The sequence below is a fragment of the Canis aureus genome, chromosome 25, assembly GCF_053574225.1.
Source record: "Canis aureus isolate CA01 chromosome 25, VMU_Caureus_v.1.0, whole genome shotgun sequence".
NCBI classification, from domain to species: domain Eukaryota; kingdom Metazoa; phylum Chordata; class Mammalia; order Carnivora; family Canidae; genus Canis; species Canis aureus.
This window is the reverse complement of record NC_135635.1, coordinates 2,361,838-2,430,930: the sequence shown is the minus strand read 5'-3', so window position 1 is coordinate 2,430,930 and position 69,093 is coordinate 2,361,838. Positions and strand designations below refer to the sequence as shown.

General features: G+C 51.3%; 4 protein-coding genes across 5 annotated transcripts; all 4 read right to left on the bottom strand.

The window, feature by feature from the left end:
• Positions 1-1,735: 1,735 nt before the first annotated feature.
• KRT1 (keratin 1) lies at positions 1,736-7,306 on the bottom strand. Its single transcript, XM_077869945.1, has 9 exons — positions 6,635-7,306; positions 5,381-5,595; positions 4,987-5,047; positions 4,474-4,569; positions 4,140-4,304; positions 3,884-4,009; positions 3,143-3,363; positions 2,651-2,685; positions 1,736-2,559 (listed from the first exon to the last, which is right to left on the bottom strand). Exons 1-9 carry the CDS (start codon positions 7,226-7,228, stop codon positions 2,213-2,215), a joined length of 1,860 nt encoding a protein of 619 aa, XP_077726071.1. The 5' UTR covers positions 7,229-7,306; the 3' UTR covers positions 1,736-2,212.
• Positions 7,307-15,549: 8,243 nt separating this feature from the next.
• KRT77 (keratin 77) lies at positions 15,550-29,275 on the bottom strand. Of its 2 annotated transcripts, XM_077869944.1 has the most exons (10): positions 28,583-29,274; positions 23,472-23,686; positions 21,908-21,968; positions 21,311-21,406; positions 20,177-20,341; positions 19,190-19,315; positions 18,884-19,104; positions 18,504-18,538; positions 16,937-17,071; positions 15,550-16,891 (listed from the first exon to the last, which is right to left on the bottom strand). In XM_077869944.1, exons 1-10 carry the CDS (start codon positions 29,159-29,161, stop codon positions 16,767-16,769), a joined length of 1,758 nt encoding a protein of 585 aa, XP_077726070.1. In that variant the 5' UTR covers positions 29,162-29,274; the 3' UTR covers positions 15,550-16,766. The 2 variants fall into 2 exon arrangements, with proteins under 2 accessions (XP_077726070.1, XP_077726069.1); XM_077869943.1 differs by having other exon boundaries at positions 15,550-17,071; positions 28,583-29,275.
• An 8,266-nt stretch (positions 29,276-37,541) lies between these two features.
• LOC144297718 (keratin, type II cytoskeletal 3-like) lies at positions 37,542-45,557 on the bottom strand. Its single transcript, XM_077871902.1, has 10 exons — positions 45,478-45,557; positions 45,030-45,300; positions 43,077-43,297; positions 41,942-42,002; positions 41,213-41,308; positions 40,818-40,982; positions 39,655-39,780; positions 38,806-39,026; positions 38,109-38,143; positions 37,542-37,783 (listed from the first exon to the last, which is right to left on the bottom strand). The coding sequence occupies exons 1-10, from the start codon at positions 45,555-45,557 to the stop codon at positions 37,542-37,544; spliced, it is 1,518 nt and encodes a 505-aa protein (XP_077728028.1).
• A 16,696-nt stretch (positions 45,558-62,253) lies between these two features.
• On the bottom strand, positions 62,254-68,295 carry LOC144297717 (keratin, type II cytoskeletal 3-like). Its single transcript, XM_077871901.1, has 9 exons — positions 68,044-68,295; positions 67,706-67,926; positions 66,392-66,452; positions 65,777-65,872; positions 65,130-65,282; positions 64,657-64,782; positions 63,740-63,960; positions 62,979-63,013; positions 62,254-62,641 (listed from the first exon to the last, which is right to left on the bottom strand). Exons 1-9 carry the CDS (start codon positions 68,293-68,295, stop codon positions 62,376-62,378), a joined length of 1,431 nt encoding a protein of 476 aa, XP_077728027.1. The 3' UTR covers positions 62,254-62,375.
• Between the last annotated feature and the right edge of the window lie 798 nt (positions 68,296-69,093).

Sequence of the window (69,093 nt, the reverse complement as noted above, 5' to 3'; positions counted from 1 at the left end):
AAGCAAACAGTCTCACCCCCATTTCACCTACAAGACAAGTGAAACTCAGAATGGCCAAGTGATTTGTCCAAGGACCCACACATCCAGTGGGCTATGGATTAAACCCAGTTTCTTAAATATTGTGGTGGCTTAAACCCAGTTTCTCTGAATTGAAGTTTGTTCTTTTTACCCACCATAAGGCTTCTCTGACTTTCACATCAGTCCAGACAGGGTTTGAGAGGAGAGACACAGTTGACCAAATTGTCAACTTTACATAATACTCTTGTTGATCTATACTTTCTTTATTCTTCTCAGTTTGGGTTGACACTGGAGCTAGGAAGACTTTTCCCAATCGGAAGTTAAGAAAATGGATCTTTAGGAAAGTTGACTTTTTCATGGTCACAGACCGCCCTGGAAGCTGATGTTCATTGGTCTTTAGATCAAGTAGCTACTGATCTAGAGGCCAACAAGCAATGTTACCATAGCCAGATCAGCAGCAACAGCCGCATCATTATCAAAAATGGCACTTACCAGGTGCTTACCATGTGCTAAATCATTCATCATCTCATTCAGTGCTTACAATATTTCCCACAAGGAAGGCATCATCGTCCCCATCTTAGAGATAATAAAACTAAGCTACAGAGGGGTCTGTAACTTGCACATTACCACAGAGCTAGTAAATGGTGGTGGTAAGATCCAAACCCAAGCATATCTAAGTCCAGTTGCCCATGCTTTTGATCACTTTATTTTCCTGTTGTACTACTTCACAAGTATGAGCTATAGTCGCATGACTGAACTTTTTAGATTAAACAGAGCTCTGGGTAGGAGCCTGAAAGAGGAGAAATGGATATCTAGCTGTTCACTGGGGGTTCTTGAGCTCCCCAGCCAAAGTCTGCATTCTGGCCGTAGCAGCTGCTGACTCTGTGTTACCCAGACCCCTCCCATCACTGATTCTTGCACACAATTACTTTTCCATGGCCTACTTTCCTCTCGTCTCAATGCCAAACTCCTCCTTCCCAAACTGCTTGCCCTCTGCCCTTTCCAAGAAAGACTTCTCAGATGAATAAAAGTTTCTCAGATGAATATTCAAGTCTCTCCATTTCTTCATGGTGTCTGCACACTTTAGGAAAAAGCGTGTTGTATTTAACTGTCAAATGCTTAATTTTTTTAATAATAAATTTATTTTTTATTGGTGTTCAATTTGCCAACATACAGAATAACACCCAGTGCTCATCCCATCAAGTGCCCCCCTCAGTGCCGGTCACCCATTCACCCCTACCCCCTGCCCTCCTCCCCTTCCATCACCCCTAGTTCGTTTCCCAGAGTTAGGAGTCTTTCATGTTCTGTCTCCCTTTCTGATATTTCCTATCCATTTCTACTCCCTTCCCCTCCATTCCCTTTCACTATTATTTATATTCCCCAAATGAATGAGACCATATAATGTTTGTCCTTCTCCGATTGACTTATTTCACTCAGCATAACACCCTCCAGTTCCATCCACGTCGAAGCAAATGGTGGGTATTTGTCATTTCTAATGACTGAGTAATATTCCATTGTGTACATAAACCACGTCTTCTTTATCTATTCATTTGTCAAATGCTTAAAGTCGAATGATGCCTAACCAGCCTCCCCATCTTGCCCTTCATGTGTACCAACTCCTCCATACGCCATGTGGCTCTTAGGTCTTCTTTCCCTCCCACAAAGCACCCATGCAGGACAGACAGGGCTATGAACAAAGGAGATTGAGACTTAGAGATAATTTCAAATGCGGTTTATTGCAGCAATACAAGGAAGCAGAAGTTTAAGATCTCTCCACAAAAGACAATCAACTTGCTCACACCTTCTGTACAAAACCAAAGCAACACAGAGCTTGCTCCAAGAAACTGGATACGAAGGAGTGTCCAGAGCATGTACTCCATGCACACAGCAAAGAAGCTGTGGTTCTAAACAGCCCTCATCGAGCTGACTTAAGGAGGTGCTTTGAAATGTAGTGTGTGTAGCCATGATTGGTGAACTGTTTCTCAGGCAAAGCACAAAGCAGGGTCGTAGCCAGAGAGACTGAGATTGCCACTGATCTAAAAACTTCTTGGGGAAGCAGAGAAGAAAGGAAAGAGCTGGGGAACTCGGGTGATAGCTCTTTTCTCCAGTGAGGCTTGGGGCAACTGACCTTGGTCTTGCCAAGCATATTTGGAAGTGATGGAGAGGGAGAGCTAACAGGATAGGGGACACCTCTTTATCTGACTGCTCTGGAATAGCTGGTGGAAACAAACTTCACGCTGGAACTGCCACTAGAGGTCTTGATGCCCCCAGAGCTGGATCCCCGGCCCCCGGAGCTCCCGCCGGACCGGCTGCCCCCTCCAGAGCCGCCTCTGTGGCCCCCACTGCTGATACTGGAGCTGTAGCCGCCGCCGCCGCCACCTCCGGAGCCGTAGCTGCCACCGCCGCCACCTCCGGAGCCGTAGCTGCCACCTCCAGAGCCATAACTGCCACCACCGTAGCCGCCGCCGCCACCTCCGGAGCCGAAACCGCCGCCTCCTCGGCCACCGCCTCCACTGATGGTGGTGTGGCTGGTGTTCACAGCTGCAAGGGGACAGTCAGTTATTGTCAACCCAACTCCCTTTCCAACCCAGCAAAACCTGCACGCGGCCCTGAGAAAGCGGCTTGTACTTACACACGCTCACGTTCGGGGCACACTCTCCAGACATCCTGTAGGAGGAAGAAAAGCAAATCCCTCCTGACTCTCCAGCAGCACAAAGCCCCTCAGCCACCTCAGATTTGGGGCTCCCCCTACCCACTTGATCCAGTCCACTGGGCCTCCCAAACCTCTGCCATCTTCTCAGAGGGGACGCAAACAGGGAGAAATCTCCATAGAAAGCAGACAAGAGTCTTGCAGGGGTGCAGTTTAACTCAACAGGGCCATTGACTTCTAGGCCAGGTGACATCTGAGCCAGCCCAGATGGAGAATAAATTACTGCTTCTCAAAGCACTTGGTAAAGACGCTGTAGCCCTCCAAACTAAGTAGGGTCCCAAAGTGAAATGGAGTCTTTCCTCCTGCTCTATGTACTTTCCCCACACCCAGGACAAGTGGCTGCCCCTCAGTTACATGCTTGTCAGCTGGAAGCACCGAGAGAAGTGGCCAAACCGCCCAGGGTTCTGTCCTCACCTGCTTTCCTCTCCTTCCAGAAGGGTTCTGTAGGTGGCAATCTCCATATCCAGGGCCAGTTTGGTGTTCATCAGCTCCTGGTAGTCACGCAGCAGGCGGGCCATGTCCTCCTTGGCCTTCTGCAGGGCATCTTCCAGCTCGGCCAGCTTGCTCTGGGCGTCTTTGAGGGCATTCTCACCACGCTGCTCAGCATCACTGATGGACTGCTGTAGCGCGGAGATCTGAGAGAGAAGAAGCTCACACATTACACACTCTCCTATCACCTAATCCCACCCTGGCCTTCTTATCTCAGAGTCTTCTGTCTACCTCAGTGAGTCCAATAGAATCACAAGCTCATGCCTCTGGATAGCACATCATTGCATTGACTTTCTTTAAAAGCCTTAAAGGGAATGCAGCAGCCTCTCCCGGCCCTGACTTGAGGGTTCTCCACCCTTTACAGACCTGACATTCTTCTAAATGCCTACCCTGAAACCTCCTGGCTGCCTTTCCTCTCCCTTACCACGTCTTTGCATCATAGCCTTGATCACTCATGATCATCACATCCATTTCTCAGCTAGGTCATTTTCACAAGTTTCCCCGAAGAGAACCCAGCATGGCAGCTGAATTGTGGAAACCAGAATAATCACCCAAGACTTGGAGGGGTTTGCCAGATTCAACATTAGGAAGGTGTCCTCCAGTTACCTGAGCCTCCCTCTCCAATGCCATGTAGCTAGCTGAGCAGTAGAAGGGGAGAACAAGTACCTGCTTCTTGACACTATCAATTTCGGATCGAAGTCTCTGGGCCACCCGATTCAGCTCTGAAATCTCCATCTTTGTACTTTTCAGATTGTCCCCATGTTTACCAGCGGTTATCTGGAGCTCTTCATACTAAAGATGGTGGATCAAGTCAATTACATATGGCAGCACACCATGGCTCACACATACAAATAGAAGAGAAAACACTGGACAGCAAGACCAGACATTTCAGGAAAACTGGCTAGACATTCAACTCATTCACCTTGGTCTGGTACAGCGCCTCGGCTTCAGCCTTGCTCTTCTGGGCGATCTCCTCATACTGGGCTTTGACCTCAGAGATGATGCTGTCCAGGTCCAGGCTGCGGTTGTTGTCCATGGACAGGATGACATTGGTTTCGCTGATCTGAGTCTGCATCTGGGACAGTTCCTGCAACACACAATAGGTCAGCAACTCTTACGGTGTTAAAACAAAACAAAACTTAGACAGCAGGAGGAGTCAGGAGATGGAAGATGTATCTTTGTTTTTCTGGGTAGGGATGGGTGCAGGCTCAAAGGCTGTCCTTTTGGGCAAATGTGGTTGCAAGCAGAAGACTTACTGCCTGGTAGAGTGTTGTGAGGAAGTCAATTTCCTGCTGCAAGTTGTCAACCTTGGCCTGAAGGTCCACCTTGTTCATAAAAGCAGCATCCACATCCTAGAGGAACAATGGACATCATAAAGTCACGTTCTTCCCAGGGCAAGTTCCTCTCACCAGCTATAAGGGGTTTCTCCAAGTAGAACAAGGTGTTTGGAGTCTCCTCCACACCTTCCTACCCCAAGTGGATCACAAGCTCTAGACTGCCCCATCCCTTAGAATCGCAATCACAGGACAGCTCGCCTGAGTTGCTGAGAACTTGTCTCCTCACCTCCTCCACGAAGGGCTGAGAGAACTGGAGAAGCAGAGGGCTTGGATAAACCCAGGTCTATGATAATGTAGGGGGAAAGCTCTGTTCGGCTGTTCATCAGGCCCCCCACCGGATTCTCCACATCATGACTTCCTTCTCCTTAGTAATTGGAGACCTTCTTCCATTCTTTATTTCAGATGTGAAGTCCCCCCTACAGATTTGCTCACCTTCTTGATGGTCACAAATTCATTTTCTGCATTTGTCCGCTTGTTTATCTCATCCTCATACCTGCAAGGAAATCAGAAGGATTTGGGTATTAAGAGAAGGTGAGACCTGAAGTTCAGTGTCCCAGACTGAGATTGGCATTACCTGTCATTGCCTCCTGTTACTAGTCTAAGACAGCCTGGCCACCCCTTCCTTCCAAGCAATAAAACTGCTAAGCTATTTCTAGTTTTTGAGAAGAGGGAGAATTCTGAAAATGCCAAATTGATTGACCTCTAGCCTAAGAAAAGATAGTACTAGCTAGCTACTGTCTTAGCTTAAGACTTATAGTCTTAGCCTGCCAGTTTCTGGAAATATTTTAGAACAAAAGTCAAGGATTGCCTGGCCAGTCCTCCTTACTTGTTCCGGTAATCTTCCACCAGGTCTTGCATGTTCTTCAATTCTGAATCCATCCGAGACTGGTCACTCTTCAGTTGGTCCACTCTCCTTCTAAGATTGCTGATGTAGTTTTCAAAGTAGGGCTCTAAACTGTGGGTCCGAGTGGAGGTGTCTACCTGCTGCAGCAGCTCCCATTTTGTTTGCAGCACCTGGTTCTGCTGCTCCAGGAACCGCACCTGAGAACACAAGCCCCCATTAACTACTGGTGCAGAGACGGAGAACGCTGGCCACTGAGTGCCATAGACTACCACCCGGTAAGACCCATGCTCATTGGGAAAAGAACTTGTTCTTTCAAGTCCTGTTTTCCTGGCCGTGGTAGAGAAATAGGAAGAAGACAAGTTAGCATCACTTTTCAATAACAAAATCTAACTAACTCACTGTTAATTCACAGAAGCTTTCATTTCCCTGAGAAGAGTAATGATAGTACTGTTGCAGCTGGAAATTTCAAAGGGAGTAACTAAACAAATACCAAACAGCAAAGCCCTATACAAAATCACTGCAATTACACTTGAAATAGATACATGATACTTAAGAGATTTGCCTTTCAAATTTTTTTTAGGTAGATTACCATTAACAGTCGTATGCATTCCCTGAGCATGCACACACTCAGGAGTATGCTGAGGAAATCCAAAATCGAATTTAAAATCTATTGTGGATAACTTTGAGTTGACATTATTGAGGATTAAGCAAAAACTAAGAAAAGGTTTGCATGTCTTTCCAGAGCAGATACTCAGAATATAAGTATAAAAAACCTGGTACCGCTGTAAAATTTTCAGAGAGCAGAGCTCCTCTCCTGAAAGCAAAAGATGTTTGGTGCTGACTCACTACATCCTTTCTGCTACAACATCACAGTGCACTCTGCTCACCCTCGGCTCCCTTTTTATGGTTAGGAAGACCTTTCCAGAGCTCTCGTTCGCACCCTAGAAAGCTAGGTTAGCCCCATTTCTATTGCCTTGGTTCACCACATGTAAGTCCCAAGAGCTGAATGCAAAAACACTTCAAGAGGATAACGCATTGACCCACGCTTACGTAGACCACAGACAGACTCTTTGTTCAAGAGAATTTAGTCAATAAAATCATTCACAAGAATACTTCTAACACAACTCCCAAAAGACAGCTCCACAAAATACCCAAGTAGAAACTCGAGGCTGAAACCTAAGCAATCTCAAATGGACCAAGAGCAGCCCTCCCGGCACACTGAGCAGATAAACTCACCTTGTCAATGAAGGAGGCGAATTGGTTGTTGAGTGACTTGATTTGCTCCCTTTCTCGAGTCTTCACTTTTTGGATCTCAGGGTCAATCTCCACATTGAGGGGTTGGAGAAGGCTCTGGTTGATGGTGACTTCCTGTATGCCACCAGGGGGGCAGACAGGCCCAAAACTACCTCCGCCAAAACCACCTCCACCAAAGCCGCCTCCACCAAAGCCGCCTCCACCAAAACCACCTCCACCAAAACCACCTCCAAGGCCAAAACCTCCAGAGCCACCACCAAAACCACCACCCCCAAAGCCACCGCCACCATAGCCACCACCAAAACCACCACGTCCCCCTCCTCCTCCGGCCACACTTATGGAGATGCTTTTACTGCCACCAAGGTTGACAAGACTTCGACTTCCAAACCCACCGCCACCAGCACCCCCTCCGCCACCGCCTCCGCATCTTCCTCCTGAAAATCTCCCGCCACCTCCTCCACTGTGGCGCACAGAGCTGCTAGTGGTCCTGCGCTGGAAGCTGACCAGCCCGGCAGAGCCAGAGCTGAAGCCCCCTCCGCTCCGGAACCCAGACCTGGAACTAAAGTGTCGACTCATGCTGCCTTGGAGAGAGTTGGAGCAAAGTCGGGAAAAGAAAGGAGCTCGCACTCCTCTACCCCAAGCACAGAGACTGTCCCTTATATACAGAGAGCTCTCTTGGGCTTGGTCCTCGAGTCAGCGGGACGCAGAGCCTGTCAAGGGTTTGGCTTGCCGGCAGCCATACAAGATTTTTACGAGCCTCAACAATACGATAAACACTACACACCTAGCTGCCAGGATAGCTCTCAAAATTGCTGTGCGTGCAAGATCGCTCGTGTGGTAATCATTTTATCAGACAGAAATCTCTCTTCAACTGCTTGTGACTTTGGGAAAATAGGACCCTGCATCTGCCACCTGGTGCTTCTTGGTAGGATTTCATAATCTCCTGTCACAGAGATATGTGTGTTCCTATTCTTGCCTTGCCTTAGTAAGCTGCTACTGTCCCCTCAGGCCCTGGCAGGGACCATTCTCCACGCTCAAATCGGAGGAGGAATTCTCCAGCCCATTTCTGAGACTGCTCCCTAGAGCCCAGAGCTCACCAAGTCCTATCTCCTGACCCAGAGTAAGAGCTTTAATAAGTGAAAAATTAAAAGAACTTATTTTTTTTTTTTTACTGCATGTAACCTTGACAAGAGTGTGCGTTAATATTATAGGAAGAAACACTGGTGGAGAACATGGTGGATTGACAGGTGCTCTGGAAGGGCCAGAGGGAAAGACATGTTCTTTTCTCAGTTTGCTAGTGGTTCCTTCTCCTCAAAGACAGGCAGGGGCGGGAGACAGAGACACCAGCAAAAGGAAACTAGTTCAATGGAAGGCATGCAAATGCCAGTGGGAAAAGCCTAGAGCTGGGAGGTAACAGGTCGAACCTAGTCCATACATTTTGTAAAGCAAAGGAGTGGAGGTGAGGCTTCACTGGGGCTTCAGGCCTGACACCAGATGATGTGGAGAAACAGATTGGGAAGGGAGGACAATGGTGCAAGCCTGGAAAGCCTGATCCGAGAGATTAAAACTTTCCCGACAATAGTAATAGTAGTTTGCAATAGGAACAGGCATAACAGCTAAGATGTGTGAAAAACTGGCTCGGTACCAGGCCCTGTTCTGCAGCTGTGTATGTGTCTATCTCATTTTCACAGCAACTCTGAGACAGATGCTATTATGCCGCCCATGTTTTTAAAAGATTTTATTTATTTATTCATGAGAGACACAGGGAGAGAGAGAGAGAGAGGCAGAGAGAGAAGCAGGCTCCACGCGGGGAGCCCGACGTGGGACTCAATCCCGGGACTCCAGGGTCATGCCCTGAGCCCAAGGCAGACGCTCAACCGCTGAGCCACCCAACATCCCTATGCTGCCCATTTTTAAAACAGGGAAACTGAGGTATCTAAGCTCAAGTTCACAAAGATAGTAAGGCGCATGGTGGGGAGTTGAACTGAGGATGCTGAGTGACAGTGTCCAGGATGCTAACCAGCATGTTGTATGACATCATGGCAATGACTTGGGGTGTGCTGGCCACTGCATGTAAAGCCAGGCACTCAGGCAGCTTCCCCTGCAGAGAGCTCCGAAGGCCCAGGCCCGTTATGACCCCATGGATCCTTGGTCCCGGGCACATGCAAGCACTTGCAAAGTGCCTCAACTCACTCAAAGAAGGGGAGGTTACGGGCACAGAGTTCAGTGGGGAGATTTTGCTTCCCCCCAGGTGCAAGAGTCGCCGAACTGCATGGCAACTGGCCAGGAATCCCCAGGGGCTCTCCCGGGGTGGGGGTTGGGGGGGCCTCCTTGATCAATCTTAATCCACAGAAGTGGTGTTGAGATCTGGAAGCACCTGAAACCCACATAGTCCTCGGTTCCAAGACTCCGTAGAAGCCCGGCCTGCTCCCCACACTTGCACATGAACATAGAATCGAAGACTCGGTGGAAAGCCAGTGCTAGTTCAGCTGGCTCTGTGCAGCTCTGAGTCCTAAATCACAGGCTTGTGGGGAGGTCTCGGCCGTGGGATACAAGACACATGGGGGAAGGGGAGCCTGCGAGCCCCTGCGGGCTGGGTGTCCCGTGCTTCTAAAGCCGCAGAGCTGCGTGTCAGCCCTCCCCAGCCCGGCGTCACCGCTGAGCCTCATCCCTCCTCTTTTCCCACGGTTTTTGCACACACTCTCCTCCAGAAAGTGCCCCTGACCTCTCTCCTGATCCCCTTCTCGCCCTTCATCTTCGTGACACTATTGTCTGGGACTCTGTCCTAACTCCTATCGCTAACCTCCTTGGGCTGCTAAACCGGCCATTGATACGGGGAATGAGTAATCCAGATCTTGTTCCTAAGTAGGAATGATGGGACCTGGGATGGTCTTGGCATGGTAATGACTGTTGCCTAACCATCTCTGACAGGCGATCAAAATTCTTGTAGTTCAGCACACTCCCTCGTGAGACATGTCACTCTGCACAGTTGATTCCTTCTAGCAGTTTGGAGGGGTGTGCACATGTGTGTGTGTGTGTGTACGTACAGGTGTGTGTTTGTTCTCTTACCTCTGCCAGCCAACCTCAGATCTCTCGGAGACCCGTGTGCCTTCCCCATCCCCAAACTGAGAAACTGACAGAAAAAGCCAAGACATGGACAGTCAGACAGCTGAGAGACAACTTCCAGAGCTGCAAGGCTTACTGCAGCTGCTACCGCGAAGAGGGGGAGTCACAGGGAAGACAAGACACGAGAAGGCACAAAAATCGCCATCAGCTGGCGTTTGTGCCCTTCGCCTGATTCGCCTGACTGAGCACGGACACGGACACTGTCCCCACGGGAGCCCCAAGAACTAAGCAGTCACACTGTTTCGACCCGTTTTACAAAGTGGAAAACTGAGGCTCGGGGAGACGAGGGGACTTGCTTAGACACTCCAGTCAGGAAAACACACATCTGGGACTCGAACCCGAGTTTCCTGGTTTCAGCTCAACGGTTCTTCCTTCTAAGCCTGCGAGGAGGCTCAAGGACAGGCAAGCGGAACTGGCTCTAGATGTGAGTGTCAGATGAGCACAGGATATTCCCATCTGCGGGACTCAGAGACCACACCATGCAACCCACTGATCACACGAGGAAGAAGGCAGACCCAAGGAAGTCGAAAAATCCATCCAAGTCAGGCAATCCGTTCCTGGGAACCTTCCAGTTTCTGAATCAAATTCTGTTCCCAGTGCTCGGCCGGCACCCAGCGGGGCCCGAAGCTGTGATGTTGCCCGCCGTTCAGGCTCATCCCTTCTTGCAATGTCCCCAGGACCGCAGTAGTAGTACGTGGTGATATTAAAAAAGCAAATGAGTGGGAAATATCAGAAAGGGAGACAGAACATGAGAGACTCCTAACTCTGGGAAACGAACTAGGGGTGGTGGAAGGGGAGGAGGGCGGGGGGTGGGGGTGACTTGGTGGCGGGCACTGAAGGGGGCACTTGACGGGATGAGCACTGGGTGTTATATGTTGGCAAATCGAACTCCAATAAAAAATAAATTTATTAAAAAAAAAAAAGCAAATGTGGGACAAGGGCATGGGCCACACACCCTCCTTCTGGCTTCCCTGAGGACGCTGCATTTGTAAAATAAAGGGAGCCTGAAAGAGGAGAGAGGATGAGCACTGGGTTTTATTCTATATGTTGGCAAATTGAACACCAATAAAAAATAAATTTATATTAAAAAAAAAGAAAAAAAAGAGGAGAGAGGCATTCACACCCACAGCCCCCCCTCCCCCCACTACGTGCTAGGAGCAGCATCTCATCTAAACATCACCCAAAGTCCACACGGTGGTGACTAGGATCAGCCCCGTTTTAAAGAAAAGACAACCAACATAGTCCCCTGGCGGGTAAAAGATGTGCCCCCGGCTGGGAACTGGCAAGCCAAGGCTGTCAAACCGTGAGAACACGCCTGCCTCCTGCCCAAAGGCCTCCTCTTGTCGTGGGCCTGGCCCCATGGCCTACTGCTTTCCTGCCGTCCACTCGCCACTCACCCTGCCTCGTGCCGTGACCATTCCACTCCAGTGCTTTGCCCATGATCTCAATTCCTGGGCGTCTGGGCCTGAACCCGGATTTGGCCCCTCAGGCCTTGACAGCAAATGCCCGCATCTCCCCTGCTCCACCAGGGAGTGCACAGGCCCACTCTTCCGGGGAGCTTTCCTTGATTAAAACCCCTTGGCTGCTCCATTGATTTCTTCTCCTTAACTCAATTGCTGCCAGTTTCAAGTGCTAATCCACGTGTGTGTGTGTGTGTTTGCTAGTCCCTCAACTGCTCTGTGAGCCCTTTGAAAGCAAAACTAAGTCCTCTGTGTCTTCGGGTGCCCTCCTAGCACCCCCACTTTCCCCACTCCCCCACGTAGTCCCCTGCACCTGAAGAGCACCCCCATCGGTGCTGGATGCCAGAGTGCACCTCCAAACCCAGGGAGCCACGCGCACACCCCAGAACTGATCACTGGGATGAAGCTGCCACAGGCAGGCTGTCGCCAAGGGCAGGGGCAGGCGTGGTGATGTTTTGAGTTGCGTGTGCGGGATGGGACTGAGAAAGAAGTTGGAGAGAGACGTGCAATGACAAGCCACCCAGCCCTGCGGGACTCCACCAGGGATGTGGGAGAAGGAAATTTCAGGGGAGTGGGGAAAGCTGAAGCCTGGGGGGCATAAGGAGAGTCACAGACAATGGGGAGGCGGGGTGAGATGTGGAAAGCCGGCAGCCAGCAGAGGAGGGGCCGAGGCTTTTTATGCAGGAGGGAGAAGTGCCCAAGTGGGCAGCCTGCCCGGGCAGGACAGCAGAGAAGGAGGCCCCGGCGGCTGCCTAGCGGTGCTGGAGCAGGAGAGAGGCCAGGAAGGAGAGAGCCAGGGAGGGGGGTGGGTTGTCTGAGCCACGGAGTCATCCAGACGCCCGCTCTAGACTGCAAGTTTCTGGCTGGGGGACTCTGGGTAGGAGCCTTACTCTCTCTGAGCCAGAGTTTCCTCAGAGGGACTGCATCACCCTACAGGGAAACTGAAGTGTAGCAGATGCTAGATAGAGGGAGTGGGAAGGGTTCTCTCCCACCATTGCATTTGGAAGGACCCAGAAGATGATACAACAATCAGGGAAAGCTTGGGAACAAGCCCTATTTCACTGGAAACTGAGAAGACCTTGGAGGGCAGCTTACGTTCTCACGATGAGGGCAAAAGCCTAGGGTGGAGGGTGGAAGGGGACATGAATCTAGAACAGGGAAGCTCCTCCCCCCCCCCCACACACACACACAGGAGGGGATGCTGAGTGCACCTGCAGCCAGGGGGGCTGGGCTAGCTGGGAATCACTGCCACTGGGGAACACCTGCTCTGCAGGTGAGGACAGATCCCCATGGCTGAGCACGCTGGGACAGGTGTGGGAGCCGGAACGCGACCTCGGAGCCCCCGAAGCCCTGCAGGCCGGGCCCTGGGACATTCAGAACCAGTCCTCCATGCTCAAGTACCTCCCGGCATCCCAAGTTCCCAGCTCAGCCCTCAACAGAGTGTTGACCAACCAGAAGACTCAGGCTCCTGGACTGATCAGGAAGCCGATAAAACCAGGGCCGCGGGTCCAACCAAAGGATGGGAGCTTCACCGGCTTGAAGAGGGACTATGGGAGCTCACGGCTCACGCTTGCAAGATGCGTCCTGGGCCAGAGGTCCAGTAACCGAGGGTGAAGCAACTTCCTTGACAGGCTTCCTGATATCGAGGACTTTCCCAGCCCAGAGACACACCTTGTCCCAGGTCAGACAGAGTTAGAATTTTATTGAGCCGATGGTTGCTCCTCCTGTCACCATGTTCCTAGATGAAAATCTATGTAGATGAGGAGCTGGTGGAAATAAATTTAGATTCCCAGAGTGCCCTGCCCTGCCCCAGCGTCCCAGAGGGAAGAGCAGCTGGCAGGCTCCCTGGGAGTTGCCTCCTGCCCTCCTCCCTGCTCCCTCCTCCCCGCCCCACTGTGGCTCTGCCCCTGGAAGGCCCACAGGTGTCCCCCCAGGCCTCTCCCAGGGCCCGTGGGAATCACGAGATATTGCAGGTGGATGCGTTTCGTACCTGTTTGGAGGCCTATGGAATAGCTCCTGGTTGTCACTGGGGTGCGCTGAAGTGGGGGGCATCTCACTGTCTCTAACAGGAGTATTGGTTACACCAGGAAGCCTCCTCCGGGACCTTGTGGCGCCAGCCCCCTTGCTCAGGCCCTGGAGTCCCAGACCCTCCTTGGCTGACTAACTCCTCTCCCCTTGCCCTACCTTTGTCACGTCCCTGCCTTGTGGAATCTCGGTTCCAATATTCTAGGATTCAGGCACGTGGTTCCCTGCATCTGTCCCCCCGCCCCCCGGTCCTCCATGATTGAGAAGGTCAAGGCTTCTGAAGAGAAAGCCTTTGGGGCTTTGGGGCTTTGGGGGGACAATCCCAATTCCCGCCCAGAAGAAGAAGGATGGGCAAGATGACCTCTAATCCACCTTGCCCTATGTCTGTATCCAGAGCCAACCTCGATCCCCGAAGAACATCATAAGCAAATGCATGAACCCAGGGATAATCAAACCCACGCCCTGGACTGGGTCTGATGGTATAAGGAAGCTTGGATTCGTTTTATGATCCTTGGCCCCTGTGCCCTTGGCCTCTCCATGACTTGATCCTTCCCCTGGCATCTGATCTTAATTTTCCTAAATATAAAATAAAGAGTAAAATGCCTTGTTTCTCACGCTTCTTCACATGAAGTCTTAGGGCAGCAAAGAGATGAATGGCTGCCATGCACGTATTCCCACATATCCTTCCCCCCTCCCTCAACCTCCTGCCAGATAGTTAGCCAACCTCTGCTGGAAATGTGCCAACTCCTCACGCCTCTCCCGTCTCAGGATTAATAAAAAGTTGCTTCTTATACTGAGCCAAACCTGCTGCCGTTCCCACCTGCCCATCTGGGCCATTGGCTCAGATGGGTCAACCCCTCTTTGCCAGGGGAAGCTCTTCAAATCTTTGCAGTCCACAGTCACATCTCCCCCCCCCCCCCAAAGACTTGCAGGACCTTCCCCTGTACGCCTGCAGCCAGGTTTTGGATTACCCACGACCGCCGTCCCGGCCACCGTCCTCTGCCTGGACTTCTATTTAGTAACGTCCTTGGAGTGGTCAGATTACAGAAGAGCCGAAGTGGATTCAGCACACTGCTCTCCTCCTGGTCCCCCGCCCGTCCCCAGAGGCCACCAACCGCTGTCGGCTCATGTGCTGTCACTGTCGAACTAAGTCATGTTTATACCCACTGCTGTTTTCTCACTTCCCATCCCTGCCCTGTGCTTTCATTTTTTTTTCCTTCAAGTGTGACATAGCGTCTGTCTACGGCCTCCCTCCCTCCTGTCCAGCAGCCCCTCTGTCCACCTCCCCTTTGCCAGCCTAGTCCCCCACCAGTCTGCTGCCCAGGTGAGCGAGAAGACACTCCTCGGAAAGAAGGTAAGGGTTCGCGTGGGAACACGCTGTCTTATCAGTATGGGCTGCAGTCATATTTGAAGGAATCCCATATCCAGCTGCCATCTGTACTCCTTCAGGGAAGGAGAAAGTAGGTCACCTCTTTTATGTGACTCCTTTACGCAGACTCAGAAATATCACATAGACTAAGATGGTAGCGTCTCTTGCTCCATTCTTGAGTTTCCGCATCTATGCTTCCCCCCAGAGGCATGGATTCAAGATGCCCCGGCCCAGGACCCCCGCTGGGTGAATGGGCTCAGTCTCTGGTCTCCCCATTTCATTTCTCCCGGGAGGCTGTCCCCTCGCACTCACACACATTCACTCTCTCTTATCTTTGAGTCTCTGGCAGACTAGTCCCCCGTCTACACCCACTTCCACTCTGTTCCCCAGTCCTGTTCCACTTCCCAGCCCTCTAGGAGGGCCAAGCTTTGGGGCCAACCTTCCCTTCCCCGACCTTGGCACCCACTGCAGATCCCACTGCTCCTGCAGTGGAAGGTCTGCTTGTGTCCACAGGGCAGGCCTTGCTTTCATCCTCAGGCTAGAAGGTCCACAGGAGCACACGCTCTGGTTTGTCCTCCCTCTAAAAGTTCCCTTCCCCTATAATCTATCATTTGGGTTGTGAGCACCTTATGATTCAAAAAAACATGTTCATTCAACACGGTATTCCCAGGGCCGAGGCCACCGCCTGGCACACAGCAGGAGCTAACTGAATGTCTGCTGAACAAATGTGTAAACTGACCTCGGAATGGTCACCACTTTCAACACTAGTAAGATTATGTCTGCAAGGTCCTTTAAGATCAGGTGTCGCTTATGCATACAAATTAATAAAAATAATGAACTTTACTTCCCAGATGTGAATAATTTCAGAGACCTGCAGAAATTTAAGAGGAAATCACTTATCTGACCACACCGCAGTCTGAGATCACAGAAAATTTTATTGTAGAAACACCAGAAATGTCAAGCCTTTCAAGGTACAACCTTCAACCAGGAAATGATGAAGTCACAGCACTGTGGAGCCCATCCGATACCCCAAGAGAATCATGGACTTGGAGGTTGTGTTAGGATTTAGCAAGCAAGCGAAGGGGACTCTCCATCTTAGAAGCAAGGCCACCTTCCCCCTCTCAAGGCCTGCTCCTTGGCAGACGGCTTCCCCTTCCTGTCCCCTCCAGCACGTCTCCAGCGCCTTGTATGAGGCCCGAAACAAAGGGTCAGACTTGCAGGAAGTGCTCAGTCACTGAGAACACGAGGCAGAGGGAGTCAGGAAAGGGCACTAAGCTTCCTTACAAATAACAGGCAGCTTCCGGACTGGTCAGGATTGAGCCCTCCCGAGACCCACGCCTGATCCTCCAACACTTCAGGGCCCGATCGATACCTGGACACGACAGTGCCGGGCTGCACGAGCTCAGACACCTGGACAATTCTCAGGAGGGCCATTATGGAGCAGAGTCCAGGAAGGTCCAGGCTGCCAAAGAGTGGAGGAGGCACAGGAGACACCAGAACTCGATGGCTTGCCCGCTGACTCCTCTATTCACAGATAATTAGTCCTCCCGGTGGACAAGGCCGCTCACACTCTGAAATACTCTGCTAACCCAGAGGACAGTGCTTCTTAAGACAGAGAATCAGAATCACGACCATGACTCAGAGGTGTCTGACGAGGACAGCAAATCCATAGGATCCATTGGCAAGAAAGTGTGAGGCTAACAGACCAACAGCAGGAACGGGTCCACGGCACAGGGGCTCCTCTCGCCAAGCTACTGGGCCCAAGGCCTCACTGTTGGTTCCCTACGGGATGGATTGTTGTCCATAGGGCAGCCCAGGTGCAAGAAAGGGAGCCTGGGGGTGAGAAATCTGGTGTCCTTAACATTTACTCCCGGCCATCTGCTTTCTAGATACTCTACAGGCTTTTCTCTCCATCGCTAAACTGGGCCCCGGGGTGTCCCCAGGGGCAGGAGCGGGCCCAGAGGAGTGGTCTGGCTGTGACCCTGCGCCCTGGGAAGACAGAGCTGCTGGTGGGGGTTATGCACCTGCTCCCCCCCCCCCAGCTTGGACTGTGTGGGCAAAGCTGCGGACACCCAGGAGGGAAAGGGGAGGGGGGCTCAGGGAGGGCGCGGGGCGGGGACAGGAGGGGGTCCCTCTACTCCAGGATTCGCCTGTGGGAGGTGTTGGTGGAGGTCTGGACGATCTGCACGCGGGAGGAGCCGCCGTACTTGCTGCTGCCCCGGCCGCTCCCTCCGTAGCCCCCTCCGCCCGCGTAACCTCCTCCGCCGCCCCCGTGGGAGCCGCCGCCGCCGCCGGCTGCGTAACCTCCGCTGCCCCCGCGGGAGCCGCCGCCTGAACCGCCTCCGGAGCCGCCCCCGTAGCCTCCGGAGCCTCGGCCCCCGCCGCCGCCGCCGCCGCCGCCGCCACTGCCGCTGACGGTCGTCTGGCTGCTGTGCACAGCTGCGAGGAGAGGGCAGGTGTCTGGCTGCTGTGCACAGCTGAGGGAGAGGGCAGGTGTCTGGCTGCCGTGCACAGCTGCGGGGAGAGGGCGGGTGTCTGGCTGCCGTGCACAGCTGCGGGGAGAGGGCGGTGTCTGGCTGCCGTGCACAGCTGCGGGGAGAGGGCGGGTGTCTGGCTGCTGTGCACAGCTGGGGGAGAGGGCAGGTGTCTGACTGCTGTGCACAGCTGCGGGGAGAGGGCAGGTGTCTGGCTGCTGTGCACAGCTGGGGGAGAGGGCAGGTGTCTGGCTGCTGTGCACAGCTGCGGGGAGAGGGCGGGTGTCTGGCTGCCGTGCACAGCTGCGGGGAGAGGGCGGTGTCTGGCTGCCGTGCACAGCTGCGGGGAGAGGGCGGGTGTCTGGCTGCCGTGCACAGCTGCGGGGAGAGGGCGGTGTCTGGCTGCCGTGCACAGCTGCGGGGAGAGGGCGGGTGTCTGGCTGCCGTGCACAGCTGGGGGAGAGGGCAGGTGTCTGGCTGCTGTGCACAGCTGCGGGGAGAGGGCAGGTGTCTGGCTGCTGTGCACAGCTGGGGGAGAGGGCAGGTGTCTGGCTGCTGTGCACAGCTGCGGGGAGAGGGCAGGTGTCTGGCTGCCGTGCACAGCTGGGGGAGAGGGCAGGTGTCTGGCTGCCGTGCACAGCTGGGGGAGAGGGCAGGTGTCTGGCTGCTGTGCACAGCTGAGGGAGAGGGCAGGTGGTGTGGCTGCTGTGCACAGCTGCGGAGAGAGGGCAGGTGTCTGGCTGCCGTGCACAGCTGCGGGGAGAGGGCGGTGTCTGGCTGCCGTGCACAGCTGTGGGGAGAGGGCGGGTGTCTGGCTGCCTTGCACAGCTGGGGGAGAGGGCAGGTGTCTGGCTGCTGTGCACAGCTGGGAGAGAGGGCTGGTGTCTGGCTGCTGTGCACCGCTGGGGGGAGAGGGCAGCCCGAGCCTGGGTAGGAGAGCAAGGCCCCACCTGCGCCCCCTGCAATTGGCCTCGGTCCCGCTGCCTCCTGCATCCTTAGACCCCCTCCTCCCACCCCCCATCCCTCCCACCACCTCACCATCCCCGCAGCATCGTATCGGACTTGCAAAAAGACACTGTGGAGGAAAGGATTCCCATTTTCCAAGCAGTCTCCATAGGACAAAGCAATGTCAGGACCCGTTTTCATGATCCATAAACCCTTACGAGTTCTAAGCTGCTACTGATTCGCAGGTCTCATAAAAATTAAGATAAATAAGAGCTAAAATCATAATAATTGATTTCAGTGCATTTCTCTGGGCTTTTGTGGTCGGTTTGCTCACTGGGGGTCATCGTGCAGGCCTGGAACCTAAAATGCTGACTGCGGTCCCTCTGGCCAAGCCTCCCGGGCCCCGCCTCCGCCAGCCCCCCACAACCCAGGGTCTGGACCCTGCGACTTACAGATGCTCACGTGGCTCTGCAGCTCCCCTGACATCCTGTAAAACCAAAGCACACGCATCAGCCAGACCCGCAAAGGCAGAGGGAAGGCACTTAACAGCCTGGAGACGCGAGGAGCAGAGATACTCGCATGAAGTGAAAACTGCCTCCAACCTTTAGGGAAAGCTGGGGGCACAGGCCAAGCCGTCAGGGAGTGTGGGGCGACACGGGGTTTTAAGCACTTTTCCGAAGCCTTTTGGCACTGGCTGCCGTGGCTTAGGTTGGGGCACAGGGACATTCTCAGCCTGGGCCACCAATCGTCGCAGAAAAGGAAAATTGTTTTCTCTCCGAGTAGCCCCGCTGCTCCGGCTGCCGCCCGCGCTGGGCCCCGGAGCGCCCCCCACCTGCTCTCCTCGCCCTCCAGCAGCTTGCGGTAGGTGGCGATCTCCACGTCCAGCGACAGCTTGGCCCCCAGCAGCGCCTGGTAGTCGCGCAGCAGCCTGGCCAGCTCCTCCTTGGCCTGGTGCAGGGCGTCCTCCAGGTCCCCAAGCTTCTGCCGCGCATCCTGAAGGGCCTGCTCTCCTCTCTCCTCCGCGTCCGAGATGGCCACGTGCATCTGCTCAATCTGTGCGGAGACGGGCTTGAGGTCCGGGAGCCCCATCCCCCGGCCGTGGGGCGGCGTGTGGGCGCAGCCGGGGCGCCCTTCTCACCTGCTTCCTCACGCTGCTGATCTCTGCCTGCAGCCTCTGGATGGTGCGGTTGAGCTCCGTGATCTCCAACTTGCTGTTCTTCAGCTCGTCTCCGTGCCTGCCCGCTGACACCTGCAGCTCCTGGTACTGTGGTCGCAGGCAGCGTGGCCGTCAGCCCGCTGCTCTCCGCCAGGCCCTCGCGGGGACGGTTCCCAGGGGCTCCCCTGCCCCCACTGGGGCTGTGATACCTGAATACACCTCGCTCCCCTACCGAACCCGCCTCATCTGAGCTGCGACACCACACACACACACACACACACACACACACACACACACACACACGGTCCTGGTCAAGCCTCCCTCCTCTCACCAGCCTCTGGGCCAGACCCGCATCCCAGACAGACGCAGCTGCTCCTGGCCGCCCTTTGCGACCTGCCTGTTCTGTCACCTAAGCCTTACGCCTGGCCGTACCCACACCGGGACCCCTTCACTTTTGCCACCACACCACATCCCTTCCACCCTTTTCCAGGATGGTTTCCCTGGCAGCCAGGACCTCGTTTCCCCAGAGGCCCTCAGCATGCCCCGTGATTACTCCCATTCTCCTGTCTCTGTCATTTCTGTATGTACACGGGCCCGGCAGTAGGAGCCACGGGCAGGGCTCTGGAGGAAGCACGGGGCGGGGGGTGGGGGCTCAAGGGAAGCTCTGCCTTCTGATGCTTTCACTGTTGACCATCTGCCTCCCCGGTCGGAGGCGGAAATCCACGCACTCAGAAGGCCTGCCTGCAGGGCAGCGGGATGGAGGCCAGCCAGGAGTGGAGCTGAGAAAGCACGTCTCAAGGCTAGACGTTCCTGATGTAGGGACTGACCTTTGACCCTTAACTACAGTGATGCTAGATAGGTGATAGATGATTGATAGATAGATCTTCCAAAGTAAGAGAAAGATGATGGAAGTTCTGGGGGCCTGTGGTCTGGGGTACCGAGTCTAGGTGGAGGAGCAGCGGTGCTCACCTTAGTCTGGTACAGTGCCTCGGCCTCGTCCTTGCTCTTCTGTGCGATCAGCTCATACTGGGTTCTCACCGCATCAATGATGCTGTCCAGGTCCAGGAAGCGGTTATTGTCCATAGACAAGATGACATTGGTGTCGCTGATGTGGGTTTGCATCTGGGACAGTTCCTGTAAGGTGTGGACCACAGGGTGACTCCCTCCACTCTTCTCCTGGGGCCTCAGTTTCCCTCTACCGTCCCCTCAAGCCTCTCTGAGGAAGCCAGAAGCCTGGGCCAGATGCAAGTCTTGGGGAGGGTCCTTTGAATAGTTGTTGCACCCCAAGAAGTACCTTAACTAAAGGTAAAGGCCCCCAGACCCAGTCTCTGGGGAGAAGAAAGGAGCATGAATTCAGAGCCCCTGTAGGCACCACCTGCCCGTTATGCCTCCCCTGTGCCCTCTCTCCAGGCCTTACTTGGCTTGGCCGCCGTCTTGGGTTGGGCCCTCTGACAGGCAGACTTGCTCCTTGAGAAATACATGAGCTCTCAGGGCAAGGATAGGACTCTCCTTGTGCAGCCGCTCACTTACTCTCGAGCCTGAGCTCTACCACTGACTAGCTGAGTGACCGAGCTAGTGACTGAGTTTCTCAGCTCTCTCAACTCCAGAATGGAAACCAAGACGTGGCAAAGCTCCTAGCACAGCATCTGGCCCAGGGTGGACATGAACGACAGTGGGGCAGGGCCAGGGGTGTAGGAGCATATTATCCCTCACCACGGCAGGCCTCATCCTCCTTCTCTCTAGGATCCACACTGTCCTGTCCTAGAGGATTCCCCAATAGCCCCAGCCCTTCCCAGCACTGATGAAGAATTCTGGTCGGTTTTATCCCTGTATGTCCCGGGGATTAACCTCATTTCCAGGTAGAATCAAGGGCTGCTCCCTCTTCTCCTCCCTCAGGACTCTCTCTGCCTCCCACCTCGAGCACCCGCACCCAGGAATCCGAGCACCGGGGGTGGGGAGGCTGTCCCCAGTCCCACAGAGTTGAGATGACTGAGGAGCGGAGTCCCTAGTGGGTCATGCTGGGTTGCAGGCCTCCCCCTCCAGCCGCCCATACCCCTTGTGACCCGTGAGGAAAGAAATGTTTCTCGCGAGGACTGAACTCACCGTCTCAAATAAATATTTCAGGAAATTGATCTCCCCGAACAGAACATTCACCTTGGACTCCAGGTCTACCTTGCTCATGTAAGCAGCATCCACGTCCTGAACAGCAAGCAGAAACAGTCTGATTTACTGCCTAGGCATCGCCTGCCACCAGCTCACTGGGAGACCTGGGCAAGTGGCAAAGCCTCTCTGGGTTTATTTCCTCATCTCACTCAAGTGAGGGACCTGCAAAAACCCTGGCTTTCCTGGCCAGAAGGAAATGTGACACCAAGCCCCTCAACCCAATCAGTGACACACAGCACCCCGCGTCCCTCCTCGGGCCCCCAAGGCTGCACGTAATTGACACTCAAAAGGCATCAGTTGATTGAACTTCATATTCGGGACTGTGGAGAGAGAAGCACACAAGGAAGCCTCAAGATTCAACGTCGCTTTCAGCCTTAACCCCTCCAGGGCAAGGGCCCAGCATTCGGGCCACACCCTCCACAAGCTGCTGCCAGCGGCCACCTGTCCACCCTTGGTCACACAGCATCCCCCAGGAGTTGCTCACTCTGCTCAGCCCCTGGGCCCCACAGTCCCCCTGGGACCACCCCCACCCTTCACCTTCTTCAGGACGACAAAGTCATTTTCAGTGTTGGCCCTCCGGTTGATTTCTTCCTCGTACCTGTGGGGGGAAGTAAGAAGCACAGGTGGGCTGCAGAGGCTGACCTTGGCTCCTTGGGATTTCTCCCCACAGCAGGAGGCTTGGAATGTCCCCGACTTTGGCTCTCCCCTGCCAGGGCCTGCCACTCCCACAAACCAGCCACTGGAGCCAGCTGCTGGCCTCCCAGGTCAATAGAGGTACAACAACCCAACGTGGAAAATGCAGAGCCACATCGGACACTCCCAAAAGGTCCATTTCTCTTTTGATGTTTTACCTTTGTAAATTCGTTGCACTCATTTTTAACAATTGAGAATATAAATAGCCACTTATACTAAATTGTTGGTTTGTTTGTTTTTAATTTAAGAGAGAGAAAATGAGCAGGAGCAGGGGGAAAGGCAGAGGGAGAAGCAGGCTCCCCATTGGGCAGGGAGCCCGACGCAGGGCTCCATCCCAGGACCTGGGATCCTGACCTGAGCCGAAGGCAGATGCTTAACCAACTAAGCCACCCGGGTGCCCCTACTAAATTGCTTTATTTTTTTTTAAGATTGTATTTATTTATTTCTGAGAGACACACAGAGAGAGGTGGAGACACAGGCAGAGGGAGGAGCAGGCTCCCTGTGGGGAGCCCGATGTGGGACTCGATCCCAGGACCCCGGGATCACGCCCTGAGCCGGAGGCTGACACTCAACCTCTGAGCCAGCCAGGCATCCGCCTAAATTGCTTTAGAGAAGAAAAAGGTCACCTACAATTTCGCCCTCCAACACCTTCTGGTGATTGAAAGAATTTCATCTTTCCCTTTCTCGAGTCACACACTCTTGACTCTCTGGCGCGACAGAGTGATGGCAAGAGTAGCGCCCTGTACCCCTAGCCGGTGGAGGGAGAAGCCGCTCAGCTGCCGGCACGGTTCAGGAGCAGCCGATCTGGAATTAGACGAGTCTTGCCATCCCCACCCCTACGATGAACAACAGCTAGTGCTTAGTATTTGCAGGCACAGGCTGGAAACTCATTAAGCGGGATGTCATCTAAACAAGCGGTTCTCAAAGTGCGGTCCCCTGGCCACCGGCATCAGCATCCCGCGGAAGCCTACCAGAATGCAAACACTCTAGTCCGATTCTAGGCCTGCCCAACTAGCCTGCTGCACCCCGAAGTCTCAAAGCCCGGATCTGCCAGTCAAGCAACCCAACAGGGAGGGAGGGTGCCTGCCATCCCCACTCTACTAAGGTGAAAACTAAAGGCTTAGAAAGACGGGCTTGCAAGCGGCTAGAAAGTGGCAAAACCCTCTGGAACTTGGCTCCTCTGGCTCCAGCATCGTGAGGACAGTCTGCCCTTCTCCACCTACTATAGTTGACAGCTGACTGGCCCCACCATCCTAGCAGAGCTGCCACATGCAAGACGGTGCCCCCCGCAGTTGCACCGGGGGACCCTGGGCACCCCTCCCAGTGAACACTGGAGCAGAACGTCTTCCCCTCAAGCGTTTCCCTGCCGTGCTTCTCCCCGACCCCTTTGCCCTGCCCGGGGCCTCACTTGCTCTTGTAGTCCTCCACGACATCCTGCATGTTCTTGATGTCTGTGTTCTGGCGCATTTGCTCGGCGTTGAGAAAATCCACCTGCCTCCGCAGCTCACTGATGTAGTTCTCCAAGACGGGCTCCAGGTTATTGGTCCGAGTAGAGGTGTTTACTTGTTGCAGCAGCTCCCACTTTGTTTGCAGCACCTGGTTCTGCTGCTCCAGGAATCGCACCTACGAGCAAGAGACTTCCAAGTTCGCCCCCGGCTGTGGATCCCAGAAGCACCCCCATGGGTAGGAAGATGGGCAACCACACAGCGTATCTGGGCCCAGAGAATCGAGGTGGCCCCTCTGGGGATCAGAGAGCTTCCCTTTCTGTGGGACCAGGACACACAGAACACGATGTGGTTTCTGATGGTTGACCAAGGGCTGTAAGGTCAACTTGCCTAAAATCACCCCTAATTTACTAAGCTAACTCTGGATTTGAAGGCAAACCACCTCCAGTGAGGTGCCCTCTCTCCTTCATTTACAGCCACATACACCACAGAGCTGTCTCTCCCACACTCAGCTTATCCGTGCCAACGTGAGGCAATGGCGATGCAGAGCATCTGAAACACTCACACATCCAAGGCTTATTTCTCTTTGTGGCTGAAATGCTTTATGTGATGGAGGAGAGGAGAAAATAAGAGGGAAGAAGGTATTTGACTTAGAATATTAAACTGATTTCAGAGCAAACCAGCCTGGGTGGCCCCGTCCTGCGGGCGCCACCACCTCCGCTGCCTGCCAGTGTGTGTTTCAGGAAGGTCCCCCCCCCCCCCGCCTCACTTAAATGCTGACTCAGCATTTTAAAAATAAATGTTCCCACTTTTTATTATTTTTTAAGATTTTATTTATTCATTTGAGAGACAGAGAGGATGGGGGTGCAAAGGGAGAGGAGATTTTATTTATTTATTAAAGAGAGAGAGCACAGGTAGGCAGAGCAGCAAGCAGAGGGAGCGGGAGAAGCAGACTCCCTGCTGAGCTAGGACCCCGAAGTGGGGCTCAATCCTAGGACCCTGAGATCATGACCTGAGCCGAAGTCAGATGCTTAACCAACTGAGCCACCCCGGTGCCCCTGTTCCCAGTTCTTAAAAATGTTATATGATGCCTGCCCATGCCCCCAAAGAAAGGACTTCGGGGATGTCCAGTGTTTGGGAAATACTCACGTTGCTATTCCCTTCATTAACATTCAATGACACAGAAAATGGAGGGAGGACATCATCCTATAGCCTCACTCTCTCTTCTCCTGAAACTGGGCACAAAGGTCAGGAACAGGGTCCAGAGAGCTGGCTGGCTGGCTGTGCAGACCAAGTGCATGATCATGATCAACCGTTACCTTCCCTCTGCAGGTTGCCCTCGGATGGAGCCTCCCTTCCCATGCCTTAGGTGAAGATAAAGGAGGCCTCTATGCTTTGCTCAGGTGCAGACACACACACACACACACACACACACACTCCAGGATCCTCCTGGGACTTGTGTATGGGGACAAACCCAATACTTTGTGCAGTCCGAACAGACCTGAAGACATTCCCCTACAATGTGGCACCAAGGAGGCTGCCCCAAACCCGTGGCCCTAGGACTGCCCTGCCAAGGGGCCAGCCCTTATTAACCTCCTTGGGATTCTGACTCTAGGCTGGGAGATGCGCCCGGTGAACACTATTCCCCATGGCTCATTTTTCGTTCACTTCATCAAAGCAAGAGCTAAGGCCGGCAGCCCTCACAGGTTATCTCAGCTTGGAACACTCCCGTGGGAAACCCTTCCGCCTGGCTGAGTTTTGCTCTGGCGACACTGCCAGAAGGTGGACACATCAAATGGACACGGGGTCTCAGCTCTGTGCTCACTGCTGTGGGAACTGAAGGAAAAAGATCTCATGGGCCCACGAGGAATTGCCACGTCGAACAATGAGGGGCAGGTTAACCAGAGCACCTGTCCCCCCACGCACACGGCACCTCAGAGCACGTCGGCAAAAGAAACCTTGGTTCTTGTCAGGCCACCCAAACTGCAAAGGCAGAGACTGGCTGCAGGGAGTGCCAGGGAAATTCAATGGGATTTAATCTCTAGAAAAATCACTGAAAGCTGTTTGTGATTTTTTTTCCTGGGCCCCCAAACACTCCTGGGCTGTGTCCCATCAGCACAGATGAAACTTAGCATCATGCTGAGCTCACCTTACTGGGAAAAGCACACCCTTCCTCGGCCCCTCTCTCTCTTGCTCATGACCCTTCAACCCCCAGGACCTCCTGCTCCTCCAGCAGCCCAGATCTTCCCAACTTTTTTGCCTGGCTAAGCCCTATTTCCCTTTTCCATCTCAACTAAAGTGGCACCATCTCCCTGGTATCTTGCCTTCATAGCCCGAGGTCCTTGCCCTGGAGCATCTAGTGTGATTTGTTGTCACTTGGTGCTGTTTGAGCACATCCGTCCGCTCCTGGGGGGAGCCTCAAGAAGGCAGAGCCATGTCGGCTTCATTCTCCTGTGGACACAAGGTGCTCAGACCCATGGACACACAGTGCCCAGCATAGAGAAGGCAGTTCATAAGTATCGTGGACTAACGCGAAGGAATTTGGAATTGCCTCGGAGTGTAGACAGCTATCTCTCTGAATACAATGGAAACTCCTGGAAAGCAGGGATTTTGTCTGTGTTGTTCATAATTGAATCCCCAACACCTAGAATGGTCCCTGCACATGATAATTACTCAGTTAATACATGGTGAACAACAAATTGAGGTATCGGGCTTGGACACTTAGTAGAAATGGATGCAAAGGACTTTGTAGAACCAAAGACAAGGAAAAGGGACCTCAGGAAGGAAAGGGATGGGGTCTATCTCTTCCCATGGGGACACCTTCCTGGCTTTGTCAGCTGAGCTTGAATGCCCTGTGCCGGGGGGTGAGTGGCCTGGATACTCTACACTCGGAGACATGTAAAATATATAGTGTGTGTCAAATGGCCTTAAGGACAATGGAGAGAAGTAATACAGGGTTGGTGGATATGGATGTTGATGTGGGGGTGCTAGTTCAAAAAGGAAGATCAGAGAAGGCCTCATAAGATAGCGGCATCAGAGAAGATCTGAAGGAGATGAGGGAGCAAGCCAGACCATTCTTGGGAAGGAGGAATTCAAAGCAGAGGGATTGGCAAGAGCAAAGGCCCTAAGGCAGGCATGGGGTGCTGGAGGACGCAAGGATGCAATAGTGTGCTGATAAGCAAGAGAGAAACAGGACAGGAGGCCCCGGGGGGAGTGTAGGGTCACTGCAGACAGACTGTACCCTAGGGAGCTAAACCCCAGCTCTGTCTGTTCACTAAACCTTGCAGCTTGAGAGCTATTCCACCCAGTGGTGGCAATGTTGCCTAATTCTCACAAATGCAAGCCAGGGGTGAGCAGCAGCTGTGGGGCAGAGGCCAAATCACACAGGGCCTTTTAGAATCTTGGCTTTTATTCCAAATGAGATGAGCAGCCAATGGAAGATTCAAACAGAGAAGTGATGTGATGTTTTTTAAGGATGGCTCTCGTGTGGTTCTGAGAATGGACTATATGGGGTTGAGGGTGAAAGCAGAAAACCAGATCAGAAACTAGAGTCAGAATCCACTGCAGTAGAAGCCTTCTCCCTTCCAGCCAGGCCAGAGTCCTCCTGGATGAGGGCTTTTTCCTCATGGTCATGACAAGCCATCCTCTTGGGGAGGGACAGGTTGCCACAGTCTCCTGCAGCTTGGCCTCTGCCCACAGGCCATGCCATTAGATGCAACAAATGTCTGATATTAATGGCAGAACCACAATCAAGTGAGTCCCGGGAGATTGGCTGTCAATAGCCCTTGGCCATTTCACTGACCTCAAGCCCTCCTGTCTCTCAGCTCCTCCTTAAGCTAAGTCTTGGCCTCCAGTGGAGTCTCTTTCACCTGCCACCCCCTTGCTCCAGTGAAGCCCTCCCAGCCCCTGCCAATGCCTGAGGTATGATGATGTTCAGCCAAATTTCCCATCCAAGGTGATCAGAAGTAGCCAGAAGCACTTTGCTCTATTGAACTCCTGTTTGGCTCTCTTTTGGCCTCAACACTCTTATCCCTCCTCCTCCGGCTCACACACTCTGTCCTCTCTGTATACCTCAGAGACTGGGTATACAGCCCGGTGGTGGGTTCCAGCCCTGATTGATCTGCTGTTAGACCACAGGTCAAGATCTGGCCTCAACACTGAATTCCTGTGGGTCTGAAGGATGGTCACTTAGTATCCAAGGGCCTTTATGCCCCAGGGTGCTTCCTACTACATCCCTAAGAGCAAAGAACTTCCTGGGAAGCCTACAGGGGCTACTGTGCCTCCACCTCTGGACGAAAGGAAATGCTGGAGGAAGGTCTTTACCATAGTTCTTTACCATCTAGAAGCCTCTGCTTGCTGATTTGGCTCTGGACTGGCTCTAATCTGAGGTTTAATTAGGGAACTAGGGAGAGCGGCTACAATGTCCCCATCTGGTCCATTCTTGGCCTTGAATGAACTAAAACAAGGAACTCTAATAGAATCCTACTGAGTATGCAATTCACTTTAGCCCTCAGTGATACGCTCAGGGCATTCGCCTAGGCTGTGCCGTGGCTCCTTGAGGACAGGACTTGTGTTCTAGTCACCCTGTCATACCTGGCACTCTATCTGACATATAGTAGATGCTTATTAAATGTTTGTCGGATGGATGGATGGATGGATGGATGGATGGATGGATGGATGGATGAGTGGGTAGATGGGTGGATGCATAAGTGGGTAGATGGGTGGATGGACGAATGGGTAGATGGATGGATGGATGGATGAGTGGGTAGATGAAAAGTGAATAATGATAAATGAAAATGAAGTCACTACACCATGTATTTTTTTTTCTGTGGGGTATTTTCACATTTCTTACCTGGTTTCCTGCCAAAAGGAAAAGATAAAAATAAATCCCCTCAATAAGTCAAACTGAAGCCTAATGAGATGAATGCTTTCTCAAGGCCCCAGAACACATACTTGTGGAGGTGATTGTCAGCCCCAGACTGAGACAGCACCAGGTGGTAAGAGGTGGCAAAGCACAAGGCCCTCTCGGGTATTTGATCGGGGGCCAGAGACCCACCTGCCTTGAGGTACTCACCTTGTCAATGAAGGAGGCAAACTTGTTGTTGAGGACCATGATCTGCTCCCGCTCCTGTGTCTTGACTCTCTGAATTTCAGGGTCCACCTCCAGGTGAAGTGGCTCTAGGAGGCTCTGGTTAATAGTCACCTCTTGGATGCCCCCTGGGGGACAGGAAGGACCAAAGCCCCCAAGCCCAAAACTGCTACCCCCAAAACCACCTCCTCCAAAGCCACCTCCTCCATAGCCACCGCCTCCAAAGCCACCGCCCCCAAAACTTCTGCCCCCGCCTCCAAATTTCCCTCCTGCTCCCCCACCCTGGCAGAAACCACTAGCACTTCTCCCCACTAAGCTAATGGAGATGCTTTTATTGCCTCCCAGGTTGTAGAGGCTCCTAGAACCAAACCCCCTGGCGTGGCTCCCATACCCACCACCACCACCACCACCACCACCACCACCACCACCACCACACCTGCCCCGGACCTGACACACAGACCCCACAGCCCGACTCCCACCACCAGAGCCTGCAGAGGAGCCAGTGCTGTAAAACCGCCTGCTCCTAGAGCTAAATGCTGACCGAGAGCTAAATTGGCGGCTCATGGTTGCTAGAGCATCCAGAGAAGTAGCCAAAAGAAAAGTCCCAGCTGGAAGGAGGCAGAGACCCAGGAGGGAAAGAGCTAGGACTCCTTTGACAAGAGATCTGGCTCAGTCCCTATATATACATGTGCTGGCTGGGCTGGGCACTTTCCGAATCCTGGGAGGGGAATATTTATGTTTAGTTGGCCTGCCAGCAGCATCTGTTTAAAGCCTCACACCTATGAGTTGCAGAAATTGTACTGTAGATAAACTTCCCCAACTTGATCATTTATCATTCATCTCTTGCCGCTTAGAGATCAGAGTGCAGTGATCTCTCAGGACCGAGCTGCTGGAAACTCCTATACAGTTTCCCCCAAATCATTAGCTGATATAGCTGATACCTTCCTAAGAAACTCCACCATTGAGATGTTTGTCTAGGGGTGTGACCAGGAGATCTGGGGCGACGCTAGGAGTTGTCTAGCTGCCTTGTGCTCACAGCTGGGACACAGGTGGAGACATCTACTGCCATAGAATTACCCTGGTCGGATGAAAGTTTTGTTCTGGGCTCCCCTCCCCCTGCTTCTTCGCCCTGTTACTATTTATCACCACTATGCACACCCCAACTTTTAATCACATGAAAATATGATATTGTGGTCATTGAGTGCAAGTGAAAGCTGGGGGACTCAGCCCAAAACTGTTCACATTTTGCTGGGTGCATCTTGTGCTGTTCTATGTGCCTCAGGCTCCTCCTCTACAAAGCAGATGAGGACCTGTGTCACTGAAGAGCTGTGGTTTCAGATGCATTGGGCTTCCACCGGGACTGAACATGGTCTTCTAGACCAAAAGGCAAACTATCGTAAAATCTTTTTTTTTTAATTTCCAATGTATTTTAGACCAATGTTTTTGTAAAATAAAAATTTTTTTTAAGATTTTGCTTATTTATTCATGAGAGAAACAGAGAGAGAGAGAGAGAGGGGCAGAGACACAGGCAGAGGGAGAAGCAGGCTCCATGCAGGGAGCCTGACGTGGGGCTCGATCCTGGGTCTCCAGGATCAGGGCCCTGGGCTGAAGGCGGCGCTAAACCGCTGAGCCACCCGGGATGCCTGTAAAATAAAAGTTTTTAAATTTTTCCTTAAAAGGAGATTTTTTTAAAGATATACAATACACAAGCCTCAATTTTTATTTTTTGATTCAATAGATATAAAATTGTTCTCTTGTTAAAAGGGAAAAAAATTAATTACGTTTCCAAATGGTTATTCTCAAATTCTGTATTTATCTCTTCTCAAACCTGTAACAAAGTGCCCATGGACCAGCACAGGTGTATGGACCCACATTCTGGAAAGCACCGCCAGCAAGCATGGAATGAAGCTCATTCGATGCACATCAGCATCAGCCAACAAAAATGTGTTTCCCTCTGGACTCAAACAGATTGTGGCTTTCACCCAAAACTTAATAATAATAATAATTAATATTATATAATAATAATTATCATTATTATTATTTTAAAATGTGGGGGAAATAGCCTTAAATGTCCAGACTTAGAAAAATGGTAAATGCACCATTTGCTTCAACATGGATGGTACTGGAGGGTATTATGCTGAGTGAAGTAAGTCAATCGGAGAAGGACAAACATTATATGGTTTCATTCATTTGGGGAATATAAAAAATAGTGAAAGGGAATAAAGGGGAAAAGAGAAAAAATAAGTGGAACTATCAGAAAGGGAGACAGAACATGAAAGACTCCTAACTCTGGGAAACGAACTAGGGGTGATGGAAGGGGAGGTGGGCGGGGGGTGGGGGTGACTGGGTGACGGGCACTGAGGGGGGCACTTGAGGGGATGAGCACTGGGTGTTATTCTATATGTTGACAAATTGAACACCAATAAAATATTAATTTATTAAAAAAAAAAAGAAAAATGGTAAATGCTTGCCTGCCCAGATTCAGTTATTTAAAATTATCTTCAAGGAGAAGATAAAGCATTGGTGAAGGCACTTACGATACAACATTAAATGAAGAAAGCTAAATACACGGGTGTCTGGCCTATGAACTCACGAAAATTAAAAATGCACAGAAGGGAGGCTTAAAAAAGTAGCAAAAAACTGCATCAACTTATTAAGGATTACAGGAGGGGGTTTTTCCCTAGTATTTTAAATGTCCTTGTCCTTTGTATTTATGCAATAAGTAAATATTTTTGCAAAAGTTGGAGCTGAAACCACAGCTACCAACAACCGCAGAGGTGGGCAAGGCAGGTGGTGGGAAAGAACAAGAGAGGTGTCGGGGAGCCTCAGTGAGGAGAAGGCCCCGTAGGCTGGGAGGGGCTCTGTGGGCAGCTTCGGGCCTCCACACCTTACCTGCTCGGCAACTGTTTCAGTGACCGTCTCCAGGAGACCTTATGAGACAGAGAGTGAGCCTGGAATTCAGTCACAGAAACTGGTTTCAGCTTCCAGCCCTGCTTCTACTAGCCTGTGACCTTAGGCAACTCTCTAACTCCAGAGCCTCAGGTCCTTAAAGGAATCAGAGCGATTCTTTCTCAAGGAAACTTCTCGATGCTATAAGGCATGTGAAAAAGCACAGAACACTGTAATACACTAAACAAGCATAGACGTAGTTACTCTCGGATCCTGGTAAAATGACCACGGGTTCCACTTTGCCTGGACTTTTAGTGCATGAACCAGGTTAGTCCCAGGTAAGTAAGGACAGTTGCCACCCTAGTTCTGGCATCTCAGAATTAGGTCTACACAGCCCTAGTCCTGACCTAACCCCCACCCCGCCCCCATGGGGGCTCTCGGTAGGAGAGGGAAGCCAAGGCTCAGCCCCTGGCCATGGGAGACACAAGGAGAAGACCAGGGGAGTCAGAGGAAGGAAAGGAGAGTGGAACTAGGGATTGGGGATGGGTCCATGTAAGAGGGGTACCCGAAGGCAAGGATTCTGGGTCAGGTAGAGGCAGATAGAAGATGTAGAGAGAACAGAGGGGATATGAAGAAGGGATGGTAGGTCCCAGGCAGGAAGGAGCAGGGGTGTGGGGAAAAGATCCTTGGGTTCAGCTTTGAATCCTGGCTCCACCCTTCCCGGCCCCATGACTTGGACAAATTCTTAACTCCCTGAACTTGTCTGTAAATAATAATAATAAGAAGAAGAAGAAGAAGAAGAAGAAGAAGAAGAAGAAGAAGAATGCCAGATTCACAGGGTGATTATAATAAGCAGCTAAGATCAAACATAGAAGAGCATGTTGGAAATTCCAAAGAGTCATGCAGGGAGGGTTCGTCATGCAGCCCTCCCTGAACACCCCAGAGCCTGTGAGCCCTCCCCTCTCTCACCCGCAACAGTGCTCTCTTGCACCGCTCACTTTCAACCCCTGTCGTGAAGATTGCACATAATTAACCCTTTCACATGCTTCTCTCCCACCAACTAAATAAATAGGAAGCTCGGGATCCCTGGGTGGCGCAGCGGTTTGGCGCCTGCCTTTGGCCCAGGGCGCGATCCTGGAGACCCGGGATCGAATCCCACGTCGGGCTCCCGGTGCATGGAGCCTGCTTCTCCCTCTGCCTGTGTCTCTGCCTCTCTCTCTCTCTCTGTGGCTATCATAAATAAATAAAAATTTAAAAAAAATAAATAAATAAATAAATAAATAGGAAGCTCACCAGGGTTTATATTTACCCTTGTGCTGAATATGGGGAATTATTAAATTACAACAAATTGCTATCCCTAAAGGACACCCCTCAACCAGTTGGTTGGATGACAAAGAGCAGTGGTGGCTGAACTTGCTACACGTTGGGGTTCCCCTGCAGAGCTTCAACCACCACTGTTGCCTGTGCCTCCCCCAGGTCCCCTCACCCTAGACCGGGATTTCACCAGTCTGGAGTGTAGTCTGGGCTCTGGAATTTTTTCAAGGTCCCAGAGGGTTTTAATGAGCAGTTTGGGGATCACTGGCTTGGAGGAAGCAGTAGAACCAATGAAATGGCCTCTTGAGAGTCTATTCAGAACCAAAGAATAATACTGACCATCATCCTAATGGTTAACTGCTAATGGGGCGCTTTCAGCGGGCCGCGCTGCTAGGTCTAAAACGTGCAGAGTCTCAACCCAAAAGTCAGCCTTATGAGGAAGTCCTTCTTATAATAACCCACATTTTACAGGTGGGGTAAAGGAGACTTGGAGAGATCGAGTAACTTGCTCAAGAACACGCAGATGAAAGTGCTGGCATGGAGATTTGGACGGCAAGCACCCCCACTCCAGAACCCCCGTGTATTGCAGAAGAGGTGGGGTCTCTGGTGGAAGAGGTGCCCTGTCGTCCCCTCCACGCTCTGCCCACCTGCCCCCAGCGCTCTCCTTAAAGGAGGGGCAAGGCAGTTGAGGGCTTCACCTTGCCCTGTTTGACTCCCAGGTACTGAAACCCAGGGCTGCCAAGAGGGTGAGGCCCAGGGCACTTATCAGCCACCCGATCACAGTCTCGGGCAGCAGCGGGAGGCAGGGTCCAGGAGGATCTGCTGGTGTGACTGGCAGGAGCAGCCCCTGCAGATCTGCTCCCCGTCTCAGCCTGCAGCTCCCAGGCCTGGAGGCGGGTATCAGCAACAGCACAGAAGTACAGCAGGGGTGTGGGGACCGAGAAAGGGAGGCACCAGCCCTGCCAGGAAGGAGTGCAGGTACCCAGGCCCTTAATCTCCCTAAAATGGGATTTGGAACCCCCTGGACAGCACAGGAAGGCAATGACGGGACAGGGAGCAAAGGCAGGCGCGCAGTGTCCTGGGACTGGATGGAAGCTCCTGGCCTTGGCCTCCGCGTCCTCAGATCACTCTTCCCCCTACATGGGAATGTCAGACCCGGATGGGCGACAGAGGCCGCCAGCCAGAGCCTTCATTTTACAAGAAGGAAATGGCTGCAAAGACAGCAAGGACTTAGTCAAGGTTACAGGGGAAATTGGGGGTGCAGAGAACCAGAGTTTGGGAACCCTCCCTCCCAATCCAAGAAGAACATGAGCCTTTGAAGAATTCCCACAGCCTCCGTGCTCCTGCAGCCTGGGGACAGGGACATAGGGGAGCCCCACCTCACCTCCAAAATCTAGCAGGCCCTGCTTGCAGGGGTGAGAGGTTGGGGCTGGGCATACAGGGCCCGCTCCGAATCCCGGCTCCCCCACTTAATCTCTCTGTGCCTCAGTTTCCTTATTTGTAAAGAAGAGATAATAGCACTGCCCACCTCTGTAGAGATTAAATGAGTTCATTTGTAAAAAAAAAAAAACTGCTAGAGGGACGCCTGGGGGGCTCAGCGGTTGAGCATCTGCGTGATCCCCGAGTCCCTGGGGACTCCCGATTTCTGGGTTACGGTTGGCATCTGGGGCAACATCTAAGCCTTCGAGCTTCTCCTCAGGCCCCAGGTCAGCCAGGACCCCCACCTCCGCTATCCCTTTGACTAGAATCCCAGGGCCCCCCTGGAAACTCAGGATCAAGCAGTGTCTCTTTCCCTCGTAAAACCTAACAGGTGCTCCGGGCCCACAAGCCCTCGCGAGGTCTCAGAGCAGCCCTGCACGTTCTCATGGCCAAGGCCCAGAGATAATATTGTTCCAGGCACATGAAGCTCTTGCTCTTCCATCCAGCACGTTGGAAGTCATGACTATTTGCACAGCCATTCCTGAAGCTGGCAACTCTCTTGTCTCGGGGGCAGAGGGAGCAGCTGCACGGGTGTAGGCCCAAAGGAAAATAAGGCTGTGGGTGAGACTGGGGTTGACTCCCAAGAGAAACTCGGAGTCCCCAGTAGGGGCCTGGGGTTGTCTGGCAGAGGATCCTTCTACATGCTGGGTTAAAGGGAAAATGGGAGAGACTCAAGGTCATAGGGCTAGGTAGTGGCGCGGTGGGAACCAGAATCACAAACCCATGGGGGATGGGGGGGGGGACATGAGACCTGTGGGAAACTCCCAGATCACGTCTCACCTTGCCGGTGGTGGGAGAGACACAAACGTTAGGAATTAACCATTTATCACCATTCCTCCTTCAACGAACAGGTGCGATCCTGAAATATTGTCCGTAAATAGTAATGACCCTTTACTGAGCTCTCACAGCGTGCCAGGAGTTAAACAGGTGACGTCATTCAACCCGAACAGACTCATTTTATTGATGAGACTCAGCGCGGGGGGAGGTGCCAGGCGGCTTGCCCGCAGTGACCTGACTCGCCAGCGGGAAGCCCAGATCACACCAGGCACCAGGGCGGCTGCCTCCAAGCCTGAGAAGTCCCCGCTGTGCTGTATCGCTTTCCGCTTGGCAGAGGGAGTTTCAGGATGCGTTGGAGCCAGGCTGCTGAGCTCGAATCCCGGCTCCCCCACCTAATCGCTCTGTGCCTCAGTTTCCTTATTTGTAAAGTGGAGATAATAACACTGCCCGCCTCTGTGGAGATTAAATGAGTTCATTCGTAAAAAAAAAAAAAAAAAACTGCTAGCAGGGATTCCTGGGTGGCTCGGCGGTTGAGCACCTGCCTTCAGCCCAGGGCATGATCCTGGAGACCCGAGATCGAGTCCCACGTCGGGCTCCCTGCATGGAGCCTGCTTCTCCCCCCTCCTGTGTCTCTGCCTCTCTCTCTCTCTCTCTCTCTCTGTGTCTCTCATGAATAAATAAATAAAATCTTTTTTTTTAAAAAAGTTGCTAGCAGAGCGCCAGGCAAATCCTAAGAGACCATCGGTCCTAACCAAGATTCCATTGCTGCACAATATATGCAAATTTCTATGAACACAAAAACTGTGTTTTCCACGCAGCTTCCCTTGACCAATCGGAATGGCACCGTGAGCAAGAAAACATGGTCCTGTGATATTTTGTAAGTCATTCGAAAGACGCAGAAAGTTTTCTTCTTTAATCGTCCTATTTAAAGGAATATGGCAATTTTTGCAAGTTTGCAACAAGCCACAAGGCTGAAGGCACGTCTCTCCAGGCCGCGTTCACCGGCCCGTTGCGGGGGGTGGCGGGGGGCAACAATGGGTTTGCTTTTGAGAGCTGAGGCTGCAGGCCCATGAGGACGGGCTGCAATGGGACGGGCCCTACAGTTCCCTCTCTGTCTGCTCTGGCTCTTCCAGGTAAACTTTCGCTCTAGAGCTAGAACATTCTCTGTCCAAGCTGCAGCTGTGTGTTGTGTTTATCTAGCCTGGTGAGCATTTGGCTCCGTCGCAGGTGTGTGTTTACGTAGCTAAGAGTTTCTGTGATGACTCTAAGGTGTGTCTTCTGTTTATCTGACATCCTTTGTCAGTCCTTTAGGCTAATGAGGACCATGATTTATGAAGAAGGCACGCATGCACCTACGCATATATGCTTGTTCACCTTTTACTGTGCTTCTCCCACCTATATGTCCCTGGTTTGAGAGAGGCCGCCCTGGCCCTGCACTAAACCTGTGTTCTATCCAAGTACCCCTGGATCTGCCTTGAGGGAGGTGCTGTGTCTGGGGCAGGGGTGGGGAGTGACCTGTCATGAGGCCATTCTGAGTTCTTTGTCAGCTCTCATAACTCTTCATATCAGAAGGCTTCACCCTGCATCATATCAAACACGATGAAATATAACCCTCGGCATATATATTTTTTTTTGCTATAGAGTATTTGAATTTTTATAATTGCTTTTTGAAAATATTTGTCTCCCAGCAACTCGGTGGATTACAATGAGCTGCAACTAATGGACAATTTCAGACACACTTGGAATGACTGAAAAGCAAGGAAGTCTAGCCTACAACTTTTTTTCAAATATAATGAAAGTTTTATGAATCCAAATCTTAAAGGAAGTCGATCTGTATCATCCATTCCACCTGGAAGCCCTGCCTCTCTTGCCTGGGAGCCCTGGAACTTCCTCGCTAGAAGTCTCCCTCCAGGCTCAGCCCCAGAACTCTCTGTGGGAAAGACACAGCCATGACCCACCGGCGTGGACATTAGAACCAGTGACCATGGAATGAATCCAGAATGAAAAATCTACCACCGTGTCTGAAACACAATGCAGTTTATTGAAGATAGAGCACAGAGAGTTCTTCTCTTGGAATCAAAAAGGGACAAGTACCACTCATGGGAAACCCGAGCACCAGCAGGAAGTGAGGGCCGAGGGGTCCCCGACTAAAAGATGGGGAGAGGGGTGCATGCAGGGGCTGGCTGGGGCTTTCCCATAAGGTGGTGGGGTGTGGGGCTGGAGCCAGGGCACCTGTGGGGCGAGGTGATGGAGCAGCCTAGCTCCTGAGCCCTGCCCTATCGCCTTGTGGGGACAGATGGCTGTTCAACCCAATTCTCCTTCCCAACAAATTTTGGGCTGTGGCACCAGTCGTCTGGAAAGGGGGGGCTCCAGGGCACAGATCAGAAGATGCGCTGGGAAAGGGCCCCACGGGGTGTGGAGTAGCGTGTGGAGCGGGGGTGTGCAGGCAGGTGAAGGGGTCCTGGGGACACCTGAGGCTCCCCGTTCAGAATTTGTGGTGGGACCGCTGGCTCTGGGAAGAGCTTTGAGAGATGCGGCCTGAGCTGTTGCTGCCGCCACCACTGACAGCACATGAGCCCCCAGAACCTGAGAAGCTCCCGCGTACCACCGAGGCCCCCAGGCCCCCGCGGGCCCCAGCGCCTCTCCCCAGGGCGCCCCCTCCCAGGGCGCCGCCCCCCAGGGCTCCGCCGCTGCTGCTGCCGCCACTGCTGCTGTTGTGCACCATCTCTGCAAAGGGCATGTGGGGTCAGGGAGCCTGCGGGGCGGCCTCCAGTCCCCGGGGCTACCCCCCTGCCCTCCGGTCTCCCCCCGGAGTCCCGCCCAGAGACTCCGCCCAGGGCGGCCCAGGGTGGCCCAGGGTAGCCCAGGGTGGCTAGGGCCTGCGGCCTTCAGGGGAAGGAGGTTGGCCACTCTGGGACTCAGGGCCACTGGGTCACCCAGCTGCCACCCACGAGTCCATCCCAGCCCCGCTAGGATGATCTCACACCAGCGCTGGCCAGTGATTTGAGAAACAGTCTCCAACCCTGTCCCAGAGAAAGGCCCCGGTTCTCACCGATGCTCACGGAGCTGGGGCACTCTCCAGACATCCTGCGGGAGGACCAGACCCCAGCGTCAGTGACCCGTGCAGCTCCCCCCTTCCCCAGGGGCACTTTGCCAGGTCAGCAGCCACTGACGGTGACAATAAGTAAGGTGGATAGGTGCTCGAAAAATCATGGCGTGCAGCCTTTTTTCTGGGTCAATTAGTGCCTTTCCACTAGCATTCTACAGAGGAACCGCCAAGGAGCACACCCCGGTACCCAGCCTCCTACCATTCCTCGGGATCATCTTGATTCAGTAAATACTATTTGAATTCTCGTGGGCCAGGGGCCCGTACCCAGGGGGTACCAGGGGCCAGGCTGCAGGAGCCTACTCTGCAGAAACCTGCACTTAGGGCAATGAGAAAGAAATGCCCTAGAAATAAGATTCCTGCCAGGACTGCTCTTTGCAGACATGTGTTTTGCAGCTGAAACACGAGACGAGAAAGGTGGGGAAGCCCGTCCAAGATAGGCTCTGGTGTGAGGCTACTGCACAGGAGCGCAGCTCTCCGGCAGGCCTGGCAGCTTGCGGCCTGAAGAGAAAGGGGCTGGGCCTGCCAAGGGCCCACGGCCTCCTCCAGCGCTGAGCACACGCACGCACCCCTTGGCGGCAGGCTCAGGCAGGAAAGCCACCAGGCCTCTGGGCTCTTGGGAACCGCAGGGACACCCACTAACCTGCACTCCTCGCCCTCCAGGAGGGTCCGGTAGGTGGCGATTTCGATGTCCAGGGCCAGCTTGACGTTCATGAGCTCCTGGTACTCGCGCAGCAGCCGGGCCAGGTCCTCCTTGGCCTGCTGCAGGGCGGCCTTAAGGTCCTGAAGCTTGGCATTGGCATCTTTGAGGGTCAGCTCCCCACGCTGCTCTGCATCAGCGATGGCCGTCTGCAGGTTGGCATTCTGGGGGGGGGGGGGGCAGGAGTCCAATTTAGATTCGTATACTGAGGGCCTGCCCTGTGTGCTTGGTGCCTACACGTGGGTCACCTGATATGGGGCAAATGAGGAAGCCGCGGCCCACAGAGGCTAAAGCCTGCGCCTCCATCTAGGTCCCAGTACCTGAAGGAATGGGATTAGCGACACCTGGCCTCAAGGATCTAGCCCAGGCTCATGAGGGGTCAGACTCTTCCTTCACCTTTCCCACCTTTCATGGTCAGAGACTGAGCATCTTCTGAAGACCTCCCTCCTCCAGGAAGTCTTCCTGAATCATCAGAGAAACTTTTCCTCTGCCCTAGCCCATCGACATGCGGGCTTCCTAGGCTACTCTCCCAATTCAGTCTTCACACAATCAGCTGCTTTCCCCGACCTCCCTAATCTCGCCGCAGTATTCAGTATTCCTGACCCGCGTCAGCCACCAGACTCCCGGGGGGCCAGGACCTTTGCTCAGCACCCAGCCCAGAACTGCACCTGCTCAATCCTAGCGTGCCTGCGTCTAGGACATGATTTCACTCCAGTAAGTGCTGGGCGCTGAGTTTTACGGTGCAGGCGTAAGCCCACGGTCTCAGACACATGCTCTTCCTCCTTTTCCCACCTGCTTCTTGATGCTCTCGATCTCGGCCCGCAGCTTCTGGATCATCCTGTTGAGCTCCGAGATTTCACTCTTGGTACTCTTCAGGTCATCCCCGTGTCTGCCGGCCGTGGTCTGCAGCTCCCCCAACTGTGTCCAGGAAAAGAGTCACCCTTCAGAAAGCCAGCGGGGGCCTTACGGATCCCCCAACCCAACGCTTCAGGTCACAGATAGAAACACCAAAACACTTGGCCAAGGTCACCAGGTGCTTCCTCCCCTGCATCAGGGGACCTGTCTTCTAGCACCATAGTTGTGTTTGTGCAACAGACACTTTACACCAGGGCCCTGTGCTTTACCTCATTATACTTCACAACCGCCTGATGAGAAAGGTATGATTATCTCCATTTGAAGGATGGGAAAACTGAGACACAGACTACTTACATCCCATGACTAACCTCCTCCAGCTATGGAGTGAAAGTGCTGGAACTTGAATGCAAACATGTCAGATGCTAGAACCATCTTCTTAACCAGCAGGCAGAAAAGCCAGAAGAGTCAGCAATATATGGGCCAGTGTGTGCCCCATTCAGATTTAGGATGGGAAGAAAGGGACAGAATTCTTGGTGTCTGGGGTTCATTTGCTCAATCTCCTCCTCCTTCCCCCCACTTTTTTCCAGACACTGGCTTCAATCCCTTGGTGTGATCGAATCAGAGCTCATAACAAGGTGCAGATTGGTGGAGGAGAAATGGAAGTGGAAATTGAAAGCAATAAAGGGAATGCAGGCAGAGAGGGATTTCTCAACCTTGGTGCTACTGACATTTTGGGCAGGATGATTTTTGCTGGGCAATGGGGTCGTGCATTATAGGACGTTTAGTGGCATCTCCGACCTCTACCTGCTAGACTGCAGTGTCACACCCCAGGTGTGACAACCAAAACTGTCTGCGGACTTTGCCATATGTCTCCTGGGAGAAAATCCTGCCTTCCCCTCCTGTTAAGAAACACCAAATTAGAGCAAAGTCAGAGCTCACTGGTTAGGAAGGGAGATGCATGTGGGTGAGACCATACCAGTGTGGAAGGGAAGGAACCACCATTCTGGAGATATAGAAGAGAATGACTCGGAGGCAAGGGCCACCCAGATAGCTTGATGGGGGAGCAAGAGTCCCCAGAGTCTCATGATGGTGTCACCCACCTTGGTCTGGTACAGCGCCTCAGCCTCAGCCTTGCTCCTCTGGGCGATCGCCTCATACTGGGCACGGACCTCGGCGATGATGCTGTCCAGGTCCAGGCAGCGGTTGTTGTCCATGGACAGGACCACGGACGTGTCACTGGTGTCTGACTGCATCTGGGACAGCTCCTGCAGTGCCAGGCGGACATGCCCGTTCCTGAGCAGATGCACACCAGGAGATGGGGAGCCACCAGCTCAGGAGGCGTAGGGTTTGACTGAGGGCCCGGTGGGAAGGGGTCACTCTTGTCAGAAGCACAGATGTAACTCAAGTGCCTACTGATGAAGCTCTGGTGAGTGCCTTCTTCCCCAGGGGGTGGAAAGCAGGTGGGTCAGAGGCTTGAGGTGAGGGTCAGACTTACGGCATCGTAGAGGGCCTTCAAAAAGTTGATCTCATCTGTCACACTCTCCACCTTGGCCTCCAGTTCCACTTTGGTCATGTAGGTAGCATCGACATCCTGGGGGATCGTTTCGTCACCATCCCCTCCAACCCGTGGGCTGGCTCAGCCCTGGGTCGGGAACCTGCCCCCCCAGGAGTTCCCACTCAAGGGAAATGAGGCAGACATGTCCTAACAGGACTAAACCACTGTCTGGCAGGCTGGCCTGGCAAGGAGCAAGGCCAGAGATGAGCACAAGAGGCTAAGGCTGAGAGGGGCAGGGTGAGCGGGGCTGGGACTGCCACCCGGGGCCCACATGAGGAAGGTTTGTGAGGAGGGTCTGAGGGAGAATCTAAATTTGCAACACTCAAAGCTTCTCTTTAAGTAGCTCCTGGAACCGTACTCCTGAAGAAACAAAACCCTATTTCTTCTCTTTGTCCATTTTCTAATCAAAACCCAAGGCCTAATCAGCTTCATCAACCCCACGAGCCCACCAGGAAGGGGCACGGCCGAGGTCTGGCAGGCCCTCTATAGCCTGCCTCGGGAATCTTCAGGCCCTGCCCGGCGAGCTCCCTCTCTGGCCTCCGCACTCAACCGCTAGGCCTACAGGAGACCCTCAGCTTAGCAGGACTGAACTTGCACTTCCCTTCAACCTTCAAACTACTCCTCTTAGTGGGGCTTTGGGTGGGAGGTGGGGGCGGGGGGGAGCCTCACCTTCTTCAAGAGTACGAAGTCGTTCTCTGCAGCTGTACGCTTATTGATTTCCTCTTCATATCTGGGGGAAAGAGTCCCTCGCTGATCCACCTTCTCTGGGATGTCCCCACGGCCCCCGAGCACTTCTCATAAGTAACATGGACTCAGTTTAGCTTAAAACATGTGTCATGGCAATGCACAGCCTTCTGGATTCAGGTGAGAGAGCTCATGCAACGGACTTTACTGAGCATCCACTAGGCACCAGGTACCACTTAGCGAGGGCCATGGTAATTACTGGGCACTGGAGTAATGGATCGCTAAGAAGGTGCCAGGTCCTAGGGACGCCTGGGTGGCTCAGTCAGTTCAACGTCTACCTTCAGCTCACATCATGATCCTGGGGTCTTGGGATCAAGCCCTAAGTCGGGCTCGGGAGCCTGATTCTCCCTCTCCCCACTGCCTAAATAAAATCGAAGAAGAAGAAGAAGAAGAAGAAGAAGAAGAAGAAGAAGAAGAAGAAGAAGAAGAAGAAGAAGAAGAAGAAGAAGAAGAAGAAGAAAAAGAAGAAGGAGGGGGAGGAGGAGGAGGAGGAGGAGGAGGAGGAGGAGGAGAATGTGCCAGGTCCTGCCTTAGGAATTATACTTGTATTAACTCATTCAATCCTCATTATACCCAATAGGGTCAACACCACCACTATCATCTCCATTTTACAGTGAGGAGACGGAGGCACAGAGAAGCCGAGGTGCTTGCCCAAGATCACAGGGCTCATAAGCAGCAGAATGGGGCTTGACCGAGGCACAGCAAGCTGTTACTCGCTGAGCGGCTTCTCGACAGGGGAAATAAAATTCCTATTTGGAGGGGAACTTGAAGGCAATCTAGGCCAGGAAGGACAGAGGATGTTTCCTGAGTCCGTGAGTTCGTGACTGAGCCTCAGCGTGTGTAGGTTATATCATACGTATGTACCCCTCCGTGAAATCCTCAAAAGGACCTCTGCCTCGAGCAAGCCGTGAGCCTCTCTTTTAGAGACTAGGGTGGGATAAATCCCTATTAGCTTCAGCCAGCTGGAACAGAGCTAAGCCAGAGCCCAGGCCCTCTGCCACCTGCCCCTCCCACTCTCTAGCCCTTCCTGCCCTCCCCGCCCCAGCCCTGCAGCACGCACCTCTTCTTGAAGTCTTCCACCGTCTCCTCCATGCCCCTCAGCTCTCCCTGCAGCTTGTCCTTCTCCAGATGGAGCCCATCCAGGAAAGTCTTGAGGCTGCTGATGTAGTTCTCAAAAAAAGGCTCCAAGTTGCGGTTGTTGGTATTAGAACTGGAGCCCTGCTCCTGCAGGAGGCTCCACTTGGTCTCTAGGACCTTGTTCTGCTGCTCCAGGAAGCGCACCTGCAGCCCAATGAGAAGAGCATCGAGGAGCTGTCTGGGGCCAGCCCCAGTCATGGCAGTTCGTGACTTCCCTAAAGAAGGTCCGGGGGGGTTGGTGGTTCCTGGTCTCTCCTGCAGGGCTGCTTTTTGAGTGCTGCAAGGGTTTAGTGTAACCCCCATGTGGACAGCGGGGTTGGCGTGATGCGAGGGAGACAGAGCCCAACTGCACCCAGAGATGACCATGGTCACACAAGTCAGTAACAAAACAGGACTGCGGTTTCCTGATACTTACCCTCGATGATCTTCCTGCTATATCATTCATTAATTCATCCATCCATCCCTCCATCATTCATGCCTCAATCATTCAGTATTTAACAAATAGGAGATTCCAACATCCTAGAGTGGACATAGTCCCCGCAAGGAGGTTTGCGGTACAGGTGGGCCCAGTGCACGTAGGTGGGAAAGAACAAATATTGTAGAGGAAATGGCATGTAGGCAGCCCCTGACCCAGGAACAGGGTCCAGATGCACCCAGAGTCAGCCAGCCCCCTCTGTCAAGCCTGGTTAAGTGTAGGACTCAGCTGTGTTTACGCTGCACCGCTAGCTAGACGTGTCTCAAACTTCCATTTGCTACAAAACATTTCTGCACACAAGTTCAAGGCCAACTGCAGAAACATGTGGAACAAATATCAATCAATCAGCCATTCAACAAACACTTGCAAGGCACCTAGCTTGTGCCAGGCCTTATACTGGACACTCAGGACCCAAGAGCTAGGAATCCTTGAAGGATGAGGAGAGCTGCTGCTGAGGTGCTCCTGGGCCCACCTTCTGTGGAGGAACAGCACTGCCACACCCTGTCTACGTTCCTGTGAACACTTTCTCTGGACACCCCGGTTTCTGCTGGGAACAGGCAGGTCGCTTGACTTTGAAGGGTTTCACCTATATAAAGGTGTTAAGATGTTTTTCCTCCTTCAGCTTAGCCCAGGACACTTAGGTAGGGTGATGGGACTCCAGATAAGCCCTACAAATCCTCTCTTTAAGGCCTAATATTGTCCCAGGATCACAAAGAGATTTCCCCACATCCTACTCAACAGTATGGTTGAAACGCTCAGTTAGCCGCCACCCAAACCTCATTACCCCCTGGTGACCACAAACATTATCATAGTGGCCCTTGCATGGAATACCCAAAGCACAGAAATCCCTAGAAAACATCTCAGCCTTGCTTGCACACCTGCACTTGTATACAAGTGTCAAATGGCCTCAACACCCACAGCTCCTCACAATGAAGTCTTCCTATGAGAACCACCAAGGAGGAGGTACCCCTCCCCTCACCCATCCCACCTCCCAAAACCTCCGTGCATCCCTCGCCTTAGGCTGATGGCAGGTGAACTCCTCTCTCAGACAAAACCAGCCTCGGCAGAGTCAGCCTCTCCTTCAAAGGGACGGAGCTCACGGTTCCCCTGGCATAGAGAGCGACTTCTGGGCTCGGGTGTCAGAGGGCAACAGTGAGGGGACATCCATGGTGGCAACGACCAGTCCCAGCAGTGCCTCTGACGAACCACAGTGATGGGGCATGTGGAGGGGGCAGTAACTCCATCCAATAGGGGACTGAGATATTTCCGTCATCTGCTGTTACACCACCTGCTGACGTGCACAGAGGATGAACCCACAAGTTCTTCCTCAGATTCACAATGAGGAGATCATCCCAGTTAGGCCAGGTTCGCTAATGTCCAGCGGTCCCAAGATGCGCTCACCTTGTCAATGAAGGAGGCAAACTTGTTGTTGAGAGTCTTGATCTGCTCCCGTTCCTGGGTCTTCACTTGCCCGATCTGGGGGTCGATCTCCACATTGAGGGGCTGCAGGAGGCTCTGGTTGACAGTCACCTCCTGGATTCCCCCGGGGAAGCCACCAGGACCACCAGGCCCACCAAAACCACCAGGCCCACCAAAGCCACCAGGGCCACCAAAGCCACCAGTTCCTCCACCAAAACCTCCAGCTCCCCCTCCAAAGCCACCAGCTCCTCCAACAAAACCCCCAGCTCCTCCTCCAAAGTCTCTAGCTCCTCCACCAAAACCCCCAGCTCCTCCTCCAAAGCCCCCAGCCCTTCCACCAAAGCCCCCACCCATCCCTCTTCCACCACCTCCAAAACCACTGCCTCCTAAACCTCCCCTGCTTGTGCCCCCAAACTCTCTGGCCTGGGAGCTGCCTCCAGCCACACTGATGGAGATCTTCTTGTTGCCTCCAAGGTTGTAGAGACTCCTGCTACCGAAACCTCCTCCCATCATGGCACAGGCACCAGACCCACCACTGCCCCTGCCTGAGCGGGACATCGAGGAGGACCTTGTGGAGCCGACCCGGCTCTGTCCCGACACCACAGCTGAGCGGCCACTGAAGCCCTGGCGGCCGCCCCCGCTGGAAGATCTGCAAGATTGTTGGCTGTGGCTGGCCTGGCGACTCATGGTAGACAGCAAAGTATTCCAAAGGAAGGATGGATGGATGGATGGATGGATGGATGGATGGATGGAAAGGCTAGAGGAAACTCAGATACCTTTTGAAGTTCTGGGCTAGGGATGGCCCTTATATAGGGCCAGGGAGCTTGGCCGGCTTATGGTGCCAAGCAACTAATTGAGGTATTATCAGCTTTCGTTTGCCTGGCAGCAAGAAGTTGAGTCCAAAATTCATAACACACCTTGGTAATCACCCCAAATTTCCAAATTCCTTTGTTTTCCCAGGGTTACTCACCTGAAATAAGCTCAAGTTGGGAGAGGGGCCATCCTGCAGGGCTGGACACTGCCCCTAATCCCCAAGAAACTTACAGCTCCCCCTACACACACCCTCACTGCCCCCGGGTGTGACAGGTCAGCATTTTTCAACCTGTCCTGCGTCCCTGTGGCCACTTTGCCATCCCATCAAGCCTCAGAAGATTATGGGGATGAGTGCAGGGCCCCAGCGAGGACCTGGAGGGAGGGAGGGGGGAGGAGGGGCAGGGAGAAGGGAAGAGCCAGGAGGAGAAAGACTGAGGAGGTGGAGGGAGATGCAGAAGTCAGGGCAGGGGCAGCAGCTGCCTCTGGGGCTCTTGCCGTCCAGGGAGGAGAGAAGCAGGCATGCGAAGCACACACAGGGCAAGCTCTCGGCCACGAGGGCTTTGGAAGAAGAGCTGGGGTGGGAAGAGAGAAGGCTCAGTCTGAGAAGCACAGGCACATGCAATGGACGGAGAGGAGAGGGAGGAGCCTGCGGGAGGAGAAAGCTGGACGAAGGCCTATCCAGCCAGGAAGAGGGGTCTAGACCGCCTGGTCCGGGTCCGAGAGACCACCAGCCTTTCCTCTTCCAGGCTCATGTTAGGAAAATGAGTGCAGGGTTCCCAAGGCGGCCTTCCCTCGGCTCACCTGAGACACCGCCTTCCCCATCTAGGAACGTTGGGTTCCTCCGCAGGAAATTTTCAGAAGAATGAGAACATGAGAGACTCCAAACTCTGGGAAACGAACTAGGGGTGGTGGAAGGGGAGGTGGGCGGGGGGATGGGGGATGGGGTGACTGGGTGACAGGCACTGAGCGGGGCACTTGACGGGATGAGCACTGGGTGTTATTCTATATGTTGGCAAATTGAACACCAATAAAAAATAAATTTATTAAAATAAATAAATAAATAAACAAATAAATAAATTTTGGACATTTGGGGGGGAAAAAAAAGAAGAATGAGAACTATAAAAATCACCTCTGTTCTCCAGCCGGGCAGTGGCCACGTAACTCAGACCATATGCAAACGAAGGCTCTTTTCCATCATGAGTTTTCTGAAGTCCCCATTTCTCACCGTGATGTATTCTCCAGGGCCAGTTACATCGAACACATCATGGCCAAGGAGTAGATCTTTGTCCTAAGACTCTTGACATTTGCTCTTTCTTCCATGTGAGAGACAAACGTCTCCGCTGTCTTCGGACTCCGTGTTCCACGAGGTTGGAACACTGCGCCGTGTATCTCCCACCGGCCTGTCCTCATCTCTAATCCTTTTTCTAGGACGTCCTGCCTCAGGTTGTAGAGGATCACGTATGAGTAAAGCTCTCTGTATATCGTGTGCAGGGTGAGCGCAGGTCCCTCTTCTAACACTTGTCTTCGATTTCCCTTCAACAGCAAAGGCCAGTCTTGATGACTCTGCTTCCAGCAGCAAAGCCCGAGGTGTTCTCTGGAAAATGAGTCTCCACAGACGCCGTCCCCCTTTACTGTGAGCCTCCCCTCTTCTGTTCCCATCTGGCCTCCATGCTCAGATACAGGCTCCCCCCACCCCGAACCCTTTCTCATCTATCTCAGCCCCTCCTCTTGTTCACCCCGTTCACCTGTGGCCGCCACACACCTACTCTTAACACCAGGAGTGCAAGGAAACAGCTCCCCTACGAGCTCACTGGGGCGAGGACTGGTTTAAACCAGTGACCGGCCAAACCTTAGAGTGGCTCCAAAACCCTTCAACCACACATAGTCCAGAAGACCCTCAAGGAAGGCGGGCTAAGCAAGTTTGGGCAAGTGGAGGTTCTGACTCATCCAGCCCTCCCACCCTCGGAATTCAGATCCTCAGACCACCAGACTCGAGACCTGCAGAGACAGAGAAGCAAAACCCAGCACGTCTACATGCACTCTCGCTAACGCACTGTAGGACGGACTCACACAGCCACACACACTACCGTCCGTGCCCCCCCACCCCACGGCGTTCTCTCTCCCTTTAGGACGCAGATGGGAGCTGCCCTCCTTGCCCCCTTCAAAACCTACGTGCCCCATTCCTCCAACGCCCTGATGCTTGCTCCAAGCATCTCGCTGATCTGAAAAAACCAAGACACCGCAACTGGATCTGAATAGGGGCACAGGGTTCACTACCCAGGTGCTGTCTCGCCGCAGCCACCACCTGAGCCTTCTTCCTCTGCACAACCAGCACTTCAGACCCCAGCAGGGGGCTCACGTTGGACCTACCAAAGCCCGGGGTTCAAAGGATGTATGGGCCTGGGAGAAGGGGGCCCCAGTGTCCTAGCCTCGTTGCCTCCGCCGCCTCGGCCTGCTGCCATCTGTGATGCTGAGGACAGGGTCAGCCTGGGGAAAGCGGGTGGAGGGTGGGCTGGTGGCCAGGGGTTGTGCGGAGGGGACTTCGTAACCATGCATAAAGCCGCTCTCTTCGAAGGGCTGCGAGGCTGGTCCTGACTCCTAAATCCAAACGCTGCTTTTCCGTCATGGCCCATGCCTAAAGAGACCCGGGAGAGCAAATGAGGAAATGCCCCACACTGGCTTCCTGCCCCTGCCTGCCGGGTTCTCCAAGCCTTGCTATGAAGGGAAGCACTTCAGAACAATTCAGTGGTTTCCACCCCTTGACAGTTGCCAACGACCTGGCCCAGTTTGAATATGCTGAGAAGTCAGTTTGCATTTTAAACATCAAGAACAAATTCCAGAGAAATTGGGGTGGAAGTTGGAGGCTCTAATGAGGGCCCATCCCAAATCCCTTCTTCCTGGCAAAGCCACTGCTAATCCCCACACCTGCAGCCTATAAAGCCTACCTGCACTCCTCGCTGCATCTTTGGGAGAGGAACCGAGTGTGCTGCTAACAGAATTAGCCCAGCTGGGCCCTTGCAGAGGGGAGGGCACAGGCGCTTCTGGAGACACACAGGGTCCCGCAGCCCTTCCTCTCCTTGGGCGTGGCTATGCCTCGCAGGCTGGTGCCATGACCAAGGCCCCCCTCTTCTCTGGGGAAGCTGGGCCCTCACTGGGGGAATTAGGGGCACAGAGGAGAAATTGCTCCTGACTGCAGGGAGCCCCGGCTTCTCTGGGAAACCGGACACTCAGATGCAGGCATTCAGGGTTAAGGACCAGCTTGGCAACACGTGGCACAGCAGGGGGTGAGTGGAGCTGGTGAGTGCAGCTGAGGAGGTCGAAGCCTGCACGGGCTGCATCAGGAAGCGGGGGGCACTGGCTCAGGAGGCCATGGGGTGGAGGGGGGGGTGAGGAACTGAGCTCTGGTGTCGGGGACCAACTGCCACCCTGTGTCCTGCAATCAGAGGGACGCCACTCCCTAGGGAACTGCTGTCCAATACCAGGCGAGCTCTGAGCCAAGCGGTGCTGAGGAGGGACCAGCCTCGCTGCATCTAGAACTCTAGAACTGTAGGACAGGGCTCCTGTTGCCCGGGGGGCCTCCTCAAAGTGCCCAGACCCTGCCACCGCGGGGGCCGTCCAGCAGTGCACCATGGACAGAAACAGAAAGCCCTGCTCCTGGGCTCCAGAGCCCCTGCTGGGTGGCCAATCACAGTGGAGACAAGAAAACCCTGCTCCAAGCCTGGAGCAGAGCGGCTGGGGGTCGGAGGTGAGGTCAGTGCAACAAAGGGCTTTGTTAACTGAAGAGCAATGTGCTGTGTTAACGGAGGGAACGGAGGGAGTGTAATCGAGGCAGAAAGGCAAGAAAGGCAAGCCTCGGCATGCTGGCCAAGGGGCGGGCTATGATTGCCCTTTACAGACCTCTTCCCTTCCACCCGCCCCACATCCTATAGGGAAGGGCCCGTAGCTCCATTTCACAGAAGAGGAAAACTGGGACTCAGCAGTTACATCGCTTGTCCGAGGGCCCACAGACAGTAAGCTGCCCGGGTGCAGCTCTGTCCCAGTCGGGAGCCCATGTCTGGGGAGCAGCCATGCAAGACTCAGGCCTCCGGAAAAGCCTCCCTTCTGGGGACCCCACAGGATGCTCTGTGTTCCCACCCAGAGCCCAGCTCACGGAACAGGCCCTGACTCTGAACAACTGACTCGGACTTGACCAAGTTTGGGAAATGGCAGATGAAACAGAGTGCGGAACGAGGAGAAAAGGCGCAAACAGGACCCTACTCTTGTCTAAGCGTGGTCGCCAGCAAGGGCATTTGGCATTGGTACCCCAGCAGAGGGGAGAGTTTGTGCTCCCCGACCTCCCTTTTTCCTAGTCAGGGTCACACTCCCAATCTGCAAGCCAATGGTCCACAGGCCAGAGCCACGAACCACGAACCACCACGCTGACACTAAGCAGCTCACAGCTAGTAGCCCCGCCTCTAACCGAAGCCCTCCTGTGAGGCTCCTCTGCCCTCCCCCTCACCTACTCCCCAACCACCCTTCCGGAGCACCTTGCCGGGCTGGGGACTCTGTTGACCTCTTCTGAATGGTTCCTCCTCTGTCCTAGGGACCATGAAGGGTCCTCTGACTTAAAACCGCCTCCCCCTTTTCTTTACACCCAAACTGACCCATAATTTAGGAACAAGCAAGCAGCCCAGCCCCACAGCGATGTCTTGTATGAATAGCCTGGCCCCTTGAGCTCTTGTGTCCTTACAGCTCCTGAGACACCGTTGCCCTTACGATGCCCAAAGTCAAATGAGAATGTGTTTCCTCCCCTCAATCAGTGGGAAAGCCCATGGAGGGCAGGCCCTACTCTTGGAACAGTCCGTCTACCCCCAGCAGCCAGCCAGCCTTGTACAACTTTAGAAGCTCTTGTTTCCAAAAAGTGCCAAGCCCCAGCCTCGTAAGTATATGTGCCAACACGTAATAGCATCTGACATTTGTGGAGCGTCTTCAACTTTTTAGAGTCCTTTCACTTATTTGAACTGACAGACAAATGGGCAAACATGCCACACACAGACGCACACCCTCTCATGACTCACAGACGGAATGCTTTCAAACAACCTGTAGCCCCAAATGAAAATGACAAGTGCATTAAGCATGAAGTAGGTTTGAAGACTGATACAGTCAGAAGGCAGGAGCCATCCCAGCCTACCCTCTGACTCTGCTTTCTCCCAAGAGGCTTGAAAACCGGAGCTGGAAGTGTGGGTCAGGCTCAGTGCTCGGAGAACCCAGACAGAAGTCTCCAGCCCTTATTTCCCCTGGGACTTCAACCCCCCTGAGGGATACATCAAGGACCACCATCCCTTCGGTCATCTCTCCAAACGTCCACTCATTCCCTCAGCAATCGTTTGTTAAGCACCTACTGTGTCAGGCACCAGGCTACCCAATGGGAACATGATGCTGCACAAGAGAGAGTCCATCATCTAGAGAAGCTCACAGTTGTACTGAAGGAGGAGACAGTAATATCAACAACTCTTATATCACACCAGGGTCCGTGTTTTTGACCTCAGTAGTACAGGCATAAGAAGAAGAAAGGCTATGGAAGGCCTCATAGAGGAGGTCATTGTGAGTGAAGTATTGAGGGATGAGTAGGAGTGGGCCCAGTGGTTGGACAATAAGAGAAAGGCATCCCTGCCAGAGTGGAAAACATTTCAAATACAGGGGAGGGAGAGTGTTGGTGAGAGGTCCCGCATGCTTGCAGAGTAGGGAACGTGGCAGAGGAGGACAGCTGATGCAGAAGGAGCTGAAGGTGTCAGTGGAAACTGATCGTGATGGTCGATCTGTGCCAAGCTGCAGAATCGAGAGTCTACTCTGTGGGCAGTGGCCCCCAGTGCTGACTGCACATCAGGACCTCTGGGCAGCTTTTAAGAATCCAGATCCTCAAGCCTCACTTCTGACCTCCTGAATCAGGGTCTTAGAGAATGTGGCCCAGGCACTGGTATTTTTTTAAAGCTCCAGTTTGCTGATTCTAGCATTCTAATTCCTATAACATAAGCAACCACATTAAAAAAGGAAAACTTCTACATCTTTATGAAAGGTTCGGGGAGCAGTAAGAGAGATTCACCTGTCTTCAGGTGTCCTGAATTCAGATCATATAGAGACTTCTACCTAGTCCAAGAGGCTGGGCCAAGCAGCCAGCCTTTGCCATAGGTGCGAATGCTGAAGAATGTGAGGCATCAACCAGAGTGCAGGGAGCTTCGAAACACATCACTGAGAAAAGGCAAGAAAGGGCAAACCACAGCCTAGGGCATACATGTATCTGATGAACCTCAAAAACATCATGATGAGGGAAAGAAGCCAGACACAGAAAGAGTGTAGTCTGTATGATTTCATTTATGTGAGATTCTAGAAGAGGCAAAACTAACCTATAGCGACAGGAAGCAGGGCCCAGCCTGGGCCTGAGGGCTGGCAGGTGATTGACAGCAAAGGGGCATGGGAGAAAATTTTGGAAGATATCCTATATTTTAATTGTGGCTGTATTTACACAGCGATATACCTTTGTCAAAACTCATTGAAATGTGCTCCGGAAATGGCTGCACTGTCATTGTATGCAAATTACACCTCGGTGAAGTTGAGTTTTAAAAGGGGACAAGAAGAGGAAGAAGGAAAGACTGAACACTCATGTTGAAAAGAACCTGAGTGAGCTCTGAGCTATTCTTTGGAATGGCTATTCTAAGGACCTTTACTGCAATTCTTTGTCACCATATATACCAGACCGCAAGTCCCTTAAGGGGACAACCCTGTTATATTCATCTCTGTGGCCAGCAACGTCACGGTACATGGACTGAATTGGCGCTTGATGAAATTTAAATAAATAGATGAATAGGATGGAAGTAGGCAAACTGACTCTGGAAGACTGTGTAGCATGAAAAGAAAAGTGGATCGAAGAGGAAATCCAGGGAAACATTAATGCTTAAATATTTTTTCATTTAATTTTTTATTGTAAAATACTTCAATCATACGGAAAGCAACATAGCAAACAACTGTTTGCTTACCACCAAGACTACCCAGATGGACGTCTCTCTTGATAATTGAATGCTACAGAACCTCCGAACTGATGTATGTATGGGGGGAAAGATACACAAAAGTCAACAGCAGATCTGAACATGAAAGGTAAAACAGGGCAGCCTGGGTGGCTCAATGGTTTAGCACCGCCTTCAGCCCAGGGCCTGATCCTAGAGTCCTGGGATCAAGTCCCACATCAGGCTCCCTGCATGGAGCCTGCTTCTCCCTCTACCTGTGTCTCTGCCTCTGTCTGTGAATAAATATGAATAAATAAATAAAAATGAATAAATAAAGATCTTTAAAAAAAAAAAAAAAAAGAAAGGTAAAACAGTAAGCCTTTTGGAAGATCCCAGAGAATGTCTTCATGACCTTAGAGTACAGAGCTGAATACGAGACATGAAAAGCACAATGCAAAAAAAAAAAAAAACATATATATATATATATATATATATATGATGAATTCATAAAATTAAGTGACTCTGTCAAAAAGTTCCATTAAAAAGTGAAAAGGCAACCCACAGAGTGGGAGGAAATCTTCATATATCTGACAAAGGATTCATATCCAGAACATATAAAGAACCCTTACAAATTTTCAAGAAAAGAACAGACAACCCACTAAAAAATGGGCAGAAGACTGGCATGAGAGAGGGTACTCAAATGACCAGTAAGCACGTGAAAAGAATTCAACCTCCTTAGCCACTAAGGGATGTGCAAATTAAAGCCACAAAGATAGACAACAGTACCCCCTCCAAAAAGGCTAAACTACCAAAGAAAGGAAATATTAAGTACTAAGTGTCATCAGGGATGAGGATGGCTGCTTTGGGAAAGTGTTTGGAGTATCTGGTATACCCCTGAACACACCATACCCTGTGGGCCCAACAATTCCACTGCTAGATGTACACAAACCATTCAGCGTATTCATGCATTCACCACAAAACGTGTACTAGAATATTCATTGCAGGATTGTGCATAATAGCTGAAAACGAGACACAAACCCCATGTCTGACTGTAGTAAATTATGTAAATACCTGGGTTTAACCACACAGCAGCACACTAATGAGAACAAAAGATCTGCAACCACCTGGTTGGTTTTGGAGGAATCTCGCTATATCATGTTAGGCAAAAGAGTCCAGACACAAACTGTATGATTCTACTGATATATTCTGATAAAATACAGAAACATTTAAAACTAACCTACGGGAGGGATGGTTGGAAGAGAGAACAGGCTGGGGACTTCTGGGGTAATGAGAATGTCTGTTTCCTGCTTTAGGTGCTGGTTCCATGGATGAATGGAGAAGGTGGAGGTGCTCCGGGCTGAGGGGTGGGAAGTGAGAGGCACACAGGTGTACTAGAGGGTAGGTGGCCATGGCAGGTGGTGAGCAGGTGAGCTCAGCTGTGGCAGAGCTGACATAAGGAATAACAGCAGATACATTCTTCTTTTCCTCCAGCTCCAAGAGGTGGGAATGTGGGAAACTCAGTAATGCCTTTGTTATATGGAGACCTATTTTCCCTTTGTGTGAGTTTGAATCATTCTGCTTTGTCCTAAGGGAAGTAGTTATGCAATCTCAGGAGCAATATTTAACCCAACCTCAAGGGGAAAAAAATGTGTAAGATACTCACAGATGCACTTAGAGTTGTGACACACCCCAGACATCCTGCTGTAGAAAGGAAAAGAAAAAACAAACATAGAGCCACCTCCTACTCCAGGTGACTTAAGAAATACCCCAAAGATTAGAGACTTCCAAAGGTCTCTTCGGAAAGATAAGGACCATGAAGATCAAAGAGGAGGTGGAACCTGTTCAGTCACACGGTGAGGACAGGTAAACCCCAAATGATCACTCAGCAATAGGTAGGGCTCCTATCCAGTGTTCTCTCCATGGATCAATCACCAAATGTCCAGGCTTCTTTCTCTGGAGCCTCTCATTCAGTCTAGGCCCAGCACCCCGCCACCACACCTGAGGCCCAGCTCCGCTGCTGCTGCCTTACAAGGCAGATCTGGTCCCCAGACGGAGGGCTCTATGGGAACAGGGACCACGCACCACCTCCTGAGTCACAGAAGCCCCAATGCCTAGCACAGGGCCAGGCTCAGACTAAGCACTTGATATACTTTATCATTATGCACACTTTAGTTAGTATATTATAGGAATAATAAGATAATTATTAGGGGATCCCTGGGTGGCTCAGCGGTTTGGCGCCTGCCTTTGGCCCAGGGCGCGATCCTGGAGTCCGGGGATCGAGTCCCACGTCGGGCTCCCTGCATGGAGCCTGCTTCTCCCTCTGCCTGTGTCTCTGCCTCTCTCTCTCTCTGTCTATAATAAATAAATAAATAAATAAATAAATAAATAAATAAATAAATCTATCTTAAAAAAATAAGATAATTATTATTAATAATCTGGTTTCTGGGCCTTTCATCAATATGAATTAATAATAATTCATTAGAATTCATCAATCCTTTGCCAGACACTGAGCCACCCAGGTGCCTCCTGATCTTGAAGCTCTTTTCGGTAAAGCTACATAAACACGTGCTATAGCCCTGGTGGAAATCAGTAAGAATGCTGGGGAAGTGGTACAATTTGTCTGTTGTAGGGAATATTTAGTATAACCAGGTAGACTGCCTTCTAGCTCTGCACCAGCCACCAGGATTTGGCATTGACTTTGCAGTGCAGACTACTACTCCCTAATCGTGTCGCATTTCCGAAGAACAAGGTTATGTTGTATCGTGATCAATAAAGAAGTCCATCTCATGTCCTTTTCAATTAGTTCACTATTGGATAGTGGAGGGTGGGATGGGGGGAGAAGATGCAGAAGGTGAGATGCAGCCTCGTCCACTGAAAGCTCCCCATATTGACGAAGGGAATGGGAAGCACACCTCGGACGTTGAGAGACACAGGCCCTGGTGTGAAAGCAGAGATGGGAGCCTCAGGATACGAGATCAAGATACTTTTGGGGAGATCTTCACACACACACACACACACACACACACACACACACACACACCATGAGACCTCAGGGCCAGCAAATCTTTACTGACACATTATGATGGACTAACTTTATCTCATTTCCATAGGAGCAGCTTACCCCAAAGGCAAGGGGATGCTTTGGGGTAGGGAAACAGGGTCTCAGAAAGATGTCAACTGGGCTGTTCATAAAACAGATGGAAAAATACCTGGAGGGAGCATAGCACCTGTGACACATCCATGCCCAGCTGAATCCCATTCTCTGATCTAGACAGTGCCCCCTAAAGGGATGCTCCATCCTCAGCCCTCATTCATTTATCTAGTGTCTGCTCTGGGTCCAGGACTGCCCATGTGCCACAGTCACAAAAACAAAAAATGGCTGTTGCCTGCTCTGGCCTCTCAGACTGCCGGGTCACAGTCCAGCAAGGGAGGCAGACATATCAATTCAAAATACCGCAAAAGACAGAGGTCTGTTCAGGGCCTGCTGGTGACACAGATGAGGGGCAGACATGGAGATGGAGATCTATCCACAAGAGCAGATGTCAGAACTGAAGGAAGATGGGGTCTCAGAGAGTATACCAGCCAAAGGCAAGCACGTGCAAAGGACCCAAGGCTGGACTAGCTCAGAGTATTTAAGAAAATGGAAGCATTTTGCTCACTGGTACAGGTAGTACACAAAAGAGGGTGGTGTCCGGGGACAGTGTTGGAGAAATAGGCTGAACCCCTTCGAGAAGGCCTGATATGTCATGTGAAGATGTCAGATTGCATCCTCAGGCGGTGGGGAGCATTAAAGGACTTCATGGGGGAACAATAAGGTAAGATTTGTTCTTTAAATGTAATCCAGATGCCCTCAATCCTCCAACCTCTTTCCTTTAATAATCAACCAAATGTCCAACCCCTGTTCAGTTCTGTAGGGGTTCAGTACCTCCCTATTCTCCACACGCCTTGGAGCCCTGAGCCAGATCTTCCCCAGTCAGTCTACCACACATCTTCTTCCTACCTGTTGGTCCCAGTCCCCGAGACTACTATCCTGTCCCCAGTCCACTCTGGCCCACAGCTGCCCTCTAGCCCTCTTCCTTTGCCAATGATGTACAGTAATGAGAGACAGTGTGGTACGGTCCAGGAATGACTCCACTTCTTTATATGGCATCCCTGTGATAGAAATGTCATCACCATCCCCTGAAAAATACTTCCCCTGGGAAATGCATCCCTAAATGGCCCCTACATGTGATCTCTTGACATTGCTGCAGGGACCCCTGTTCCTCCCTGAGCCCTCCTCACCCACCTCTTCTCTCCATGGTGCAGCTCTGTCCTTCTCTCCTGGACCTCCCTTGAAAATTCAAAATCCCTCTAACTTTATATGCAGGGTAACAAATGCCCATTTTTCTCACCCTCCCGAGACTTCAGGGGCAGAGGGAGGGAGTGGATCTCACCTTTCAAAAGCAAAGAATCAACGTATTTTTCAAAACAAAGAACCATACCGATACAGATGTCTTAGAATAGCTGAAGTTTAGAAATACTCGCCATTTGCTCTGGAGAATACAATTTAACTGCAATTCTCATATAATACAAAATGGCACAACTAGTTTTAAAAACAGTTTGGCAATTTTTTATAAAGTTAAACACACACTTACCCTATAACCAGAAATCCCATTGCTGGGAATTTACCCTAGAGAAATAAAAGCTTACGTTCACACGAAAACAGGCACATGAATGCTTATAGCATCTCCATTTATAATCACAAAAATTGGTAACAATTCAAATATCCTTCAAGACTTGAGGAGATAAACAAACCATAGCACATCAATTCCATGGAATACTCTTGGCAATAAAAAGAAGCAAACTGTTGATACAACAAATTGGATGAATCTCAAAGGCATTATGCTGAGGGAAAGAAGTCAATCTCAAAAGTTTACCTGCTATGTGATTTGTTTAGATGAGATTCTCAGAAAGACTAAACTGTAGAGACAGAGAACAAATCAGTGGTTGCCCATGGTTAGAGGTGGAGGGAATGTGGCACTATACAAAAATAAGATGAGGGAGTTTTGTGGGACGATGAAAGTGTTCTGTACCCTGGTTGGGGTGGTGGCTTCATGAATCTATACATGCATAACTGTGTTAAAATTTATAGAATAGTTCACCCTAAAAGGTCCATTTTAATGGGTTATCATGAAATGTAAAGACAAAGGAAAGAGGAACATGTTGAACAATATCACAGCGGAAGGGTGGAGGTGGGGGGCCACTAACTTAGTAGGACACTAAATCCACAAGACAACTGACCAAGTTTCTTCAACAAATAAATTACAAGGAATAAAAAAGAGGGCTATGAACTAATTGTGATGCATGAACATTATTTGAACATTGAACCCTGATCCAAATAGGTGATTTTACTGAAAACATTCACAAGACATTATAGGAACTGTGAACCCAGACTGGATTTTTTTTTTATTTTTAATTTGAATATAGTTGACACACTGGACTGGATTTTTTTAATCATATTAAAGAATTAATGTTTATCCTGTTAAGGGTGATAACATTAATATGGTTATATTGTTTAAAGAGTCCTTATCTTTTAGAGAAACTTTAAAAATGCGTATGAATAAAATGGTATTCTGTTTGGGACCTGCTTCAACATAATCTGGAGGGGTAAAAGGAGTGAGGAGAATAGAAATGAAACAGAATAATGAGTTAATTGTTGAGCTAGGTGATGGATACGGAAGCAAGCATTCATTGCATTATTCTATTTTTATATTTATTTGAAACTTTCTATAATTAAAAGATTTATCAAAAGCTACTTCCCTTAAGATTAAATATAACAACACCTTTCCCTTCTATTAAAAATAAGTCATTTTTCCTTTATAGCAGTTTCTCTTTCTAGTACACCCAAGCAAGGACAGCTTTGCATATAGCTCACATTTACAACTGGTCTGAACATGGTTGGAGTAATAAATTGGATGGCTTGATGGGCAATCCAAAAATAATTTGACAGGTTAGAGCTTGTGCCAAATCTAACAAGAAAGATTTAACAGAGATTAATGTAAAATAAAACCCTACAGATGTATTCAAGCAAAGCAGCTGTGTGGTTCAGCACCGGGAGACAGTTTCCTAATGGCTTGTATAAAATGGCAGCAGCTCAGGATGAGTCAGCGACAGGAAGGAGCTGCCAAACTCACCTACAAGGTTGGAGGGTACACAGCAAGAAACCCCATGACCACCCTTTTCCCGGGCTAGTCTAGTCAGGCCACGTCTGGAAGTTTGGGTTGATGATGCGATGTCTATGGGAAAGCACCCAGGATGCAGGGGGCGCCCCAAAGCAGAGTAGGAAATGGAGGTATTCCACTTGGAGAAGAAATCCAAGGAAGGGAAAAACCATCCTCAAACATTTGTAGATTGTCATGCACAAGAGGACTCAGAATTGTTCCTGATGGTCACAGAGGGGAAAAAAATACTTGGACCGATGAGCAGAATTTACAAGGTAAATGAAGAAGGATTTAGCTTCCATGGGAGGGTGGGCTGCTGACTGCAGAAAGGTGTTTTAGAGAAGACTTCAATATCTAAATGGGGATTCTTTTTCAGGGCCCCTGACGTCATTTCTAGCCTTGAGAGTCTGATTCTTTACAAATTAATTAACAAAAGTAATCCTTGAAATAATGGTGAAAAAAAAAAAGAAATAATAATGGTGATATCTCCCATTTATTGAGTACCTTTCTTGTTCTAGGAATTGTGCTGAGCTCTGGCATGCCTTATATTATTTAATCAGTCCATCAGTCAACAAGTAAACGTTTTTTAGTATTATATAACTTACAAATAATATATGACATAGTTCCTCTCTTTAAAGAGCTTATAATCTACTTGCTAATCAAAATTTGCATACATGTAGCACAATATATGAGTATTTTCATTTTTTTTTCAGTTTCTTTTTTTTTTTAACTTTTTTTTATTTTTTTATTTTTTTTATTTTTTTTTCCCATTTTTTTTAATTGGTGTTCAATTTACTAACATACAGAATAACACCCAGTGCCCGTCACCCATTCACTCCCACCCCCCGCCCTCCTCCCCTTCCACCACCCCTAGTTCGTTTCCCAGAGTTAGGAGTCTTTACGTTCTGTCTCCCTTTCTGATATTTCCCACACATTTCTTCCCCCTTCCCTTATATTCCCGTTCACTATTATTTATATTCCCCAAATGAATGAGAACATATAATGTTTGTCCTTCTCCGACTGACTTACTTCACTCAGCATAATACCCTCCAGTTCACTCAGCTATTAGAAATGACAAATACCCACCATTTGCTTCAACGTGGAGTATTTTCATTTTATAGGATACTTTCACGTACATTGTTTCATGTATGCTTTGAAACATCCCTGAGAGGCAGATGTTATTTTTATTACCATAATACTAACAGCTAATATTTTAAATCACTCTCTTCCTCTGTGAGTGCCCAGTTTCCAATGTGCTTATCATAAGCCTAGCTCCAATCGAGAGAAGACTGTCTTCTCAATTTTCTTTATTTGTATTTCCATGCCAATAATAAGGGAGTTAAATTAAAAATAATAATCCAGGGGCACCTTGCATGGCTCAGTCAGTTAAGTGTACAACTCTTGATTTTAGCTCAGGTCATCCCAAGGTCATGGGATCAAGTCTCGAGATGGGCTCAGCACCAAGCATGGAGTCTGCTTGAGATTCTCTTTCTCCCTCTGTCTCTGCTCTTCTTCCCCCTTCTCACTCCCACTCTCTTTCATAATCATCATCATCAATGTGTTTAAAAAGGAAGCAAGTATTCTAATCATCCAATGAAAAATATCCCCCAGCAACTGAGACAAAAAAGTAAACATGCAAAATTATGTAAGTTTTATTATCCATAAAGATTTTGAGAGCACCTGGGTGGCTCAATCAATTGGGTGCCTGCCTTCGACTCAGGTCATGATCCTGAGGATCCTGGGATCAAGCCCCATGTCAGGCTCCCTGCTCGGCCAGGGAGCCTGCTTCTCCCTCTGCTCTTCCCCCTGCTTGTGCTTGTGCTCTCACTCTCTCTCTCTCTCTCTTTCAAATAAATTAAATATTTTTTTTAATAAAAAGAAAAGACCTTGAGACTTTTTTGTTGTTGTTCTTGGTTTTAAAGGTAATAAAACAAAATGGACAAGTCTGGGTCATTTTTAAAGTTGAGCTTTTGAAACAAATGTTTACTTGATCTTAAACAGAAAATCTGTGAGCGCATGCGGTAGTCGGAACTAAAGGTGGGACTGAGAAGTCAAGTTTGGAGTTAGTGATGACAAGTGTCAGCCTCTTAAAATAGAAGAGTCCCCCAGGTATCTGGACCAGATTTCAGAACCAAGGACAGAGCAGGGATCTGCATAAAGTAAGCCTCTGCCTTCAAAGACCAAAGATATTCCACCCCCCAAATCTATCACAAAAAAAAAAAAAAAGAACCACACATGTGTCATTAGTACACCATGCAAGTTACAGATATGGACTCTACGGCCCAACTACTCGTGTTCAAACCCCGGCTGTACCACTTGCTAACTGCAACCATTGGCATAGTGTGATCTTTATGTCTCTGTGGTCCTTTTTCTCATCTGTAAAGTGAGGCTATCGTGCTTACCTCATAGGATCATCATGAAGATTAGATTATTTATGTGTGAAGTTCTCAAAACAATGTCTGAGCAGGTGAAAATTATTAAATAAAACTTGGTTTCATTTATTGATTTTCCAGAGCCTTGAGATCTCAGGATGTGAGAGGGAAAGAGAAGCAGAATCCTACAGAGTCTTGCTGGGAAAAGGGGCAAATGCCCCCGAGCCATAAGGAATGAGGACACGGGGGAGCTTCTGACCATGTTCTCCCACCACTGTGGTCCAAAACCCCCAAGGGAGGAGATGAAGAAAGGCTGCCCCCTGAGGTGACCCAGGCTGGGCAGTGCAATTACTTGGCTATCACTGAGCCATTTGGAATTCTTGGCAAGGATGACTGATGCCAGTATGAGAAGTGTTCCAGCCCCAGGGTGTGGCTTGCCCAGATATAGATACAGAAAGAGTGAAGCACAGCATGGCAGTTGGGCAAATTGTGAAGTCTGGCCCAGTTGGCTTAACCCCAAAAACTCCCTCAGCACCCTCATTCTCTCCTCATCTCTCACTTACTCCGTGCACAGCTGCTAACATAACTTCCTGCAGGCCACATTTTGAGTGTGTTGCCCTCTGATTCAGCAAACATCATGAGTTCCTATTATTCTGCAAAACTCAGAGTCAAACAGTCAAATCCATCATCACATATTGCAGTTTAATGAAGAAAAAGAAAGAGAGAGCCGAGAGGAGGCAAGGCAAAGTTTATATACAAGGGGACAATAGGTAGTAGTGGAATGTGTGATGGGCTCAGGGACAAACTCCTAACTTGACAACGTCTACCTGGGCCCCTTCTTGGTTTTCAGCCTCCAAGCGGATGACAGTATAGTATCACCAACCCTGGGGAGAGAGGAGTGATTGTAGAGAGATGTGGCTAAAGGCAGGGGAAATTTTTATAGTCGTGCATCAGGGCCCAGTCTCAGTATTTGATGCAGGCACGCTGGTCACTGCTGGCGGTGATCTGCACAATCTTAGCCAAGGAGGAGGAAGAGCTGCCCAGTCTGGGACTCTGATCCATGGAGGTGCTTGTGCTTCTGGACTGGATGCCTTTCCTCCCATTGGTGGACTCACTGTCTCCTCGGATGCCCTGGTCACCTCTGTTGCCCCAGATACCATTGCTGCTTCTGCTGCTGCTGCTGCCCCCAGGACTAATGTTCTTGCTGCTGGATGTGTGGTTGACCACAACTGCAATGAGAATGGGCTGCTCAGTGTCCCCCGTCTGTCTAAATGCCCATTGCATGCATTCCTGTCTGAAGAATGAGTGGCAGAGAAAACCAAAAAAGAGAAGGAGAAACCCCCTTCTCACGGGAGGGAGTTCTTTGTCTGAAGGCAAATCCAGGACATACACTCCACAGGACATTAGATAAGTCCTACCCAAATCTGGCTCCCCTTTCGCCCCCCTACCCTTTCTTTTACCCTGGCAATCAGGCTGTAGAAAAAAAAAATTTGTGGGTAGAAGAGCTGAAGCAAAGCCATGAGAAATCATCTCACACAATGGAAATGGAGTGCTTATGATACTCACAGATGCACACTGGGCTCTGACACTCCCCAGACATCCTGTGTAGGAAAACAAAATAAATATCATGGAAACCTCATGGTGGTTCCTCTCAGCATCTCTGTTCAGAATTATCCCCTGGGATGTCAGAGTACAGTAATATGAGCTGCAGCATCAGGGATTGAAGTTACCCATGAGAAGGGCTTCCCTGGGATGCTAGGATGGGGATGCAGAGAAGCAGAGAGATAATGTATCTCCGGATACTTGATTCTGCTATCGCCTTGGCCTGGGTTCCCCTCACTGGAAAACCTGGAATAATAGACTCATCAGTTTATTGAAAAGAGTAAATTAAACCATAAAGAATATCTGGCACAGTGCCTGGCCTATACCAAAAGTGATGCAACTCTTTTCTGTGCCAGAGATGGAGAGGCAAAGAAGAGTCACCGATGCAGAGGGAAGTGGAAACCAGTTTGGACAATAGGAGGAGCAAGCTACTAGGACCCACTGGTATTCATCTGTATCCTCCACTATATCAGGATTGGCTGACAATGGCCTTTGGGGTGCACTACCTGCCTGTTGGGAAGCTCTAAGCTTTCAGCTCTAGCAAATAAAGTTGGTGTCTCTGAGCCCAAAGGGGAGAGTGCTAGGTAGTATCATTCTGTTAATCAAGCATTTGTTGAGAGCCTCTTTGTCCCCTGCCACTGTGTCTAACCAAGGACCATACATACAATCCTTTGAAACTTGATTCTCAAATTGTCCTCCTTGCCTTGACCAGAGCCCCTACCCACCTGCACTCCTCGCCATCTAACATCTTCTGGTAGGTGGCAATCTCCACATCTAATGCCAACTTGATGTTCATCAGCTCCTGATAGTCACGCAGGAGATAGGCCAGGTTCTTCTGGGCTTGCTTCAGGGCTTTCTTGAGCTCTGCCAACTTGGCCTGGGCATCTTTGAGGGTCTGTTCACCCTGTTGCTCAGTGTCAATAATTGTTTCCTGCAAGTTGGTATTCTGAAGTAGGAGAAGAAAGATCAAATCTCTAAAATTACCTGGGCACATGGCAGGTGAGCATAGGTCTCCATCTGTCTCCTTAATGAAAACTTCTAACCTATGTGCTTCATAGTATAGCTACACTATTCTAGGAAATTCCAATGGTCATTTGAATCTTTGCCCAGAGATGTTGATCACCTGCTTCCCGACCTCTTTTTTTTTTTAAGATTTTTATTTATTTATTCATGAGAGACACAGAGAGAGAGAGAGAGAGAGGCAGAGACATAGGCAGAGGGAGAAGCAGGCTCCATGCAGGGAGCCCGACGTGGGACTCGATCCTGGGTTACCAGGATCCAGCCCTGGGCTGACGGCGATGCTAAACCGCTGTGCCACCCAGGCTGCCTGCTTCTGGACCTTTTAAAAAAGATTAACTCATGGTATGAGACCCCAAAAACTCAGTCCCACATATTTCATGGAGTCTTGGGGTCACAACCAATGACATGAGTGAAGACCATTCTATCTTGAAGATGATGGGTGGGAGTAAAGGTAACATATAGAAGCCATCACTCTGTATGGTATTACCTGGGGAGTTCCATTGTAGGTTCCAATGGGGACCAGAAAGACTTTCCAGCTTGCTAGGTTCAGGTGCCCCACTGGCACCTCAGAGCACCACTGTCATCAGAGTTACAATCTCAGGCTTTGGGGAGCCATACCTACCTGCTTCTTGATGCTCTCGATCTTGGCCTGCAGCCTCTGGACCATCCTGTTGAGCTCTGCAATCTCATTCTTGGTGCTCCTCAGGTCATCACCATACCTGCTGGCTGCAGTCTGCAGCTCCCGAAGCTGGTGGGTAAGAAGCAGACAGGGAGAAATTATCCCTAACCCTCGAATACATGTGTTTGAAAAGGAGAATAGAAGTGCAGTCAATCCAGAAAGTCCTAATATAGCATGGAGGTCCGTCAGGCATTTAGGATGGAAAGGATCGCTTAACTAAAAATCACAGTTGCCCTTAAACATATTAGGCAGTGGAATGAAAAACATTGCAAGTTATAGGTATTTGTGAAAGATAATTCAGTGGGTTCCCACTGAACAAAATGTGCATTATCTGGGATGGTGACAGGAGGGGCTAGCGGTGAAGGAGCCCTGGAAAAATCTTGTGAGTCTAGACAGATCCAGGGACACCTATTTACCTTGACCTGGTATAGCCCCTCAGCCTCAGCCTTGCTCCTCTGGGTGATCTCCTCATACTGGGCCTTGACCTCAGTGATGATGCTGTCCAGGTCCAGATGCCGGTTGTTGTCCATGGACAAGATGACAGACATATCACTGGACTCCGACAGGGCCTGGTTGTATTCCTACACACACACAAGGACACACCATTGGGCAGTGTCACCACCTCTCTAGGATGCCCTAAACCTTCCAAGCACTGGCTCAGGAATGTTGTGGGGTCTAGAAAACCAAGTCTTACTGTAGGGAAAGGAAGAGGACAAGACAGTGATCCAGAAACCAGGCAGCAAGAAAATTCCCAGCAGGCAGTGAGGGATTGTCCTTAACTCTCCTTTTACAGATTTCCCTTGGGATTCTATGCACATGGAGATTCTAAAGGCATGAACTGCAGATTCTGAAAACCTGGGGCCATGGGAAGGAGAAGAGAGAGAGAGCATAAGCAATATAAGTTAAGGAGGTGTAAAATCGAAGAAATGAAGAAGAAATAGGTATTAAAATGGGAAAGTGCTGCCAGATAGATTTCACAAAGGAGACTGACCCCCAGAATCAAGCAAGTTTTGATACCCCACATCACGGCTTCCACCCTAGAGGAAAATATAAAGGTCCTTACAGCTTCAAAGAGGGTTCTCAGAAAGTTTACTTCACTGATCAGACTCTCCATTTTTATTTCCAAGTCTACTTTGGTCGCGTAGGAAGTATCCACATCCTGAAAGTAAAAAACAGAGAATCCACCTTCTTAGCTTCAGTATTATTCTCATTAGACAGCATTGCATTTAATAATAACATCGATATCATGTTTACATAGTTGAGGGAGCAAAAATCACTTAGAGCAGAATTTATACACGCAGTAGAAAGTTTTGATAATTGAATTCACTTGTTAGAAAAGGTCATCATTATCCATTTTTGCAGCTTGAATAATGATGATGGTCGTTATTAATAGTTGGCAATAAACTCTGAAGTGTAAGGACTGGCTCCAAGCAGTTTTGCAACTGTTGAGCCAAACACACTGGAGAAATGTCTTAGCTACAGGGAAAACAAAAGATGGAAAACCCTTCGGGCATAGGCCCCAATGCCAGGCTGGCACTGTCCCGGGTTCTGGCCATCCTTCCTGCCCCAGGCAAAGTGTTATCCAGTCTCACATCCCTGGAAAGATGCTACCTTTCCCCCTTTCCCTTGTACCGTCTCCTTCCTGTGCTGGCTTGTTCTCCCCCCCTGGCCTGCTCACCTTCTTCAGAACCATGAAGTCATTCTCAGCCTCTGAGCGCTTGTTAAGCTCATCCTCATACCTACGAAAAAGGAAAGAGGTCACGCCTGAGGGTGGCTGAGCCAAGGGTACGTGCACGTGTGCCCAGGGAAAGGAGGTGGTACGTAACCTGGGGCAGAGCTGCAGGTGACTATTCCCTGGATACGATCAAAGATAAAGCTGGTTGAGTGGCAAGATTTATTACCATGGTGGGGCCTTTAAAAGCACACCGGCACCCCATTTCTGACACTCCAGGATATTGGAAATAGGAGATAAAACATGTGGAGCATCTGCCTTCGGCTCAGGGCATGATCCTCGGTCAGGGGGTTGAGTCCTGCATCAGGCTACCCCCGGGGAGCCCTGCTTCTCCCTCTGCCTGTGTCTCTCTCTCTCTCTGTCTCTCTCTCTCTGTCTCTCATGAATAAATAAATAAAATCTTTATCTTAAAAAAAAAGGAGATAGGGATCCCTGGGTGGCGCAGCAGTTTAGCGCCTGCCTTTGGCCCAGGGCGCGATCCTGGAGACCCGGGATTGAATCCCGGTGCATGGAGCCTGCTTCTCCCTCTGCCTATGTCTCTGCCTCTCTCTCTCTCTCTCTCTCTCTGTGACTATCATAAATAAATAAAAATTTAAAAAAAAAAGATAAGAGATGTGATGGAATTGGCTCATAACTCCTGGTATCCTTGGGCAGCACACAGGTCTCTGGATTCTCCACTGCAGGGAATCAGTCCAGTCCTCATGAGCAAAGCCTGTGCTCACTCCCAAGGCTACCTCCCACCTATACCCGAAGGTCCCAGCTGTTCCCTTCTCCATCTGTGTCCTACCTCCCCGTGAATCTCCCTCATCACCCAGCCCAAACACATTGTCTAACTGGCAATATGCTGGCATCACCTGAGGCTCTGTAAAAGCTACCAATGCCTGGCTCCCATGCCCGGAAATTCTCATGCAATGAGTCATGAGTGCAACCTGGACATTCCAAATTCATAAAGCTCCCAAAGTTATTCTGGCAAGCAGCAAAGTATGAGATCCATTGTTGTTAAATGCCAAAGTGCCTCATATCTGCCTCTGTTGGAAGAGGGCCCCCGAGATGCCCACGCTGTCACAGATCTTATTCTCCTTGGCACCAACAAGGAGAGCAGATCCTCCTTTCATCGGACCCATAACCTGACACCCCATCCTGTGTCATCCTTGAGGACATGCACCAACAATTTCCCAGCTGGAAAGCCTCCACACCTCCTGACCTCCCCCACAATCACCTAGACCCAGTGGCTGTTTCCACAGCACCTCCATCACTCACTTCCTCTTGTACTCCTCCGCAAGCACCTGCATCATGCTGAGCTCTTCATCCAGCTGACCCCGCTCACTCAGCAGCCTGTCCATGTGGGCCTGGAGGCAGCTGATATAGGACTCAAAGAAGGGCTGCAGGTTGTTGGCAGTGGCCCTGGAGGTGGCTGACTGCTCCTGGAGGAGGCACCACTTGGCCTCCAGCACCTTGTTCTGCTGCTCCAGGAACCGTACCTGTGGTCAATCAGGGGGCAGGGGTCATGGCCTACCCAGCCTCTGGCTCATGAGCAGACACATTGCCCCAACCTAGGCCTCATGTTCCCAGGCCCCATCCTCACCAGGGGCCCTCACCTTGTCGATGAAGGAAGCAAACTTGTCATTGAGAGTCTTGAGCTGCTCCTTCTCTTGGGTCTTCACCTCCCTGATCTGTGGGTCGATCCCCATGTTCAGGGGCTGAAGGAGGCTCTGGTTGATGGCCACCTCCTGGATGCTGAGGGGAAAGCCCCCTGAACCTCCAAGGCCCTGCGCTCCACCAGGAATGCCTCCAAAACCACCACGTCTCCCCCAACTGCTAAAGTAGCCTCCTCCAGAGCCACCTCTCATGCCCCTTCCTCCAACCCCACACAGGCTCCCTCCAAGGGCACCCGAGCAACTCCAGGCTGAGCTCCCAGTCTGGGCAGCACCTCTGGCCACACTGAGCTTGCTCCCCACGAGGCTGTGCAGGCTCTGGCTGCCGAAGGCACCCCCTACCATGGCACAGGCTGTGGAGGCACTGCGTCCCCCAGAGCACGAGGCTGACTTGGACCTGCCTGGGCTGATACAACTCTGCCCGGACACCACAACAGCAGAGCAGCCCCTAGAACCTTTGGTGGCCTGGGACAGCCTGCTGGACTGCTGGCTCATCATTTTCTCTGGCCACAGAAAGATGTCCTGGTTGAAGCCTCTGAGGAAAGGGTATCTTCTGACATAGGCAGAGAGGTGGCCTCTTTTATAGGTCCCAGTGAACTGGTTCATTAATTGGATGATTTCCAGGGTTTCATTCTATGGCTACAACTAATCTCCATACCAATTTCCTTCGCTGTAATCCTGGAGTCTCCATTTCAAGTCTTTCTTGTAATTAGCCTCTTGTAGACTTTGTGCACTACCGAACCGGGGCCCTCCCTTAATGAATGAGCTTGGTTCCTGCCAGGCATGGCCCAGTCCCAGGGCCTCAGGCACCGGCCTCTCAGGAGGCAGCTGGTTCTAATAGGTGACTCTGTGGCTTTTTCATTCCCCCTAAACCCTGGGCGTCCACTGGTGTCACTATGCTGTCTACCTCTCAGAACCAACAAGGCTGGCACAGACTCCTGTATTTGGGAGAGACAGAATGGAAAATGGGCTCCCTCCTAACTGTAGCACCTC

Bases quoted from the DNA above. Each gene is read 5' to 3' on its own strand.
- KRT1 (XM_077869945.1), bottom strand. From the start codon at position 7,228: ATGAGTCGACACTTTAGTTCCAGGTCTGGGTTCCGGAGCGGAGGGGGC. The intron at 4,570-4,986 runs GTGAGCAAATCT...TTGTTCCTCTAG, and splicing joins AATTTGTGACCATCAAGAAG to GATGTGGATGCTGCTTTTAT. The intron at 2,560-2,650 runs GTAAGTACAAGC...GTCCCCTTGCAG, and splicing joins TGCCCCGAACGTGAGCGTGT to CTGTGAACACCAGCCACACC.
- KRT77 (XM_077869943.1), bottom strand. From the start codon at position 29,161: ATGAGCCGCCAATTTAGCTCTCGGTCAGCATTTAGCTCTAGGAGCAGG. The intron at 23,687-28,582 runs GTGAGTACCTCA...TCTTGCTCGTAG, and splicing joins TTGCCTCCTTCATTGACAAG to GTGCGATTCCTGGAGCAGCA. The intron at 20,342-21,310 runs GTGAGTTCAGTC...CACACCTTACAG, and splicing joins TGAAATATTTATTTGAGACG to GAACTGTCCCAGATGCAAAC.
- LOC144297718 (XM_077871902.1), bottom strand. From the start codon at position 45,557: ATGGGAGGAGGTTTCGGTAGCAGGAGTCTCTACAACCTTGGAGGCAAC. The intron at 40,983-41,212 runs GTAAGTCTGACC...CTGGCACTGCAG, and splicing joins TGAAGGCCCTCTACGATGCC to GAGCTGTCCCAGATGCAGTC. The intron at 39,781-40,817 runs GTGGGTGACACC...TCCTGGACACAG, and splicing joins AGGCGCTGTACCAGACCAAG to TTGGGGGAGCTGCAGACCAC.
- LOC144297717 (XM_077871901.1), bottom strand. From the start codon at position 68,295: ATGAGAGGTGGCTCTGGAGGAGGCTACTTTAGCAGTTGGGGGAGACGT. The intron at 67,927-68,043 runs GTGAGGGCCCCT...GATTGACCACAG, and splicing joins TTGCTTCCTTCATCGACAAG to GTACGGTTCCTGGAGCAGCA. The intron at 65,873-66,391 runs GTGAGCAGGCCA...TTTTACTTTCAG, and splicing joins ACTTCATGGTTCTGAAGAAG to GATGTGGATACTTCCTACGC.